Here is a 72,089-nt window from a genome sequence, read left to right as displayed (position 1 = left end):
CTCACAGGCTGTCAGTTTAAACCACAGACTGCATATTGAAAACATGCTGCACGTTTAAGATGCATACTCTATTTTTAGCCCACAATTTAAAGTTCTTCCCAACAAGAAAGTACTAAATGACCGTAGATAACTTTATGTTGATCTGAAGTCCTTAAACAATGCAGCTGAGGGCTGTGGATGGTGATTTGCTGATCAGCAATGATCTCCAGCTATGTGCCAGGGTTTCTGATCTTTCCAAAAGAGTGTGAGTGAAGTTTACATATGAATGTCTAACACCTGCAAAAATCTAACAATTCTCCTAGCGTGCTTAATGGTATATCTCAGTGTTTCTAGCCCAGTGGAAGCTTTCTGTGTCCCAATGACATCCTTATTTAGCAAACAGACTCTTCAATCAGAAAACTAAATTTAGGTCTTTGCAAGGAGGTTATAAATACTAATTTTTCTGTTGCCAATATTGATGATTAAATCACCCTGATTTGCATTGTCTGAGCTAATCATGGGATGATTTATTTACCTGCTATGTTTACATGAAGTAGATAGCAACAATTAAGTTTATTTTAACTGTAGTTATTAGAAATACAGTAAATGGTAATAGATGCCAGAAGCAAATAAACATATTAGCAGGAAATGTTTAAATGATCTGAGTAACCCTATGAGCCGGCATAGCAGGTGGTGATATCCTGTTTTTAAATTACATTTCAGCAAGTGAACATAATAAATCCTCCTGTGTTATACATTTCGCTGGTAGCGACTTACACGCACATTATTCTGTTTGACCTCATTCCTGCTAATCACCATCCCGGTTTTAATAGCTGCCACAGTGAGCGAAACAGTTAATGCGGTATTTCTTGCCGAAAGAGTGCCTGTCAGGCTATTGATGACAAATTAAAATTAATAAAGAAGATCTGTGTTGAATTTGAGGGAATGGAATAACTACGGTGCCCACGTGACAGCCGCGGCCTCTGGGGCGCTCTGCGAAGAATAATGTTTTTGGTGTACGTGCATTGTCTTGAAAGGAACGCTAAAACTGCCAAATCTCTGCCTGGAAGACTTCCTGAAATAGGAGCTGTACCCTTTCAGCCCTCATCACACGTAATTTATCCCTGGGAGAGTTATTTCCCGCTCTGCACACCTTAGCTCTGTGCTGTAATAATAGCGTGTTTCCAAGGCTCTACAATTTTATTTACCTCAGTAAGAACCTTTACAGGAACAATCGCATACACATAGGAGCCCAGAAAACACAGTAAATAAGTAAAAGTTCCTCACGGCATTTCTGCCTAAAACAGCTGCGTCCGTTTCAAGGGGTTCGGGCGTTTTGTGGAGGAGCCGAGGCTGCTGCTCCTTCAGAAGGCGCTTCGCACTCTGGGGTGGCTCTCTCCTTCCTCAGAAAATGAGGTCTAATCACAGAGCATTTATCTTTTCAGTGGTGCCAAATGCAGGAAGCAAAAGTCTCCTGAAGATTAGACTAAATATACTAAGAGAAAGTTCCCACAGTTTCAGGTACATTCCCCATTCGCTCATAAGAAGAGCACGCTCAGTAAAAGAGCAAGACAGACTCTGCTGGGACAGGCGGCGCCATCCGGGAAGGCCCCTCCGGGTGTGGGGGTCCCCGAGTCTGGGGAGGTGGTGCTGGCACAGCCCCACGTGGACGGCAGCAGGTATCCCAGAATCTGAGGACATAATTTTGACTGGACCCAGGAGACACACCACGGAGACTGAGTTCTCTCTTCTCCAACAGAGGCGGTCCACGGAGGTCAGTGTTGAATTCGTGGGGAGGTCGGCGGCTCAGTAAGTGCTGAGGGTTCTGGCTGCCCTGGAAAGAGGAAGCAGGACAAATCTGCAGCTCCCAGACTCCTTCTGGAAATGTAGGGGAACCCCAGTCATCACCCCAGTCCATGAAATGAGGCATCGTAGAGCCCGAGCCCTGTGGGGGTCAGGGGCCCTCCATCCAGACCCCTGACCTCAGGCCTGTCCTGCCCACAGTGGATCCCATATTTCTCATGCGTGTCCTGTCTCTAAGTTGCTGGCTCCAGTGTCCTAGGGGAATACAGAATAGTGGGGAGAGGTCTCGTCTTGGAGCTCTGGGCCCTGGGATGATGAGCTGAACCTTGGAGACCCCTTCCTGGCTGGCAGCCCATCACCCCCCAGCCCTGTTCTGCACCCTGGCCCAGTCTCCTGGTCCATCTCCCAGGCGTGAAGTCTGTGCCTCCCCAGCTGTGTGTGTCCAGGTGCATCTGGAGGCTCAGTGTACCACCCCACTCCCACCATCCTCATTGGGCGCCTGAGCCACGGAGATGCAGCCACCTCCCCGAGCCGAAATCATTTTGGGTAGAGACAATCCAAGATTTAATAATTCATTAAAGAGTGTATACATTTGTCTCTTTTGGGTGGACTTGTTATCTATTCTTTTCCTTTTCTTCCAACAGCAGGGTCTGGACCACCCCTTGCTTCAATATGACTGGGCACTGAGTGTAACTGAACAACACATTTTAGATTTAGAATATACCAACAAGGAAAAATAAAATTTGAAATTTAGATATTCAAGTAAGAATCTCTTACTAGATTTCTATGTCTTCGTCTCACTTCTGTAAAAGTTCTTAAAGGGGCTTAATTAGAAACTGACATTGCATATTATAACCTGATGCAGGCTAAGAACCTTCTACAGTTTGCCCAAATGTTTAATGATAACGCAATATGTTTTATTCATGGTGGTTGTGTATTCCCTCTGTTGAATAAACGGCCATCCATTTAACAGGTGTGCAAAATGATGCTGTACATTTATCTCAGTCCTGAAATGTGGAATTGTTTTAATATAGGATTAAGAGGGTTGACACCTTGAATAATTGAGAGGAGATCCTTTGCAATTCATAGGGTTGACATATACTAGTCAAATTGCTCTGTCTCCGAGTTGTAAAATAAAAATACAGAAAATGAGGAATTAATTCAATTAAACATTTTCCCACCCACATTTTACCTTTCCTCACTGCTCTGGGGAATAATTTGTGAAATGTATATCACCAGAAGACTTATTTTTGCCATTATTTTTAACTTAATGAGTATACCTTGCACATCAGAGGGAAAGAACAAAGGTTAAATTTTACATTAACAGCACATTGCAACATGGTATGCAAATATCTATATGCAAATATAAAGTCCCTAGAAGATAAATGTGTTATATTTTTAACCAGTTAACTATGACTGTGAAGTATTGTGTGAGATATTCAGTGGTTTCATTTTTATATCTTTCTTGTAAATAATGCATAAAGTATGTAGATGGTGTCAAAATATGATTAAGCTATTAGCTTTATAGTTTTCATAGTTAAGAATGTGTTCAGCATGGAGCCCCTAATAACTCATTTCTAAAGGCAGCAACCATTATGAAATATTTCTTGTTCAAGTGAACATTATCATGTGACATAATGATTTTGCTTAAAACCAAGTTAAATGAGGAGTAAAATTAAACAATATTGCATGAATTGTGTTTGACTAATTTTGTGTCACATTATATTAGCCAAGCTTTCAGAATATGTGTTAATGACAAATAGTGTAAGCCCCCAACATACTTTATATGTCTGTACAACCACCCTTAAGTCATTAGCTTTTTAAAGGTTCATTTTGTTTGCAGTTTTTGTAGCCAGTGGCTTTTCCTGATTATTTTTGCCCATAAAAGTAGACACAATTTGGAAATAAATTTTACATACATCGTGGGGACTTAATTTCATTAAAAAAAAAAAGCTGGGTTTTATGAGAAAACAAAAACAAATCATTTGGAAACTTGAGAAATAAAGGGAGATAAGTGGTATCTCTAAATTAGACAGAATAATGTCTTTTAAAATCAGGAACAACCATCTCTGGCAGGTGGTAGTGGGCTTTTCCCAGTAAAATTTGGGGGGGAGACAAATGATCATCCACTTTGCAACCCACAGCAACCTCCTCCAAGGACAACTGCATCTTTAAGACATTGTTACAAGGCTGACCTCTTCGGGACACAATGGCTGAGGTGGCCTGAGTTCGTTATTGGTAACTTGTCCGTGATTTGGCCTGCAGGGCACCTGTCTTACCTGGAGAGGCTGGGGACGGAGTCGCTGTGGCGAGTCTGACACGGCAGGAGCAGGGCCGCTGTCACCAGAAGAGCGGAATGGAGCGTGCTTAATGTTTACACTTGCCGCTGGAAGGAGAGCCTGACCTTTACCCAGAGCACAGGCGACCTCCATGTAGTTATAACTATGATCTTTGCTGATCATATAAAGGGATTTAAAGTGTTGGGAAACACCATGTATGGAGTAATAAAACTGACCGAGTATGAAACAAACATCATGTAGGTATCGATGCTATTTCCCCAAATGTTTGCAATCTCACAGAGCTTTCGCTTCACTCAGGGGCGGGGAGGTGAGACGCAGGCTCCTCCAGCTGGGGTTCATTCACTAACAGCATGGCTGGGACTAAGCGCCCGTGTTGCCTGCATCAATCAAGCACCTGAATGCGCTCCGACAAGATCAGAAGCTTGAGCGACATCGGCGGAACCCAATGAGCACATGCCCCCGTTTCCTCTAGGAAATCCCCTGGACCACCGTGGTATTTCAAAATGTTCAAAAAGGCGCAAGTAAGAACTCCATGATAGCTTAGTGGACTCCATTTTTACCTACCAGCATAACTCTATTATGTTTTAAGCATTTTTTCTGAATTTAATTACATGAAATGCTATTAGGCGCTCAGGCAATGCACCTGCGATTGGATGCTGGTGTTAGGAGGCAGGTGATGATCTGGACCGAAGCTGCCCCTGGGGGTGGGAGGCGTCTGGACAGGTGTGCCCCGTGACCTGCAGCTTCCAGGAATCGGGAGCAGGCTAAGGACTGACTCAGGAATTGCGCAGAGTATTTGAGAAGGAGAAAGAAGACTCATATTCAATAGTGTTATTATTATGATGACTGAATACATTTCCATCAGTATTCAATTCACGAGCTCAGGATTTGGTGTTATGTGCATGAGAACTTTGTAAAGGCTATGATGACAATTTTAAAACATATGCACATCTCTGTACACATAAAAATGTATAGAAGGAATTTCTACAGCTGGTGGACTGCGCTTATCCAAGGAGTAGTGAATCATCTGTGATTTCTGTTTTCTTCTTCATACTTTTCTGAATTTTCCAAATTTCCTTCAATGAGGATTCACTTTTAACTTTGTTTTCATTTTATGTTTTGAAGAGCCCATGCGTATGATGAATTTCAGCATGTGAGGGTATAGTCAGACAGTAATGGTCCCAGCTTTGCCTGGTGAGGGTCCCGGGTGAGCTCCGTGCCCCTCTGTCCCTGTGGGCGGGATCTGTGCACCAGGGGCTCAGACTGGTGGACAGAGCACAGCCTCACGCTGCAGCCTTGCGGCAGGCAGACCTGCTAGTCTCTGCTCCGCCACATTCTTACGAAGGACCCTGGACAAGTCACTTAACATTCCAGGCCTCAGGGGTCTTAGCAGGAAAGGAAGCCTTCATGTGCAATCAGTGTGCCTCAGGGTCTCAGAGAGCTCACGAGGCCCTTGTGCCCTGAGGCTCCTGATCTTACACCACTGAGGCACCGTGGGTCCAGAGAGTTTGACAGTCCTGTCCTGTTCAGTGCCAGAATAGCACTTGGATGTACTGGACATTGGGAGTAACAAGCAATCCAGTCCTGGGACCCTAGCTTCCGTCTGCTGCCAGCTCGTGGGTGGTGAAGCCACTCAGGGTCCTTGTTGCCCTGGGAAGGCCTCATTTGTCTGACACGGAAGCTCCTCAGTCCTCTCCTGTTCAAGTGATGGTTTTTAATCAAAAAAAATAGTCAAATGTGCTCACTGTAAAACATTGAGCCGTGTGACGTTAAAGCAAGTGTCCATCACCCCTGTACCAACTTCCCTGGAGGGAACTGCCTTGAACAGCTTGATTTTTCCTTTCACACTTGTCTGAGATAGCCTAACCAGCGGCACACGTCTGCACAGGTGCGTGTATGTGCTGCTTTTGGCATCAGTGGGGGCCCCTTTACGCTTGCTTGTTTTTCCATTCTCTGTGGCACACACAGATGCCTTCCTGCTTGTTCACAGCTGCGGAGTACTCCAGTGAACACGCTGACAGTTATTAATAGATGGTTGGGATCTTTCACTATCACAAACAGCGCTGACACCAATATCCCATACGCTCACACACTCATGGGCGTTTGCGAGCATTTCTCTTGGCTCATGCAGGGGCAATCATGCTTAGCATTTTATTGGATGTTGCCAAAATGTCCTCTGACAGGATTTCCAACTAGAGTCCAGACGAAGTGATCACAATTTCCTGATCTCCCAAACCTTTATCAGCACTGGGTTTTATCATCTTCTAAACTTTTGCCAGTAAGAAACGTGCAAATGAGCATCTTGGTGGACCTTCGAACACTCCAACAGCTCCTTTTCTGCCATCTTGAGCCCTGTGGGGTTCTGGTTTCTGTCTGCTTCACTCTCTGATCCGGGGTCTCTTCAGCTCCCATGGTGTCAGCTGTCACCTCTGTGCCTGGGCCCCCAAGTCCATGGGGGGAGCTCTGGTCTCTCCCGTGGTTCTGAGCAGCACTTTTGGATGTCTCCCCTCATCTGCGTCGTTCCCCACATCCAGACACGGACCTTTCATGCTCCAGCCTACTCTTGCCTTGCAGACACTGATACTCAATACGTATTAGTTGAACGATTACATGAATAAGTGCAAGGATGTCAGGACAAAGAGGAGGCAAGATTTAAATTTTTCTACTGTTTTCTGACCAATCCTGTAGTATATGGAGCTCGATATAACAGGAGAGGCATTTTTCTGCTTCCTTTTTCTCTTACAGAACTAAATAGACTTTGCATAATGCATCATTATTTAACCGGTCCTCATTTTTAAAAACTCCTGTCTGGAGAGGTGGGTGTGCTGAGGCCGCCCTGTGGCACTGTCTGTGAGCCTCATATCTCTTCTTCTGCAGAATTTCCCAAGTTGTAGACAAAATTTGGAAAAGACATGGTTAACTTTAGGAAAATGCACCAATACATAACAAAAGACTAGAATTGTGATACTATTTGATTTAGCAATTTATCTTAAAAATTAATCAGACTAATGTGTGAAGTCAAAGGATGTTTGGTAAAAAGCAATGCCCCAGAGTAAAGGATTTGTTCATTGAATTATGATATAGCCACAGAATGGAATATATGCAATTATTAAAAATAACATTATGTATATATGTATGTATACATGAATGTGTGTATGCACATATTGTTATCATATAAATGTATATATACACAGTATACATATATAGGTATAAGAAATGTTCATAATATACTGTTAAACAAAAAAAGCAAGTTTAAAAATGTTATGTAAAGTATGACTCATTCATCTAAAATATATATTAATATGTGTACACTTTGCAAATAAAGTCTAGAGAGATATAGACACCAAAATGTTAATTATGATTACTTTTTGCATTTTTTTCTTATCTAGATTTTATAGCATTTTTACAAACACAATGTGTTAATCATGTAAATAATAAAATAAATATTTAAATTACAAGTGCCCAGAAGTCCCAGTATCAGCAAACCACTTGAATGTGTTGGCCGATGGAAGGGATTAAACATGCAAAACTACAAATAAAGCCACGTTGAACAAAATACAAACACTACAAAACTAGTTCTTTCCTCACCCTCGTGTCCCCCTGTAGCTAGTGAGTGACTTCACTCCTTCCCTTTGTAACGGGCGTCCTGGCAGAGCACACGTGCTGCCCGCGCTGCCCCAACTCCCGTGCAAACTGCCTCGTCGCAGCTGGGTTCTGTCCTCACTGCTCCGTGCCCCGGAGATGCCCCGCCGCCCCGTCAGGTTCAGCAAAGCCCTGTCCACAGCCTTTGTCTGAGCTGGTCCTCTTGGCCTTGGGGCTGCCCTCCCCTCTGGTCTCCCCCACTCCCCTGGTTAGGTTCCTGTTATCAATTGAATTGTGACCTTCCAAAAGGTCTGTTGACGGCCCAACCCCTATACCTGTGATGAATGTGACCTTTTTTGGAAAGAGGGTCTTTGCAGATCTAATCAAGCTAAGGTGAGGTCATACCAGGTGAGGTGGGCCCTGCTCCAATATGATCGGTGTCTTATAAGAAGAGATTAGGACACAGAGAAGCACAGAGGGAAGGCAGCCACGTGAAGACAGAGGCAGAGACCAGGGTGATGCTGCCACAAGCCAAGGAATGCCTGGGGCTACAGAAGCTGCAAGAGACAGGGACGGGTCCTCCCCTGAGATTTTGGATGGAGCATGGTCCAGCCAACACCTTGATATGGGACTTTGGCCTCCAGAACTGAGAGAGAATAAACTTTTGTTTTAAGCCACCTAGTTTGTGGTAGTTTGTCACAGTAGCCACAGGAGACTCACACCGATCCTGGGACATCAGAGCCCTGGGAGCAACAGCAATGCCAGTCCAAGGCTGGGGAGCATCTTCTCTTCTTCACGGAGGTATTCAGGAACACAAGTAGGCACCGTTTTCATGCATATGTTCAGTAAATGCATCCTTATTATTTATGCAAAGTAAACGTGTTGCTCTATCATTTGGGCAAAGCCTGGCCTGTCTTTCTTGGGTCTCGCTGCCTTGGGAGGGCAGCAGAACGAAGCACAAGTACTTGCAGCAGACAGAGCTGAAGGGCCCTGGGGAAAATGGACCCCTCCCTGCCACCAGCCCACACCCTGCATGGGGCGGGGGCGAGTCCATCAAGTGAGGCTTAGAAACAAACTAGGATCAACAAAAAATTGTGAATTTAAATTGTCTGGATGCTTGCCTTCCAAAGAAGATGGTCCCTTCAGGCTGCCACTGGCCTCGTGCATTGCTGTGTCCCCAGGGCCCTTCTCTCGGCGACCATGGCAGTGGCCACTGTGGAACCAGGGAGTGACTGTGGATGCCCTGATGGGCACTGTTGCACTGACCATGCATCCTTGCAATGGGCCTTCTTTTAAAAATACAGTTTGTCCAAAATTGAAGTTACACTTGTTCCTTAAAGAAAATTTGGACAATGCAGGAAAGCACACAGATCCATAAACTCATCACTCACTGGACGCCAATGAACTGCTCTCCCCCTCCAGCTGCAGGGGCTGTGGCAGGGTTGCCTCGTGTGTGAGGCCTTCCCTGAGCATGGAGCTAAAACAGCGTCTCCGTCACCTTCCGTGCCCCTTCCCGGCACTTACTGCCTGCAGGTGAGGGACTTGCTCTTTCTTGCCCGGCAGAATGTAAGAGAATGAGAGTGAGAGCTTTGCTTCTGTTTTGCTTTTGTTATTGTTATTTATTTTTACAGTTAGAACCTAGAAGAATGCCTAGACCAGTGGTTCTCAAAGTATAGTCCAGGGACCCTGGGGGGCCCCAAGACCTTTTCAGGGGTCCATGAGGTCAAAACTATTTTCTTAACACCAGGTTAAAACAAGTTTTGAGACAACTAAGACATTGTTTGCCTTTTTCACTTTCATTGTCTCGTGAGTATAGAGTGGAATTTTCCAGAGTCTACTCCAAGTGCGATATCGTAACAAATCGAATGCAGAAGCAACTATGGAAACCCAGCTGTCTTCCATTAAGTGGGACTTAGAGAGATTTGCAAAAATGTAAAACAATACCACTCTATGTATGTTCTTAGTATTAACATGTAAATGATTATTATTTACTTTAAAAAAGGAATTAATGAAGAAATATTTTTAAAGTTATCAGTTTTACTTTTTAATATGGCAAATATCAATAGATATAACCCATAAAACAAAATCTCTTTGTGGTTCTCACTAGTTTGTAAGAGAATAAAGGGGTCCTCATACCAAAAATCCTGAAAACTGCTGCCCTGGGCCATAGATGGTGTTCAAAAATATTTGTGAAATGAAGGAATGAATGTTACTATTTCAATGTCATTTTCAATTTCCTTTATATATATTTAAAATTTTTATAATTTTGTGTTTTGCTTTTTTTATTAAACCTATAAACTGAAGCCCATTCCTATGCTATTAAACATTCTATACATATCATTTTGAATGGCTGCATAGTAGTCTGTCTAGTGTAGGGTTCTCGCACACTGGGGAGCATCAGAACTGCCCACGGAGCTTTAAAAACTGTATAGATATTTTTGGGTAGGTTTTGGTCACTTTTAGGTGCGTTGCCAAGTTGCTCTTCCAAAGTCATACCTACTCGCGTTCCTGTTGACGGTGCATGAGGGGGCCAGGCTCCTGTACATGGTCAGCAGCATTTTCATTTAAAAAATTTTATGTTGCTCTTGTTTTGATGAACACTGTCTTAGACCATGGTGCTGTAGCAAAATACCCGAGACCGGCGAATTTATAAAGAAGAGAAGTTCTATTTTCGCATAGTTCTGGGGCTGGGAAGGCCCAGACGTAGGCGCTGACAGATTTGGGGTCCGATGACGGATGGCAGCTCGCAGCTTCCCAGGGGGCGCCTTGTTGCCGTGTTCTCACACGGCTGAGGAGGACGGGTAAAAGGGACGAACACCGCGTCCTCACGTGGCAGTAGAGATGAAAAGGCCAGGCAGCTCTCTGAAGCCTCTTTTATAAGGGCATTAATCCCACCAGAGAGCGTGGAGCCCTCGTGACTTAATCACTTCGCCAAAGGCTCCACCTCTTAATACCACACCTTGGGGTTTAGGTTCTGACATGGGTTTTGGAGGGACACCAGCATTCAGACCAGAGCAGGCGCCTCCAGGGTTGCCTATGGACAGGGTTCTTCCCACGTGTGCACGAGGTGGTTGTGTCCCCTGCTCCATGAGCCATCTGGCCATGCGTACTCTAAGGAGGCCTCCAGGAAGCCCCAGCTAACTGCTCCTCCTAAAAAACTAGGAGAACTATTGATATGAAATTGTCTCCAGAGCCCCCATTGCTAAAATTCTCATCCAGGTTTCTTGCTTTGGGTCTTATTCTGAGAAGTTGCAGCTGGTGACGCACCCAAGTGCCCCAATCTGCCTGTCTGCATCGACGCCTTAGGGGCACGCATCTTCAGCCCAGTCCCTGCCGTGGATTCAGGAAGCCACGGACTGGGTCAGCGAGCATCTTGGTGCCCCACTGCTGGCCTTTTCCACTCCCTAACATTGCGAGAGCCCCGGTTGGGCATTGACTGTGTCCTTGAAACACACAGAGGCTCTGTCTGGTACAGAATTTGCCGCAGAGAGACGGCCTGGAACAGAGAGAGGACCCCAAATGGCCAAGAAGCCTGGGAGCAACAAAATACCTCACGAGTAAGAAACAGGCACAGCAAACCAAGCGTTTTCCCCTGCCAGAGAAGCAAAGATCAAACAAAGGGTAAGACCCAGCGCTTGCGAGGAGGATGAGGGGCACCTGCCCTCCAGGTGCAGCTGCCAAGAACGTGAAATGGGCCGTCCTCTGGAGAGCCGGCTACCGCTCCCAACAGAGAAAAATTAACAGTGTCCACAAAGGGGCATCACGAGGTGAATTCTGGCGCTTTGGTGAGATGGACTATTATGCTGGCATGCAGGCTAGTATATATTTTTTGATAATTTATAACATGAGAAAAAGCTTACAATATGTTTTTAAAAATCTGACTTCATACATACATATATTATTTTCCACATTATGTAAAAAATAATATATATATAGATAGATAGATAGATAGGAAAAAAGTCCATAAAAAAGATGTAAAAGTGTTAATAGTGGTAAGTTACACCCGATTTTGGGATATATGCATATTTTTTTCCGTGAGTTTCTACATAAGTATTTACTTTCCTGAAATCAACACTACTTAAAAACAGCAAGTTTGTAAGGTCCTAGCTTTCAGGAGATTCCTGTGAGAAGCGGGCACTGCTATTTCCCCCGGGAACTGGACAGGTCGGAGTTAACTGCCGCGGGAGGCTGGGGTGCGGGTGGGAGGAGGAGAGGTCCAGGAGGGAAGAGTGGCTCGTGTGGAGGCTCAGAGGTGAGACCTAGGGGTGTGCAAGGCTGTCCTGGAGGTGACACGGAAACCACTCAGCAGGCTACAGGCCTTGGGCCAAACACAGCCAGCTGCTTGTTTTTGTAAATAAAGTTTTATTGACCACAGCCACACCCATTTGCTTACAGATGGTTTCTGGCTGCTTTGGCGCTGTGATGGCAGAGTTGAGCTGCAGTGGCTGGAACAGTGTGGCCTGAAAAAGCCTAAATGTTTATAATCTGGTCTGTTACAGGAAGAGTTTGCTGACCTTGGTCTGGAGACTCTCGGCTGTGGGGGACTCCTGGGCTGTGGTCCCGAGGGCAGTGGGGAGGAGAGTGACAAGGACAGGTTGTACCTGGAGAAGATCTCCCTGGGCATGGTGGGAGCACAGATGAGAGAGGGCAAGACCAGGCCATGGGGCGACCAGAAGCTGGCGTGATGTTGAGAAAGAGGGGAGGGCGATGGAGTCCTGCACCAGGGCAGCCACAGTTGGGATGGAGACACAGATCAACTGGAGGGAGTTGTGGCACCTGAATCGCCAGGGCCTGGCGGTGCCAGACTGAGTGTGTGGGGTGAGGTAGAGGAGGGCTCCATGGTCACCGCCAGGGTGCTGGCCCAGGGAACGGCCATGGGACACAGGGGAGGAGGTGGTCTCGGGAGGGGTGCGTCCAGAGACAATTGGGCCAGAGCTTTGGAGACAGATCTAACCTGGGATTCACCAGCCTGTACATGCGAACTGCAGCCCAGGGTGAGCACAGAGCAGAGGAGGGGTCTGGGCTGGAGCGCTGGGGAGGGCCACCTCTGGGGAACACCTGGGAAAAGAGGTGTCTGCCAAGGAGACAGAGAAAGAGGGCCACGGAGGTGGGCAGGACACAGGGAGTGTGGACCCCAGAAATCAGGGAGAAGGTTTGTCACGGAAGATGCTGCATGGTTGCCAGTGCTGCAGAGGTGTCAGAGGAAAGAGGACCCCAATGTGTATTTTGGACCTGGCCATGGAGGGGTTGCCGGTACCTTAGGGAGATTTGAATCTATAGAGTTGGTAAAGTCAAAATCTGCCCCTCCCTTCATGTGGGCATCCTCCTTTGTCACCATGGCGTCGAGCTGCAGGCTGAGGACAGTTAACCAGGCCGCAGTCAACAAGGCTCATCACAAACGAGGGCCGTGGCTTAGGCACCTAGGCCTCTGACAATTCCACTGTAAGGACATTAGCAGTGACCTGGGGGCAGCTTGCTCTGTGGGAGACAAAAGAAGGAAATTACCCGCCAGGAGCAGAGTGATTATTTTTGAATTTATACAACAGTGCTGTTCAATAGAACTTTCTGCTCTGATGGAAACGTTCTGTATTTGCTCAGATATGTTGGTGTATTAAAGCAATTATGTCATTCTATTTGTCTAAGAGTCCATTTAGACAAACTCTTTAAGTGTGAAGGGATTTGCAAGGAGAAGGTGCAGCATATTAAATAGAGAAGTTTTGCACTTGCTACTTCCTCGAGTTGACTTTGAAGACTATTATAATTTTATCTGAGCACAATCCACAGCATCCCAGGAGGTAATCCTGATTCACAGTGGCCTGGGCCCCAGCTGGCAGTGGTGGACGAGGTCACCATGAAGGCCTCTGGGGCCTCTATCTGGCCAGGGTCTGGTCTGGGGCCGGGCAGATCCCTCTTTGGCTAAGATGAGGGCCAAGCAGGAGTATTTCGTTTTCTCGGATGCAGCTCTAACCCCATGTCAAACTCATGAGCAGTGTGCCAGGCCCAGAGGCGGTTTGCCTCTCTCCCCATGGACCTGCTCTCCTGGAGTCCCGAGCAGCAAGCTCCTCATGAGTCCCACAGCCTGGCTAACAGGATGAAAGACATACTTCCAAGAAATCCTTATTTTTCCACCTACAATTTCCCTGCAAAGTTGAGAGGCCAGGGGATGCGTTTTTCCTCTCTCTTAATTGTTGACTTGGGTCTGTAGCTTCCTGCAGGTCATCCTTTCCCTTCCCATCACACGGCAGAGTGCACAGCACACAGTAGGTGTGCACTGGTGTCTGGCGCATGCTGACTGGCTAGACACGTGTGCCTGACCCATTCCTGAAAACCTAGGTGGCATAGGGTGCTGGAGAAAGGTCTCGGCCTGAGACCACGGTGGTGCTGGCAAGGGTAGGGGCCGGGCACTTTGACCCAGGGGGCCTGGGTGGCCCCTCAGCAGTTGGGAATCACCATATTTGAAAAGTATTTGCAGCAAATTTAATAGTGATCAAGGTCAGTGTCCAACAGATTCAACCTCAGGAAATGAGAAGTTTCAGGAGGGTCCATTGAGCCAAGAGAGCTCATGTGAGATGACAGTATGGAAACCAGAGAGGGAATTCAGCTCCAGGAAGACAGGCTGGGGTGGGTTTAACAAATCTATCCCAGATTTAGCAAGTAGCTATACAGGGTAGTTACTTTGAGTATCAGGTGAATGAGAAATTTTTTTGATATAAGTATATACTAGATACTTAAAATATTAATGTAATTAAACTATTAGCATGCACTTACAATATAAAATTATTTGTATTTTATTTGAGATTCAAACTTAACTGTGTCCTGTGTTTTATCTGGCCAAGAGGTGATCTTTTGCAGAGCTGGAGAGAAGAGGTGCCCGCCCTAGAAAGGGCCCCACAGTCTAAATGGCAAGGAGGGAGCTGCCTCAAGAGGGCGGGGGGCTCAGTTCATTCTGAGCCCCCAGCCCCCAACCAAAGGCACCAGCAGGTGGGCACAGCGATTCCTTACACCTCTTGCATGAGGAGGGGACTCAGGTGCTGCACCCTGGGCCTGGGGCCTGGGTGGCTGAGTTGGTCCACGTGCAGCACCACGATGGCCAGTTCTGGGGGTGGAAACATAGAGGCTGCCAGAGACCCCACTCCGCCACCTGCCCTGCACAGGTGGGGGGAGCAGGCCTACCCTCCACGGATAGCAGGAGGTGCACTTGTTAAAGCCGCCGAGGCGAGGCCCGGAGAAAACAGTGCACGGGGCTCGTCTTGGGCCACACCAGAGCAAAGCCAGCCCACTTAGAGGGTGACTCTGCTCGGCTAATTTAGTGGGGTTTCTTTATTTTTTTAAACTTGTTCTCAGCAAATTCCATACAGCTAACATCGTTAGCTGAAGGCCCGGAGACTGATTGTGCCTGAGCACACTCCTGTCCGCTGCAGAACGTAATTGTAAGGTTACGTCAAAACCAAACTGTTGGCAGAGGGTATCTGTCAACCTGTTTTAAGGTTGTACTCAGAGCCAATTTAAATGCCTTTGCAAGTTACATGGAAGTAGTCTGGGTTGATTTTTCCAGATGGTGGTAGCATTTTTCAGAAGCACCAGTGTTAAACTGATATTGTATGACATGGTACAAAACCTTAGGATGTCTTCATTGGAGTTACAGAAACTTGACTCACCTTGGGGACTTGATTCAGCTCCAAAGCACCGCTGGGCGGGCCGCCCGTGCCTTGTATGAGTCTCTTAGGCTACATACACAGGAGGCGGAAGAGCTCACTCCACTGTCTCGGTTGTGGGCATGAATCTAAGACAAATGAACAGAAGCCCCATTCTACATTATTAAACGATGTCCTTGGTCATCCCAAAGCCGCCTCTGGGAGGCTCTCACCGTTGCATCTCTGCACAACCTGCGTGTTGGTCGCCGTGGCTCAGCCTGGCAGCGCCCACACTCGGATATAAAGACGCCACTCCTGCCTGCCCCGGGAACGCAGACTGCTGCTCCTGGCCCCGACTGCCCATCTCAGGATGGTAAATGTGGCTCTCAGGAATAAATTACTGTGCATCTCGCACCACCAAAACTGTGAAAGGGACAGAGATTCCTCTTACGGGTGGTTTTAATGCTTCACGGAATTTCCCAACTGACGGGGCCTGGCAGCAGCGTCCTCCTCCGGGATGCCGTGACATTATGATTGAATGGCTAACCCGGCGTGAACAGGAGGCAGAAGGCATTAGGAGAAGCTGCTCACAGACCAAAGTGTCCCAGTGAGAGGTCTCCCTGGAAGAAAAACTGGCCAAGATTGAGAAGTCAGAAATGCCTCAGAGATGCAGGCCCGGCTGCAGGTGGTAAGTCGGGCCCTGGAAGGAGGTTTGGACTCACTGGACGTGGAGTGACGGGTGTTTCAGTGGCGTGGTCTGCAGGCCAAAGGCTCCCCATAAACCGCTAGCCTTTGCCAGCAGCCATCCAGCCCCGGCCTCTGGGTGACTCTCCGTGTAAGCTTCGTGCTGCATGCGCGCAGGATTTGAGGATGTCCTCCCCGGGGTCACAGTCTATTCTCACTGGCTGTGGAACACACACTTGTCACCAAGTGGACCAGAGAGGGGGTGGGGATGGGCGTGGAAACCCTGCATTAGTGTGGCCTGAAAACTAGCGCTAAACTCGTGCCCAGACTTAGTCACTGTGATGCCACCTGCTTCCAACAGAGCCTGGCCACTTCCAAGGCAGCACTCCTCCCCATTTGGTCCTCACGGCAACCCTGTGAAGTCACTATTTGATCTTTAGATTTTATTTTTTAGGACAACTTTCAGTTTACAGAAAACTGAATGGAAAGTACAAAGAGTTCCCACGGAGCTCTCTCTGCCCCCTACATAGTTTCCCCTGTGATTAACACCTTGCAGATGTGGCACCTTCCTGACAGTTGACAAGCCAATATCGATACATTAATATTAATTAACGTCCACAGTTCGTATGAGGGCCCACCCTTGGCGCTGCAGCTTCTATGGATTGGAGAAATGCGTAACATCATGTATCCACCGTCACAGTAACACGCACAATAGTGTCACTGCCCTAAAATTCCCAGAGCTGCACCTGTTCACTCCTCTCTACTCCCCCCCCTGGAAACTGCAGATCTTGTTACTGACTACAGGGTTTTGGCTTCTCCAGAATGTCATGGAGCTGGAATCACGGTACGGAGCCTTCACAGATTGTCTTCTTTCGCTGCACGATGTACATTTAAGGTTCTCCAAGTCTTTTTATTGTTTACTAATATTCCATTGTATGGATGTGCCACAGTTTGTTTAATTGACAGTAGCTATCTTAATTTTTATTTTACTGACAAAGAGACAGAGATTTCAAGTGACTAAGTGTTTTGCTTTAAGTCACACAGTTCTGGAGATCTGGATTTGAACCTAACCCGGGCCTTTTGACTCCAAATCCACTATTATGCCTCACTCCATCCTGGACTGGGGAAATCCGAGTCCTCATTTGTCATATATTTTCTGTGTCAGTCGCAAGCATCATTCAGTGCTCTTTAATGTGCTTTTTATATCATTTTTCCAAATAAGGTCAGGCGTCTGCAGCACCCAGGCTGGGCAATTTTGGGGTGAAGATGGTGTGGTGTGGGCCAGGCATGGGCAGGAGACGTGAGTTTAAAGGGAAATTGCTCCATGCCCCCTCAGAGTCTATGCTACCCCCAAACTCCCAAGCAGCAGGGACAAGTATCCCACAACTGTTGGGTCCTATGTTAGGCTTGGGGGACAGAAGACATTTGCCTTTTGCTGAAACCTGAGGGGGGAACAAATCATTTAAAACTTGGTACCTAAATCTCCCCTTTCCCTTCCAAGGAAAGCCTCTGGAATCATTCTGCAAAGCATTCGCTCTCCTTTTGTTCTGAGATTTGGGTGTTGATGACTTCCTTTGGGAGACCATTTCGGGTCTCAGATTTCACCATCAAGAAACCCTCTAAGTATTTTAGCAGAAAGCTCCTGATTAAATCGACCTCCTCGGCACCGCAGCACCCCCCTCTCCTGTGTGAGCCTCAGAGGGAATCTGCATGTTGGGGAGTTATTTGTGGATACCTTGCGGTGTGTGTTTCCACTGCTTTGCTCAGCCACCCAGATTTAGCTATTTAAGTTTCCCTCATAAATCAGCCATTCCAAGCGTCTTAATCATCTCCTTCCAGTTTGTCTATAGCTCTCTGCCCTCCAAGAAATAAATTACCCGCAATTACTTAAAGTTAGTAATTGAATTTATTTTAGTGGGAGAGAGAAAATTTATCCATTTTGCTAGTAATTTGTAGTCATTTTTAGTAATTGATAGTAATTTTCTAGTAAATACTAATTAAATGTTTCACTAAGTAAAAGAAGTATAGAGTAATGTATTCACCAAGCATTAGTATTTCCAATTTATCTTTATACCAGCATGTGATTTAGGTTAAGTTGATAAGATCTAGTGAAATTATCCTCATTGTGTTAAGCTTTAAAAAAGCAACCAAAGAGAAGTAAAGGCAGATCATTATCAACGATCTGCCATCACGTTGCAGATGGGGAAATAGAGGCAGAACAAGATCGTGGTGCTTGGCCACAATCAGCCACACAGTGAGTGAAAGGACAGGATCCCTGACTTCAGAGTTCGGCTCCAGGGGACCTCCTGGAGGATGGGGCTGGACACAGAGAACTGGACCCCACAGGAAGGTTCCTGTCACCTTGCAGGAAGCTGGTGTGGCATTATTCCTGCCTTGCAGCCTCGTCTTCATCCACATGGGAGGTCATGACTACCCTGTGGATTCCTCCACGTCTAGGTCGACAGGAACTTTAACTGTATTTGGGGCCATTTTGAAGATGTGCTTATTTTGCAAGTGTGTCAGCAAGTGACATTTGATACAATGACCATATCAGACGATTTTATTTCACCCAATGAATCCATTAATCCCTACCACCTGGCTGGCACTTAGTTTTTAACTTGTAAGTTACTTTTTTCCTTTTAAAAATTCTTGTCCGCGAGCTCATGAGTGACTCGAGTGCTGTGCGCGTGGGGTGGTACACAACGCATGGCCCCTCTTCTTTTGCGGCTGAGGCCTCAGGGCATGTTTGTTGGGTGAAAAAGAGAAGTGGTGATTTTCCCAGGATATGCTCCTAGTTAGAAAACAATATCCCTCTAGAATTAATTAATTAATGGGAGTTGATACAATTAACAAATACGGAGTGACAAATTCTACAGAGGTGCAATTCTCTAATTAGAGCTGTGGCTTAGGGCAGTGCAGGCCTCTCAGCTTCCCTTTCCTGACCGGTAAAACCAGGAGCTAACCTGCAACCTCTCCATAATCTTCCTTTCCAGATTTAAATTAAATTAAATTAAAATACGTGTTATGTTTATTTAAAATGTAATACACTGTCATGAGGAATATTCTGAAACCTAAACAAACAAACAAACAAAAGAGGCATTTAAATCATCTGTTGTTTCCAAATGTGATTAAAATATTAGTACATTTTCTTTCAGACTGATTTTTCCCTGTAGGTTTGTTTTTTCGTTGGAATCAATCAGAATATAAAACTACAATTTGTTTTATTTTCCCTTAGATGATAATATTTGGAAAAAATGTTATAATATAGTCCATATAAATATAGTTTGTAATGATCACATAATATTACATCAGATGTAACAACTGTAATTTGCCCAGCCATTTCTCTATTTTTTTTGACATTTAGATTGTTTTAAAATTTTTATTATTATAAATAACACTTCTGTGAACATCTTTATAAAGATTTTTATATGTTTAGATCATTTTCTTTGGTTAGATTCCCAGAACAAAATTATGAGGTCAAAGGACATAAATATTTTAAGGTTCATATTACTTCTTGCCAAATTATCTTCCAAAAGCGCTGCCCTGGTTTCTCCCACCCCCAGCAACAGATGAGATTTCCCATATCACTGCTCCATCTCTGCTTGGGATATTACCATTAAAAATTTCTGCTAGTTGGCTGGGTGAAGAATTGTGTCATGTTTAATACTCATTTTTTTTTTATTAACCATGTAGTCAAATATTTTTCTTCGTGCTAAAATTTATATTCTTTCTTCTTGTAATTGCTTATTTCTACCCTTTTCCAATTAATCTATTGGGATGTTTGTGGCTTTTTTACCCATTTGTATGATATTTTTATATAATAAAGTTATTAACCCTTAATTATATTTCTGCACATTCTTTTTCTAATGTCATCGATATCCAAGTTGGCTTTCAAGCTCACAGTAATTCTTAAATGATTTTAGGACAATGTGGCCTTTCTAGTTTTTTCCCTTCCATTGAATGCCAAGTTTGGAAGGACATAAGCCAACAAAACAGAAACCTGTGCAATAAAGATGTTGGGTGTTTTAAATATCTGTGTGAGCCTGGCTTTTAAAAACCTTTCTTTCCTAGCCAAGGAATTCTTGTATGAATTAAATATGAAACTTCCATCCCTCACAAAGTAAACATGTAATGATATACTTCTTGTCCCCATTACAAATCTGAGGGGAGCCTGCTCTCTGATCTCACATAAAACAGGTGACTCTTCAATTAAACATAAATTTTCAATTAAAGTGCATCCCTCTGGGTGGCAGATCGCAGTCCCCACCCCGGCTGGGCAGATCCTGCCTGGGCAGCCTCTTGGCGTTCAGCTGCTGCTGGCGAGGCCAGGCTCCCTGGCGATCCCAGGAGTGTGGGCTCCGCTGGCTGCCTGAGGAGCCCAGGCCTGAGCAGAGGGGCTCACAGCCCTGCCGTGATGCCCACTGAGCAGGGCAGGACCGGAACCTTTGAAAACCGAGGGAGGGCTTTCTCCTTCTGACCCTGCAGCCCTGAAGTCTCGTCGGCTCAGCATGAGACTCTGAGGTTACTTGAAAATAGCACCTTCCGGGAAAAGATCCAAGGGCTGAGGGATACTTGGGGGCACTTGTCATACTACTCAGGCTTAGCCGGCCTCCATGCATGCTTTTCAGCAACAGTGATCTGAAAAGATACATGTTCCTCTGTACTAGAATTTTTAAAAAAGTCTTGTAAACTTAAAAATGTTTTTCAATCATGTAAAGTCAAATTCTGTGGCACACTTTCTGCCTCTGCTACCTCTAACCCAGGGACCTTCCCTGAGGGAACCACTGGTGTCAGCTCTCTATGTACCCTCCCAGATATATGCACACCTAAAAATATAATGTGTATGTGCATGTGGGGGTATGTGCGTGCATGGGTGCATGCATGTATATGTGTGTGTATATATGGGTGCCTGTGTGTGCAGGTATGTGCATATATGCATGCCTGTGTATATGTTCCTGCAGGTGTGTGCGTGCATGTGCATGTGTATGCATGTATTCATTTGTGTGCATGTGTGCATGTGTGACAGTGGATATATTGCACATATTCTGTAGCTTGTTCTTTTCACTTAACCCACATCGAGACATTTCCACTTCAGCACATCCAGCCCGATCTTGTCATGTCGTGGCTCCAGTAGGAATTAGAAGTCCAGGTCAGGTGGTGAACAAACATGCTTTGGCAAAAACAGAGCATGTAGGATCCTGTGCTTACTTGGGCACTGGACCTCTGTGGTCAAAGTCATTTCTTTCCTTTTGCATTTTAATTTTCTTGCCTGTACAGTGACCCTAAGGCTCCTTCCAGCTGTGTGAGTAAAGGTTAAAAACACTTGTTTGATGGAAGAGTCAAGATATTTAGAGGTTTTATGTCAAGAAGAATCAAAATATTTTTGTGTTTATTATTTAAAAAGTAAGAATTGTAGCAATCACAATGTATTTAGTACCATTTGCTTCACATTAATAATATGGTATGATTGCAGGTATCTAAAAGCAACTATGGAATTTAGGAATCAGTGACATCTCATGCCACACAAAGGGAGGCAGTTGGACCCAGGGGCTGGAGCCAGATGGAGACTCAGAGGACCAGGGTGCAAGCTTGGACCCCCCACTGGCTGCCTGTGTGGACCTGGTCCCAGTCACTCTCTGCTCCCTGCCTCAGTTTCCTCATCCTCATGATGGCTTTTGTGAACAGAATGAAATAATGTTGTATGTGAGAGTGCTTATGTAAACTCTGAAAAGATACACAAATGTGGGTGATTACTGTTATAAAGGTAGCGAGTTTGAACATTTGTAGTGAAGAGGAACTGAAATTGGCCCTAAGTCTCTCCTAAAGCAGCTGCTGGAAAAGCTTCAAGGGCTTCCAACTTCAGCAACCTGCTTGTCTTGCTGTGCAGGACACACTTGCCAGTCCTTTGTGACCGTGCCCCAAGGGAGATGCCTTCGTAACAAGGGGAAGGTCAGTGGCTAGGATGTGCAGCACCATGTACCCCTCTTGCTGATGCAGAGCGCTCTTGGTGAACTCATTAGAAATTCTACAGGTCACACGGGGAGTATCGGTGCAAACTGCCTCCCTGGCTTGGCTGGGTGCCCTAGGTACTGTGTGGTGAGCTGTGCAGCTAGAGGCAGGTGGGATTTACCCTGCAGCTCTGGCTGGGTCGGGCTACCTTCAGATCCTCTGTTTTAGGGATCTGCAGTGATAGCAGTGTCCAAGCAGAGCCCCTCTGCACACCTTCTCACAGCTAACGCTACCCTGTTTGTGGGGTTGGTCCTCTCCTGGCCTAGCCTCCCAGAGAGCCAGAGGAGGGTGGTCTGGGTGGATCCTGGGCAGTAGCTGCTGTTTCCATTGGGGGTGTTCTCCGGTTTTGGTACCGATTTCCTATTCTCAGAGTTCTTGTGATCATTTAGAAGGAAAAAAAGAGGGGGAACAATGTTTATCTTTTCTTCAAAGCATTCTGTTGTTATATTTAAAGGAAGTCCAAATGGAAGACAGGGCAAGCCAACATAATTTCAAAAGGAACTATGTTGAAAATGCATCCAAATAAGTTATTTTAAAAGAGTAATCAGTGCCCAGTAAGAGCTGGAACAGAATGTGCATGTACATATTTGAAGTTTAACAAATAAACGTGCAACCTGGCTTTCCCATGAAGGTAACTCTTCTCTTTTTCAAAAAATATGATATCACATCCGGTAGTCAATGTTCAGCCTGAATAAAAGTGTGCCATTTAAAATTCAACAATGCTCATCTACTGTAGGCTGATATGTGTTTAAAAAGATCTACTTCTTATAAAGACCTCCTATTTAATTAAGAAAAACTAATATCAAAGCGGTTTTTTGCATTTAAAATTCATGTTTAAACTTCTCCTAGATTAAGTGAGCTTAAACAGTTGTGATTCCTGACTTTAACAGCATTATAAAATACATTAGAGATTGAGGGGATACAATTCTGCCATGTTAGGTTATAACCTAACTGCTATTTGCAGTTGTAAGGAGTACTAATGGCGCAGGGACAAGATTTATTGTCGCAAAGACATTCTGCTTAACATTAGCCTTGTCATTCCATTAATAATGACTGCTTATGAGCCATCTCGTTGGCATCTTTGTTGTCCTGAAAACTTAAAACTCACAGCACAATTCTTTACGACGTGTTACATTGCCCCCTCTGGGTATTCCTGACCGTTATCCCATTTGGTTATATTCAAAACTGCTGCCTCCGGAGAGAGCATTAGGCCGACCTTTCACCTTCCAATATTCTTGGTTCAAATGGCGTAATAACATGTAGTGAATATTTACAAGCACACTTATACTATAATAGAGTACTGCTGTGAACATTAGCACATATTTTCTGCTCAATCAGGCTTTGATGTAGAGCTTGCCGCGCACCCCAGAGAAAATGCAGTCCCAGTAAGCTGTGCTAGCGAAACACCCTTGAACCTAAACAGCTTACACAACGAACACTGGCTAGATGCAGATTAGCCAGGCGGCAGAGGCGGAGACACCGAGTTCCTAGATGCCTTGATGTCATCAGAGGTGACATCAGGGCTGCAGGTGACTCCGGGCTGCAGGTGGGGCCTCCACACGAGGAACTCCGAATGGATCAGCGGGAGGCTTATCCAGGAAAAGAAAATTAAAGGCCATGTGATGCGTTGGCACCCGGTGGCCTAGTGACCTTACCTAGGGATTTTACACTTCTTAATTAAATTTTCTTCTTTTTTATTAAAAAAATGAGATCTCATAATAATTAAAAATAAAACCTTCTCCCTAGTACTTTTCTTGCTTTAAAAAAACAAAACAAAACATCAAAAAAACATGAGATTCCCCTCCTACTCATAGGATAAATTGCAAAATGCCTCCTCTGCCCCACAACCTCCTTTGCAGTCAGCCCCGCCCTCTCACCTAGCCCCGCCCCTTCCCCTCCAGCCCCGCCCCCGTGGGGCCCTACTGAGGGGTAACGTTTGGCTCCTCCCTAGCTCCACCTCCTGTCCCAGCTCCGCCCCCTCAGCGAGCCCCGCCCCTCCATGTGGTTGGAATGCCAGTTTCCCTTCCGGCCCACCCTGGCTGCCCTCCGGGTCTCGCCCTGGCCCAGGGACAGGGGAGCGGCTCAAGTGCGGCCGAGTCCTCCGTTTCTCTGTTGTCATCCTCTGCCTTCCAGAGTTAGGACTGGAGCTTTTTCCGCAGAGCCTGGACCGAGGCCCGGGGCTGTTGGCTGGTTGCGGCCTGGCCAGCCGGTCTGGTACCGAGAGCCCGGAGGTTAAGGACGCTGTTCCGTCTGTGAACACAGATGCACGTCTGTCCGTCCGTCTGTCCGCTTAAAGTTACTTTTTTTCCTTTTTGCAGAGCTAGCATAAATCGGAGTATTGGATTTTCGGGCGATTTCTGCCTCGCAAATTCAAGAGGTCAGAGGCTTCTAATAAGATCCCTATAATTCAAAGGAACTTCGTTGGAAGGTCGGCCATCAACGGTAATTGCACAGCTGTCAGGAGGCCTGTCTGTCACGAGCTCCTCGGAGATTTACGCTGGAATTTACCGCTGCCGCAGGGGTCCCGAGGCCTGGCCAGAGGCTGGGGCCCACTTCCGTGTTCCGACGCAGTCCTCCCTCTGAGCTGTAAGTAGGGCTGGGCGAGTGTCTCCTCGGGGCCTGGCCCCAGGCTTGGGCAGAGCCACAGCTCAGGGGGACTTGGAGCTGGTGGTTTTCTGCTCTCCTGGGCCTGGCGCGGTGGAAGACCTGACTGTGGCTTGGATTAATGGGAATTCGCCCGGGTCAGTGGGACGAGGCCTTGACATGCTTTTGGTCGGCGTTCAGCACCACATAATGCACACACGTGTGTTTGATAAATGCTCTCTGCTGATCCAGTTCGTCCCATTTGTGCTGCGAGTTATCAGTGGGAATGACATAGTAATGGGACGTGAGACTGCCTCCTCTCCCGGGAATTGTTATTTATGGTGGGAGCTTGTTATAATACAAGTCATTAAACAGATTTAAATTTACCACAGGTTAAGCCATGCGTCCCCTTAAACAACTACATATAATGAAAGCCTGATATAATATGGTTAGGTTATAACACGGCATTAGTCTGTCTCCTGGTTTTACTGCTGGGTCAGCGTGAAGATGGGGTGAGCCAACGCTACTTAGCAGGAATTAAGAAAGTCTTTTGGCATTTCCTATATTTTATGAAACTGTTTTGCCCTTGTCTAGGTATAGGGAGGTGCCTGTGTTGAATTTCCCCCTTTTTCTCTCCTACTGTTTCCTTATCTTAATTTCCTGGAGAATGAGTTTTGCTAGTATGTATTCTGTGCTTACGTATGTGCCATACCCTTCCATTAGCATGTGCCATGAGGTATGTGATTTGGCTTTTGCAACAACTTTAAGAGGGAGTTATCCTTGTCTCCATCCGGTAGCTGAAGAACCTGTAGCTCAGATCTGTTAAGATACTTTCCGGGAACCACACAGCCAGTAAGCAACAGAGCCACAACCCCAACAAACAGGAGCCTGCTTAGCCCCATGATCTTAAATATTGTCTGAATTCCTTTTTATATTATAAAAACATCTTGAAGTTTTCATAAGACAAGGGAATCATACAAGTTTTAGAAGTCCTGTTTAAGTTTGGATGTGGTAGCCCTTATGTTTTCTAATTATGCACGAAGTACTTTCTCATCATGATCCTTTCTTAACTTCATAAACATTTATTGAGCACCAACTCTGGTGCCTTTGCTAGCTGCCAAAGTGAGAATGATCTAACCCCAATGGGGAAGGATGGGGAAGCCACCAACAGAAGACAACAGTGTTAACATCTGTGAAGGGGATTTATTGAAGGTTTTCATGGGAGGGCAACAATTTAATTCTTCCAGGCGGTTTCAGAAAAGGCAAATTTGGCTGACACTTTATGAATAACAAAAAAGTCCTTCTCGTGAACTGGTTTTTCATTAGTTAATGCCAACAATGTAGATGGTAGTTGAAGCTAAGGCAGGGGTCAGGTTGTGTAGGGAGAGAGAACAAGGTTAGAACTAATTGGGTCTTGAGACACTTCAGTATTTAAAGATGATGAGAGACCAAGTCATGTCAGAAAAGAAGCCAGAGAGGTAGGAAGAAAACCAGAAAATGACATGTCATAGAAGCTGAGGGCAGAAAGCATTGCAAGAGGAAAGGGCACATTAGTGGAGCTGGATGCAGGTCAGAAGTCATGGAAGAGGATGGCTTTGCAAGGCCTGCTTGACGTAGTAACTGGAAGGTCACTGTTGACGTTGGTCAGAGGTGGAGGAACAGAGGCAGAACCAGGCTGGAGGATGTGGAAGGTTGAGGAGTGTACACAGCACTACAGGTGACTTGGGGTGGGGGAGTTTGGTGTAGGGTGAAGAGTATAATGGGGAAGCATCTGGAAGGGGAAGTCGGGAGGGGATGTGGGATCCAGGGAACCTTTTTATTGTGGGTTTTTTGTAGACTCATTAGAGGAAGACACTAGTAGAGTGTTTAGAGACACAGGAAGAGGAAGGAATGAGTGGCAGTATGAGGGCTTGAGTATCGTGTGGATAATTTAAATAAGAAAAATTTCATTTTAATATTTTGAAAACTTGTTCCTTACCGAGTTTGGCCCATCATTAACATATCCAACAATTATGAAAGAGTCTTCCTTTCTTTATAAGTCAATGTCTGCACGGCATTATGCGTCTGTGTAAGAAGATATTCTTTGTTTGGTAAGCTGTTATAGGTGGGTCTCATCAAACTGTCTCTTTCCCACCATTTTCACCCTCGTCCCTGGGAAGCATCCTTAAGGGTCTCAAAGCCTTTCCCAGCCTCCTCCAGCAGCCTCCTACCCTCTGCAACCTTTGTTAAAGCCCCTTCTGGAGCACTTGGTATAGTGTGTTGCAGTTTCGTTTTCATGTTGGCAAACTCTTTCTGTAAAGGGTCAGATAGTGAATGTTTTCTTATTCGCAGGTACTACCATCTCAGTTGCAATTGCTTAGTTCTGTCTTGCTTCAGGAAAGCAACCAGAGACAATACATACATGTGAATGTGCTTGGCTATGTTCCAATAAAACTTCATTATGGACACTGAAATTTAAATTTCAAATAATTTTTGCATATCACAAAACATTATTCTCCTTTGGACTTTTCCAACCACTTAAAAATGTAAAAACCATTCTTAGCTCACAGGTCATACAAAATAGGCAATGGGGTGGATTTGGCCGCTGGTAGGAGTTTGCTGACCTGCTCTAGGCTGTTTCTCCTAAGGAGGGGAGGCAGGGAGTGTCCCTCAGTTCGGCCCAGTGTTGAGAACTTTCCTGATGCGTAAGAGAGTGACTGAGTGACCTGTTTAAGCTTTTATATTTTCATTTATGAGCAGTCCCAAGTGGTAAAATTCCTTTAAGATGTAAGTTAAATTTTCTGCTGGTCTTCTTAGAAATCCCCTCTGGAAGGATGCTGTGTATCTGCACGATGGATAACGTAAACGTCCTCTGAGAACCACAGCATCTTTTCCAATATTAATTGGGCTCCAAGTAATTAAGTTCAGATATTTTCCTCAGTAGGAGACTAAACTTCTTTCCTCCTGCATTTTCCCCACAAATATGAAATAAAATTTTAGTCTCTCTGCCTAGTCCTTTACCACGGATTAACAGGACAAAACAAAACAAGACAACTCCTTCCCTGAGCAAGCAGAAGAGCTACTTTGCATAAGCGCCTTGGGTCCTCTCTGCGAGCAGTGGCCTCTGCGCAGTTCCCGTCCACGGGGTGAGCTGCGGGCACATTGTGTGCAGATCCCCGAGTCACGTCACGCTCCTTCCCCGACTCAGCTTCCCCACCTGAGAACTTGGCACCTGATGACCCGGCTCTGCTTGTCTCCATGCTTCCAGGTCTTACCTGGTCTTCATTTCTCTCACCTGTCTGTGGAGAGAACTGTGACTTCCCCTGGCCTCCCGCCCCCCACGGTTAGTTAATTTGAATTCCAGATAAACAATGAATAACTTTTAAGTGATTTTTTTCCACTATAAGTACACTAAATACTTTTTTATAGGAGCAAAGTCTTCATTACTTATCTGAAATTGAAATCTGAATGGGCAACCTGTATTTTTATTTGCTAAATCTGGTCACACTGTGCCCTGAGCGAAGTCACTCATGTGTCTTGCCAGCCACACCACATTCAACAGTTCTGTGTCGTTCACAAACTCTGCTTCTCTTAGCTCCCAACTCCCTTCCCACTCTCAGGCTCTGTGCCGATGCTGGAAGGAGACACCAGCACGCTCTGCGTGTTCACTGTATGAGAGCTCTCACGGACAGCACACAGTCTTCCCCTACATTATCGGTTCGGTTTTCCCAGGGCCCCAGGGTGGGACGTTTGATCCTCATTTGAGGAGATAAAGAAACTAAGCCTTTGAGAGTGTCCCTAGCTCACCCAGGCCGCTAGGGTGGAAAGGGGAAGCAGGTGGGGATCTCTCCAGGTCCTCCCTCCCGTGGGACTCCCAGAGCTGGGGGCAGCAGCAGGGGCCAGGGTCCCTCTGAAGAGGCTCAGGCTCAAGTCAGACCTGCACGGAATCAAGCTGGAGCCCTGCACCTGCATAGACCACACCTGGAGAAGCTGCCTGGAGGCATTTGAAAGGGAAAGTAGCCAGTCTACAAAGCAGTGAAAACAGACTGGCCTGGAAGTGGGGGGCTGCTGCTTCGCAGGTGGGCGGTTGTGAGAGAGGATGATGGGTGCACTCCACAGTGTGCCCCAAAAACAAAGCCATCGAGGCTGGCTCCCTCTGAAACTAACTCCCTGGGACCTTAGTTCACGCTTCGCCTCAGAGCCACCACCGCCAGTGACATCTCAAGATGTGAGCTAAATTGGTCCATATTTCAGAAAGCTTGGGAGGTCACCTCTGGGGTTCCGCGAAGCATAGGCAACTAGACTGCAATATGGGCTTGAGTAAATATATCTCCCTCCTGGCTCGGGTGATCCCCCTGAGAAGTTTTTGGACACAGATCATTATTGATATATTGGAAGTGTCTTCAACCATATCAGGTGGGGGTGGGGGGCACCGGGATGCCAAATGGCGGATGTGTCTGCACGAGTAATCTTCATGATTGATGCCCAGCCCTGCTGCCAAGGCGAATGCGCGGCATGCCCATTTATCTCCGCCTAAATATGGATGTATATCGACGTACCCATTAAATGACGCGGGCTTTGGAGACATAAGATCAGATTAGATAAGCCCCTAAATTTCTTCTTTTAAAATATGCAGAGAAAAGGAGTTCAAAATACCAAGTGCTGATGAGGACTAAGGGTCTAGGAGGAATTGACAAACATCCCGGAATTCAGAATTAATGCTTTAAACTTTAGGCCTCTTTGGCAATCAATACGCACACAAAACTCTCATTAATGTTCACAGGGGTTAAAACATGCATATCAACAGCAGACCATTTATTTCCGAGTTGTCGACACCGGGTCTGATGTGGGCTCTCTTCTGTGGAAGACAGACAGGACGCCGGGAGAAGAGCTGCCTGCCCTGGAATTTCATCCCATTAAGGCTGAAGCGGTTTAATTGCAGGTTTCTTCACCCTGCTGCATTTTTATCTCAGGCCCACCTCCTCTGGTCGTCTGTTTCTCCAGCTGACAGCAGTCCAAAGCAGACCCTGGAGTTTTGCAACTTCCTACACTCACCCGACCCCTGACAGGAGCTCAGGGGGCTGCAGCCCCCTTGCTCAGCTCCCTGAGCCGGCCATCCTCCATGTGAAGGTCTCAGAAGGAGGGGCCAGGGCAGCAATTCGTCCCCTGTCGGCCCCCAGACCACTGACACACAGCCTATAATTTATCATAAAAGGTTACCAGGTTTCGTTATCCCACTCTGTTATTAATCAGAATGCTGTGGCAGGTTGGATTTCGTGGCCTATAAATATTCATTACATTTGGACTGCTTTATAAACAGCAACACTTCCTTCTGTTTCTAGAGAAAAATTTGTATCATCTTGCCTTATTGTCAGTCCTGGCTCTGGCATAGGGTGAGGAAATACGGGTCATATTGGCCATGGCAGGTTGTGTCTTTGTGGTTATGAGGCACCTGTGCGAATTCATGGAGCCGGGTATCAGCAGTGGCAGATGCTCCCAGCTACAGACAAATATTCCCACCAGAGCGGCTTTAGTTCTCTTTATGAAAATGCACTTTTTAAAATTAGGAAATATTCCAAGTATTCTAAAAAAAAAATAGAGAATAATAGACAACTACCCATATACCCACCATCATTATCAAATCTTCACATAATAGATGAAATGGACCCCATGTGATCCTCTGTGATCCCAACTCCCTGCATTCAAGAGGCATCCCCTAATATTCACTGAGTGTTCGTCATTCCTGTGCATATTTTTATACTTTCATAACATATTTATGTTTCAGTAGTATTATCTGACAGTGGTTTGCAGATTTAAACAGTATGATGCTGTTAATTTCCTTGTTTTTTTTTCACGCAACATTATGCTTTTGAGATTGCATGTATAACTCTATTTTATCTGCTCTGTGTTATCTCATTGTTGGACTCTGACATACTGTATCCATTCTCCTACTGATGGATATTTAGCTTGTTTTCTATTTGCCCCTATAACTAGTAATATGGGCTTGCATATTCTATAGTACACGTCTCATTCAAACTCTCATACAGGTGAGCAAAAGTTGCTACTGAGAGATCGCATTGCTAAGTCATAGGATACAAGTATCTTCAACTTTGTTAGATAGTCCCAAATTATTCTCCAGAGGTATGTACCATTGTACATTCTTACATAGGGAAGTTCTTTTTTCCCCCTCCTCATCCTTGGCCAACAGTTGTAATTGCCCAATTTAAATTTGCTTGCCAATCTGACAGGTATGGATTAGTAGCTCCTTGTTTCAATTTGCACATCCCGAACATTTATGAGGTAGAGCATTTTGTCAATGTTTATTGGCTGTTTTGTTGCCTCTTCTTCAGACTTCCTGTTTTATGACTTGGTCATTTTTCTATTGAGGTGACTTTTTTTCTTATTGATTTGAAAAAGTTTTGAAAAATAAAATACATATATTTATGTATAATAATTTATTTTTATGCATATTGCAAATATTTTCTCCCAGGCTGTGCCTTGTTTTCCACATTTTTTAACTATGTCTTTTGATATACAGGTGTTTTTGTATCAATATTGTGAAATCTTTTAATTTATGTCTTGTGCTTTTTATGTTTAAGAAAACTGTCTTTGCTGTAAAAGCCTAAAGATATTCTACTGAGAGTTACTATAAAAATGATAAAGTTTGCTTTGGACATGCATTTCTTAAATGCATCTGCTTGGCATTTGAATGTATAAAGTAGGTCTATAATTTTACATTTTTTATGGATAACCAGTGTCACAGCTTCATTTATTGAATAGCTCATTTCACTATTATCATTAAAATATTTTATTGTAAAATTTACCATGCAAACAGAAGAAGGACGCATGCAAGATTAAGGGTTATAAGACAATAAACAAATAATAAACCATCAGCCATGTTAGACCATTTTCAGTACCATAGAACATTGCTGTGTGCCACTCCCTAATCTCATTCCCTTCTCTCCTCCCTCCCATTTTTATGATAATTGGTTCCTTGGTTATCTTTACTGTTTTCCACATGTGTATATGTTCCTACCCAATATATTTTTAGGTTTGCCTTTCTTTTCAACTTTATCCGAATGGAAACATGCTATTAATATATATATTCTTTCTGGACTTTCATTCTGTTCCATTGGCCTTTTTTCTTCCCTGTGGCAAGAATTCACTCTCTGATCTAATATCACTTTATAATAGCCTTGATACCTGGGGAGACAAGTTTCCTCACATTGTTTATTTTCTTCAGCATCCTCTTGACTATTCTTGACCCTTTGCTCTTTCATTTGAATTTTAAGATAAGCTTGTACAGTTTCATAAAAAATCCTGTTGGAATTGTAATTGTAATTACATTGGCTTTATAGATTAATTGTGGCAGGTTTGACATATTTATAATAAAGTATTCTAATTCATATCCATGATACATCTTCTCATTCATTTAGGTATTGTTTTATATCTTTTGATAATGTGTTATATCCTTTAATGACATCCTTTTAGTACTGTTCTTATACAAGTATTTTTTATTTCCAGAGACCTTTTACATTTTGTTGTTACTGTGAATTGGAACGTTAGCATTTATGTTGTATAATAAGATGGTTGATGATAGACATGATTTCTATTTGTTGATTTGTGTATTAGCTTTTTATTGCTGCTGTACAAAAGTATCACTTTTTTACAATTTAGTGGCTTAAAACAACATAAATTTATTTTCTTATAGTTTTATGGGTCAGAAGTCTAACATCAATCTCATTGGGCTAAAATGAAGGTGTTGGTAGAGTTGTGTTCATTTTTGGAGGCTCTAGAGAGATTGGGAAAGGCAAGGAAACTCTCACATTCCTTGGCTTGTGGCCCCTTCCCCTATCTTCGAAGCCAGCAACATTGTATCTCTTTGACCCTTCTTCCATTGTCACAGCTCCACTTCTAAGAACTCATGGGATCAGATTGGGCCTACCTTTGATAATCTAGGATAATCTCTCCCTCTCAAGGTTCTTAACCTTAATAATACAAGCACAGTACCTTTTGTCATGTAAGTGAGTGTATTCACAGGTTCTGGGAATTAGGATGTGGACATCTTTGGGGGTCATTATTTTGTCTGCCACAATTTTATATCTAATAACCATGCTGAACTCTATTTCTAATTGTTGTCTATAGATTTGCTTGAATTTATAAATAGGCTATCATATCATCTCTTCTTTTGCTATTTCTAAAGCATTAATTTATTTTTCTTTTCTTATTGCATTGGCTAGAACCTCCAGAACAAAATTAAATATAAGTAGTAATAGCAGGCACTATTATCATCAGTTTTAATAAGACTTTAGTCTAAAGTCTTACTCATTAATAGTGTGATGTATATTGTAGGTTTTGAAAAAGTATCCTTTGTCAGGGTAAGAAAATTGCTTATTATTTCTAGTTTATAGCATACAAATTGTGAGTGTGGATTTTTAAATTTATCCTTGTGAGGCTGTCAGTTTGAGCTTGATGTTATATTTTGAAGCTATGTTGTTAGAAGTGTACAAAATTTATATTTGATCATACCTTCTTGGTGAATTTTTTTCCTTATGTTATAGTGTCACTATTTGTAGACATTAATATTTTTTTGCCTTAAATTGTATTTTATGTCATATTGATACAGCTATCACCCTCTTTTCTTTTGGGTAATATCTACATGTTATATACCTTTTTCTTTATTTTCAATTTTTCTGTGTGGTTTTGTCTTATCTGTGTTCTGTATAAGTGACATATACCTAGATTTCTTAAAAATCCCCAAATCCAATCAGATAACATCATCTTTTAAAAAGTAAATTTTATCCATTAATATTTATTGTGATTAATGAACATAATTTGGTCTTATCTGTACCATCTTATTTTTTTTGTTGTTTCTGTTAATATCAATTTCTTTCTTTTATTTTCTGGTTTGTTCCCCTTTCCTCCCCCCTCCCCCATTTCTTTACCTTCTTTTTATCCTTTTCATTGCCTTGAAAATTAATAAAATATTTTATGATACATGTTTTTCTTCTACTTTGGAAGCTATAGGTTATATTTCTATTCTTTTGGTGATTATCCTTAAATTTTTAAGACATTTAACCAAAATTTTTCTAGTAAAGGCTAGAGTTGTTCAGCAGTTCTATTTTCTTTCATTTGACCACAATAAGGACCTTATCAGATGTGTAACAAGCCCCTGTCTTGTGTATTGTTTAGAATTTAACACTATTTTTTAATATCAGAAGTTGTCATTTTCTAAGCTGAGTTAAATTTACCATTCTATTTTATGAGTTTCTGTGCTTATTTTTGCTGCTTGTTTTTCATAAGCTCCTTTTGCACTTCCTTTCTTCTTGAAGTACGTGCTGTCATAGTTCTTTTATTGAGGATCTATAGATTATAAATTCACTAAATCTTTGTGTACCTGAAAATGTCTTTATTTTGCTTTCACTCTTGATTGACAGTTTGACTGGTTTGAAATTCTTGGTTAAGGTTATCCTCCTCCCTGACCCCCCAACACTTTAAGGATGTTAGTTCCTTGCCTTATGGGATTTCTTGCTGCTGATGAGAAATCTGTTGGCATCATAGTTATCATTCCTGTATAGGTAACCTTTTATTTTTCTGGAAGCTTTTTATTTTTGAGGCTCTGTATATTTTCTATACTGTTTGGGCATAGATATTTTTATTTGTTATGATGGAATACTGTTGCAATCTGAAGACTCCTGTCTTTTTACAATTCTGTAAAATTCTTAACAATTATTTACTTTAAATGATCTAGTATCACTCGTCTCTTATCCTCAGCTTCCAGAACTCCAATTTGCCAAATCTTGGAGCCTCTCAATCTATTCTCTGCACCTCTCAGGTTTTTAATACATCCAAAGTATTGTCACTGCTCTTTGAACTTCGCAGAATCCTGTCTTCCATCTCCCTCCCTGTTCTGGACTGCATTTCTGTTACAGTCCCTCCTACCTTGTGTATGTAAAACATTTTTTTGGTGACAATATGTTTCATTTCTAAGATGTTATAATTAATTCTCTTTCACATCTATTCTTATTTCATTTGGTTTTGTTTATTATTTATGGAGATGTTGGATGTTTTATTTAACCCTTTAACATGTTAACCATACTTACATTAAAGCCTTTGCTAGGCTCCTCCATAAACTTAATTTTATGTCATGAATTCACACTGTTGCATTTATTACATGTCTTTCTTTGTAAGAGCTTTGATTTATGGGTTTTGGAACTTTGGTGTGTGGGCTCCTTTGAGTGGGGGGGCTGTGTTTTTGTGCCTTGCGTTCATGTTCTCTCTCTTTCTCTTTCTCCTCTTTCCTCCCTCTCTGGTGTTTTGGCTGTGGCCTGTATGCAGCTTACCACATCTCTGATGCAGAATTGGAACTTTTGCTCCATTCCACTAGTAGTAGGCATATTGCTGATACAGTCACAAAGCTAAGAGGTGCAAGATCTGACCTTGATCTTTTCTCAGCCTCCTTTTGTGAGTGGAGGGAGAGGGGTGTCCACTCTACCCCCACTTACAGGGCATGTATCTGTTTTTGATGTAGTCTATCCTACGCCACTGCCTGCTTCTAGCAGCCTGCAGCTGCGGCCCCCTCATCATTGTGTGTATGTCCCACTCTTGTCTGTCCAATGTTTATCTTGTACTTGAGCCTGGCTTTGTCATTTTGGTTTTTTCTAGAGCACTAAATGCCATTTTATTCAGCTCTTTGCAGCGGGCCGCACAGTCAGTGGTGTACTCCATTTGCTCAGACTTCATCTCATTGCCATCATCTCTTAGATTGAGTTTGATATTCAGGTTGTCTTTTCTGTATGAAAAAAAATGTCTAATTTTGGCAACTTCCATCACTATGTTCCTGGTGATCATCTGTACCCATCTATATTTACTTCTTTGTGTGGTTTTTGGAAAAAGCATGTGTGTGTGTGTTTTCATGAGCCCGAACACAGGAGCTCCCTCCAGCACTGGGCTTGTGAGTTTCACTCCAGGTTTTCTTATTTGACAACATTTTATTCATTCACTGAATACATCTGGAGTCCACACTGTGCACCACGCAAGCTGTAGTCCTGCAGCTCAAGATGTAGGGTCTGGGAGCTGACAGCCTCTGTGTGGCCTGGGACCACATTAGAAACGCAAAAGCCAGGCTCCTTCCCAGACCTCCTGAGTCAGAGCCTGCGTTTTAAACAAGATTTCTGGGTGATTTTTGTGAATGTGAAAGTCTGAGAAACACTGCCTTATAGCTAAGGTAATCACACAGCACGGCTGCATAATTTCTGGTCCTCTCTTTTGCCCTAAACATTGCCCTCATTTAGACCATAAATTATGTGGTTACTTGTGATGATGAACCTTGGATACTGGACCTTCTACATTCTTAAGTGTCTTTTGAAGATGCAGCTGTTGTTCTGAGTTCCCTTTGAGAGCAAGTGGAGACAGAGTGAGGCTGTAGTGATGGCAAAGGGACATTTGAGGGCTTGGCTTTCCTGTCGGTGGTGATGCTCTGTCCTTTCCCGTGATGTGTCCTCAGCTTTGTTTTGGGCCTGTGAACTGGGAGGTGTTGGGGGCTTATCAGGAGACGTCAGCAGCAGGGCGTCCTGCTCACCGGAAGTGGGCACCCCGAGTATCCTCTCCTTTCAGTCAGAGCTGTCCTGGCAATGGCTTGCAGAGTGCCAGTTTCTGCCGTTTGGTACAACCATCCGGTGGCAGCTGTGTGGGTTTGCTGTGGCTGCTGTAACAATTCACTGCAAACTGGGTGGCTTAAAACAACAGGAATTTCTTCTCTCCCAGTTCTGGAGGCCAGAAGGTGTCGAGGTGTTGAGGCCACGCTCCCTCTGGAAGCTCTAGGGTAGAATCTTTCCTTGGCTCTTCTGGCCCCTGGGGGCTGCCAGCATTCCTTGGCTTGTGGCTGCATCACTCCAATCTCTGCCTCTGTCTTCACATGGCCTCTTCTTCTGTCTGTGTCAAATCTCCCTCTGTTTCTGTAAAGGACACTTATGATTGCAGTTAGGGCTCACTCAAATAATTCAGGATGATCTCCCTATTTCAAGACTTTTAATCACACCTGCAAAGTCAGTTTTGCCACATAAGGTAACATTTGCAGGCTCTAGGGATTAGGGCATGGGCAGCTTTTGGGGCACCATTTTCCTTTCCACGGGAGCTCTGAAAGCAAGTGTGTTGTATTGCCAGACAAACTAAACGGGACGTTGCCCCCCAAGCAGCGCAGACAGACTCAGATGCTATTCCTAACCAGGGAGACTGTTCCGCTCATGTAGGCTCTTCCTTGTTCCTTGCTGAGCACCTGTTTTGTGGCTTACCTCTGTCCTCAGAGAACCCCACAGGTATGCAGTACACGTTGATCACCTCTAATTCGAAAATTCAAAATCTGAAATGCTTCAAAATCTGAAATTTTTGAGCACTCACATGCTGCCACGAGTGGAAAATTCCACACCCGACTGCATGTGATGGGCCACAGTCAAAACACAGGTGCACAGCACACAGGTCACGCAGCGTGCCACTGTTCGCTGTTGCTGCTGAGCACCTGATACAGGTGTTCTGGCGATGCTACTGTGCCGCTCAGTTACTCTGAAAACATTATTTTTTCACTATGTTAATGGTATGCCATATTTTTTACTGTTAAATGCTTATGCGTGAATAACTATAGGAAAATGAGTGCTTATCAGTTGCATATAAATTCAGAGTCAGGAATGATTGTGGTGCCAAACAACCACAGACGGTCCAGAGTGGCTCAGATAGGAATACCTTTGCTTTCTTATGCTTCAGTGTACACAAACTTTGTTTTATCCACAAAATTATTTAAGAATATCATATAAAATTACTTTAAGGCTATGTGTATGAGGTATATCTGAAATATAAATGAATTTTACACTTAAACTTAGTCCTAACCTGAAGATATCTCTTTATGTATATGCAGATAATCCAAAATCCAAAAAAATCTGAAACATTTCTTGTCCTAAACCTTTCAGATAAGGGATGGTCAATTTGTAATCTCCTCCAATCCTGCAGGTGGGAGGGTGCCAGCACAGGGCAGTTCAGTGCCTGGCCTCATTTTACCCTGCAGGTGGTCGGTGTGCCATTTCCAGAATGTGAGGGGTTTTGTTTACTTAACTAGCAACAGGGCGAATGGCACTGCCTGCTGGATGGTGGAGGAGAGGGCAGAGGGCAGGTGTGGGGACTGTAGGATTAATGGAAAAGCCAGACTGGGAGCTGGAGGCATGCGATTCCGAACCCTACTGGAGATGGGCCGCTTCCGGGGACTTGTGCAAGCGCCTCCTTGGCTTGTCTGGTGTCATCACCTGGGCTGAGGGCTGGGTTCTGGGTGCCTGTCTTAGGCACATTTGGTTGTAAGGGGCAGGGGCTTTCTCCTGGGGCCCTTAGAAGGCACCAGCATTGAGGGGCCCACAGACACCTGGGGACGCACTCTGGACCCTATCTCGTCTCTTGCCCATGCCCACAGTGGAGCCCGTCACATTGGAAGAGTAATCCTGCTGTCTTGTGGGTTTCCACGGGGGATCATTGAGTTTTGACAATTTTACCTTTTAAGCCTCCTCCCTCCTGTTAGGATATAAGACTGTGTTGGTCTTTGCTTCCGTGGTCTCTGGTTTATGGAGATTCCCTGAGAGCAGGAATTGGGGCAGGTTAAATTGGGGAGGGTTTGAAGGACCCATTCTGGGGGTGTTGTGGGCACGTACCCCCCAGGGAAGATGCATGGATACTACTCAGTAAATGCAATTCCACGCTTGCTATTCCAAGTGCACTGGATGAAGACCAATGCTCAGTTATGTGGTTCAATTTAAAACAGAAAGTTTAGGCCCTGAGGCTGTGTGCTATTGGAAAGTGTGTGCTGAATGCAGAGTCTAGGTCCTGGCATGTGTATCTGGCTGGGTGGGCACTGGATGAAAGTTGAGGGCCTTCTGTCTTTTGGGTGAAAGGCTTAGGACTTTGAGACCTTTTATGAGATACTAGCCCTGGAGGAGTCACTGGGGCTCCTTGCCTTCCTTCTGGAGACATGAGGCCCCGTGCGGGCTGTTCTCTGAGCTCCTGAGCTGGGCCACTGAGGCTCATGGGTGCACCCCTCACCTGGGGGCTGCTTTCCTCCCTCCCCGGCACAGCCCTGGAGGGCAGGGCCCCGAGGTGGGGATGGGAGGGTGTGGGTTTCCGTCTCCCTCCCTCCTCCTCAGTGTGAGCTGAGCTCCTGGGAGCCGGGCAGAGGTAAGCAGCTCCGAGGATGGTGTGGGTTATAAATTGTGTAACCCTGGAGAAGAGTTCACTTGATCACTGTGTTTTACACTTTTCTCTGCAGAACGTTGGTGACTTAATTAACCTACTTGTAGATGTAGCAGCCGAAAGACACATTTCCCGATGCATCTCCATCTCTCTTCAGTCATCATATACTTAAATTGCAAATTCTCGTGAACTGTAACCCCGTGTCTTATGGCTCTTGGTTCTACATTTCCCTGTAGATCTTCTGTCTTCAAATGTGTCAAAGTTAGAGTGTGTGGCTGTTAGAGAAAGGTATAGCTATATTAGACTACACAAAAAAACCTCCCTTGAAATAATGTTAAGAATATGGCTTAATACTCCTAATGACAGTCAATTCCGAGTGGTTTCAAAGTCCATTGTTCACCCCACACCATCACAGAAGGGCTGTAGCAGCTTAGGTGCTTGGTGGGGACCTGCCATCCACACTCGGGGGTTTGCACTTGGGGGCTCATTCATGAACAATAGGCCCTCACGCCGCTGTGCATCTCCTCACTCCCTGTATTCTGTAAAATCCTTGCTCCCTCCCTCCCGTGCACTCACTATCTTTCCTCCACCTCCAGGAGACCCTCTCCCCATAACTTTCGAAAAGATAATCTTAAAATGTAATGGGTTTTTTTTTTTTGTAAATTTAGAAAAAATTTGAGGATAGAAAATCACTGAATTATGATCAAAACAAGTAATGGTTAATCTGTCTGTGATTGTTCTCCCTTAAGGTGGCCTAAGAAGACATTTACACATTCCCCCTCCTCCTCCTCCCCAAAATCCAATTGATTCTTTTGAGCTCAAAAAGTTGTATCATAAGCACATTTTTATGGCTAAAAATTGGGGTTTACAAAGGGAAAATGACAAGCCTGTAATTGGCATACTTGGTATGAAAGTTTGCTTGCATGTAAGAGATTCATGTTTGTAATTTCATTTTAGGAAAACATTCTAAGCATCCGGAGAAACCACAGGAGGGAGAAGGGCTGTGGGAACTCTCTTTCCAGAACCACCTGGTTTCAGATTCACCCATAAAAATGGAACCGCATGGAGTTTTAGTCCAGTATTCTGGGATCTGTAGGCATTTCCACCCAACTGGAGATGAAATTTGAAGTGCAAACACTTGGCAGCTGACATTTTTTGAATATATTCACTGTTGTTTTGTATTTATCATGATTACATTTTTGGTCCCTATTCAGAGTTCCTAATTATACCTCTGTCATGCTTGGTTCCTTTGTAGTCATGTGTGCTTGATGTTGTTGAGGCTTAGCCACGCCTAAAACATCTCAGGGACACAGAGGAGACAGTGACATACAATTAACCATGACTTAAATCTGTATGTGAACAGAAGGTATCATGACTGACCTGGCTTTTTATCTGTAGTGGTCTCCTTCCCCTCCTCTCCCCTTCTCTCTCCTCCTCCCCTTCCCCCGTTTCTCTTCTCACCTTGTTCTATCATCGTAAAATTTCCCACATTGAACATGCTCTATCTGTTAGAGGAAAAGTGCAAAGATTTTGCTTGGACTATAGGGAAATTTTCTTTTGGCTTTAAATCTTAAATGGAAAATCCATACAACATCAAGGGTATAAAATGAAAAGTGAAGGCTTATTTTCTATCCACATATGTGTGTGCAGTTGTCCCTTGATATATGCAGGGGATTGATTCCAGTATATGCACCCCCCAGGCATATACCAAAATCTGAACATACACAAGTCCTACAGTTGGCCCTGCAGAATCCACGTATAGGGAGAGTTGGCCCTCTGTGTGCTCAGGTTTCACATCCTGTGAATACTGTGTTTCCCATCTATGGTCGGTTGAAAACAATCTGCATGTAAGTGGACCCGTGCAGTTCAAACCTGTGTGGTTCAGGGCCAACTGTAGATGAGTGCTTTTCCATCAGCTGTCTGTCTGCTCGGCCCTGATGTTGTCTTTTTCATCCTGGCAAAACAGGCTCCTGCAGACTTGCTTCCCCTTCCCTTGGACGCTACTCCCTGTAAGTACGTTTTCCCAGCAGCTGCGTGGTGTGCACATGGCTGCGTCATGACTTCTTCTCTTCCAGCCATCCTGGTGGGCACTGAGGCTGTTTCCAGTGCTCACCTCCATGAAACTGCTGCTACTGTGTTCGTGGTCGGTGTGTGCTGGTGAGACCATTTCTGTAGTATGTGTTCTCAGACACGGGGTGGCTATGCCAAAGGGTATGTGAAGCAATCCTGCTGTCGGTGATTTCACTGTAAGCAGCTGGGCTGCCACGAGAATTCAAGGAGATGTACATTTGCTGAGTAAGCCTCTGCGATGGACTCTTTCTGTGTCATCTCGTTTAACCCCTGCTATGGTCCCAGAGGGTAGGAAGAATGATTTGCTTTTTATGCAGATGATGAAGCTGAGCTTAAGTTACTTGTCTCAGGCAGAAAACTAGGAAGTAGTGGTCCTGGGATTGGACCCCAGACTTTTCATGCCATGTCTTGCACTCTTACTCCTACAAAACCTGTCTTTGCTGATCGCATATTTCAGTGACATTCCATGGTTCGATCCCAACAACCAGCTGTGCCCATGTAGGAAGTGTCATGGTCCTTATTCAGGGCTCCTTGGAGAGTCTCTTCCATGGGAAGAGCCTAGGACTCGGGTTCCTTCCTAACAGCACAAGCACATTCGCCACCTTCTCTTCTCACGCTTATCCCCGGGTGACTTGGCATCTGAGGCAACAGTTGTCCACAACCCCAGGGCTTGGAGAGTTGTCTCAATCCCTGTGCACACAGAGGGTCTCCCACCCAGGTCCTTTCTGCTCAGCTGGGTGCTGCCTCCACACACCTGAGTTCTTCTGCGGAAAATGCTCTTTCCCTGTGGCCTAGGCCTGGGTCCTGGTGATTTGGGGATTAAAGCAGCAGGAGCTTTGGGTTCAGTGGCCGGGGTGGGGTGGTCTGGGATGAGGGGAGGAAGGGCTCATAGTAGGATAGTTAGCTGTGGCACCAGGGCCTGCTGATGGAGGGAGAAGAGGTCATGCTGGAAGCAGGACGTGGTCCCTGACTCTGGGCACAGATCCTGGGAGGGCAAGAGGCTTGGAGAGGGGTGGGGAGGGGACTGGCCAATCTGGGCAAGCCCCTCATCATAGCCCATAGCTTCAAGGCCAGCCTAGGGCTTAGGAGGGTTCTAGAGTTGGGAACTCTCCGCTCTTGCTTCCTCCCTGCCCCACCCGGCTTTCTTGTATTCCTTCTGGGATTTCCGCAGCAGAGACAGTCTTCTCACGCACTTAGCACTGACGATCAAATAGAGGATGATGATGCTGTGGACAGGCTGCTCCTGGATGTAAGACCCACCTGGGTGGCTCAGGGAGTGGGAGGCTGAGCCGGCACCACCTGTGCTAGCTCTCCCTGTGCCCAGAGGCTGGCCCTGCATTGCTGGGGAATCCCCAGCCAGTGGTCAGGGCCATCCTAGCTCCTCCGGGGCTGTCCTGTTCTCTTTGGCGCTCTGTCGGCCTGTACCTCACCATTAGAGTGCTCAGGTGATGTGGTCGGAGGGGTGGCTGTCCCCACCCATCTTGGGACCCTCCACTGCTCAGAAACCAGGCCAGGTCCTCTTAGCTTTGTGCTTGTGGGGCACGTTGACACCAGGCTGCCCCTTTGAACACTGATATTTGTTCAATCAGTCCTGGCCCTATGCAGGACAAAGTGCCCATCAGGAAGCAAACCCAGGACGAGATAGCACGTTGACATGGACATGAGCGATGCTTGCCGGGTAGACCCTGGAGGCTGGGCTGCTTCCCTGTTCTGCATTTAGCCAAATATACCAGATGCCAGAGGCTGAAGGAAGTTCAATCGTATTAATTTTGCCTCCTCATTCATTTTGCACATTTTTATTGAATGCCTGTCTGGGCCAATTCTGCGCTGGGCTGGGGATGTGCAGGTCAGTAGGGCAGGGTCTTGGCCCTCAAGGGTTCATAGAAGAACAAGGTGCGGCCACCACACTCAGCGTGGACTCTGCAGTGTGGGGTGCTGACTGTCCTTAGGGAACTTTGAGAGTGCAGAGGCGGGTGTTGAATTCACCTGGAAGGGGCAGTTCCCTGGGGTGGGCGATCCCAGTGTTGAATCCTAAAGGTTATACAGGAACTTCTTAGGGCTCAGGTAACCCACCTCTCTCAACTCTGAGAATCTTGGAGAAGATGCTCTGTAAGGATTAGCTTGGTTCTAAGAATTTATAACACCAGAAAACAGCACCCGACCAGCAACTGGCAGACTAGATGGTGCCAGAACTCAAGATGAATATGCAAAATAAAGCTGAAAACAAAAGCGAGTTCACACTCAGCCCAGGCCCTCACCTTACCTGCTGTTGACAGAAGGCAAAGGTACCAGGAGTCTGGTAGGAGTATCTGGAGCAGAGAGGCTGTCTGAGTGTTCAGAATCCCACTCACCGAACACAAGCAGCGGAGAAGAGCCCGTCCTGGCATGAGGTATTGCCTCGCGGAGGCTTTATGGCAGGGACATTGTTGGTAATGTAGTTCCTGTTTTAAAGAGTGGAGAGTGGAGTTTTAGCTTAATGGACAGACTTAACTTTCTCTGCTTCCTTTTTTTTCAGATTCATTGTAATCAAGTGCACATATATTTGCCTCTTATCCTTAAAAAGCCATTATATTTAAATTTTTTTGCTTTTGTACTGTCATTTCAAAGAATCAAACGATTTTTAATAATCAGTGTTAGGAGCTTAGGATAATATTGGTAGAATTTTTCACATTCAAAGGCAAGTTTCAACCTTTAATATCCACCAAACTTCAATTAATTTATTTCCTCTTTAAGGACCTAAAGGCAATCTGAATCATTTTTGCTGTCATGTAACATCCCCAAACAATATTTTATGAGGCTGAGTTTAGTTAGTGGTTAATAGATTCAGGCTTAGTTAAGGCTTGCACATGGGCAGCTCCTTGTTCTAGAAATGTCTGTTTATTATCAGTTTAATGCAGATGAAACTACTTATTCACTCTTCAGAAATCCTTTATGACTCCTAATTAAAGTCTTTGTCTGAACACAAAATAATTAATACATAAAATGAAGCCACAGGAAAGAAGCAACTGTGAAATCGTCACTTGCTTGTGTGTCAAGCAGTATTTAATCATTAGAGGAACACAGTGTTTGCACTTTTGGAAAGAAAACAAGACGCAGACTTCATGTTTATTTAACACTTTGACTAGTTCTTCTCGGAGGTACGAAATGAGTCTTATGGAGTGCTGCAACAGTAAATCAAATGTTCTGAAAATTACAGGGTCTTAAACAGTAGTGTCATTTTAAACCTAAATAGTTTGGTGGTGCTCCGGCATATAAAACTGACCTCTTAGAGCAACATGGACTGTTTACACTGAAAGACAAGTAAAGGAAATAAAAACAAGACATAAAATATAGTGCTGCTGGGGCGTCATTTCTTCTGGTTTGGTTTCAGCTTGAAATCTGATGTTACTGATGGGCGTGAGTGTTCTGTGCCACCGAAGAGAGGTCCTTGTGTGCACCCTGGGAGCACCCCAGTCCCTTCTGCACCACCAAGGCACCTGCAGAGTACCACTGGCGCATCCAAATGGGCTGAGAAGTAGCTGGTCCCCACGAGGTGGAATATGTCCATATTAAATGAGATCTCATTAGTGGGCGTATGAGGGCAGCGCTCAGATTCACAGCTGGCTCTTTTTATAGGAACCATAAATAAAGGTGACTGGCTGGCCCAAGGGATTGATCCCAGGATAAGGAATTTTCACCTCTGGGTCACTGCTTCAGACTAGACCATGACAGAGACATTATGGTCTCAAGCCGGGGGAGAGGTGCTCCCGGGCGATGCCCAGGGCTTATGTTTGCATCTTGCAGGAGTGAGGCGACGCCCTTGAGAGAAGGTGGACAGGGAAGGAGGTCCATGTGATGGGGGGGTCTGTCCCCATGACCCACCCTGCGGCCTATGGCTCAAGGTGGGGTCCTACACTAAGGAGAATGGGGCTGAGGTGGAGGAAGACATGAGGGAAGGAGGCCAGTAGGTCTGGGCTCTGCCCTTTTCTTTGCCTTCTATGAAATCTCTCTCTTTCGTTTGCTCACGGACAGGCTGCTCCCAACCATCCAGCATGTCCAGGGAAGCTCTGGCCTTTCCTGTCCCCTGGGACCTTGGCTGTCCAGTGCACTTTGCACGGAGCACATGGCCAGTCCCGTGGGTTTTTATAGTGGTTCCTGTTGCCCTGGCAGAGCCAGGGCAGGTCCTACCGTGCTTCTTCCCCTGCAGCCCTCACACGTTGTACATTCATTTTAGAAAGTTGGGAGCACACAGAAAAGCAGAAATTGTAAATAAGCATCACCAGTGATCCCACACCCAGTCAGAACCACTGTGAACCTTTCACAGTCTGTCCTCTGTGTGTGTTTTTTCCCCCACCATTGTAGCTGTGCTGCACATGCTGTTTCATGTTTACCGTCACAGGATTTTGCAGTATTGTATGGAGTCCATGTACCGCCGTTATTTAACCAAGCCCTGACTCTTGGACATCTAAGTTGTTTCTAATTTTGTGCCGTCCTACAGGGCCACACGCTTTGTGATTGATCCAGGCCTGCATCTTTGGCTCTCCATGGCTTCTCCCTGGAGAGCCCACCTGTGCCGCTGCTCTCTCTCCCCACCGCCTGCTCTTGCTCGGCATGGACCAGGGGCTCCCATGGTCCACCCTGCACTCAACCTGCCCCGCATACTCTGGATGGGGCACAGGCCACCTGCTTCGCTGCCCACACCTGCAGCTCAGCAGGCATGTCCTCCGTTGGTCGCTGGGCTTGTGCACGTGAGAGGAGCACCAGCCCCAACCTGTGAGTCACTCTCAGTCTCCAGGGAGGTGGAAGGATGCCAGGACTCACATGTATGGCCCTAGGCAGCTGCGGTGAAGGAGAAGCAATTACGTGCTGCCCAGTACAGAACAAGGAGGTGGTCTTAGGATTTTGAGATTGAGCGAGAAAGGTTTTTTGGCCCAGGTGGTTGTTTAGCTGCCCTTTGAGCACGGGGTGAGGGAGAAGGTGGCAATGGGAGTGGGGAGGAAGCAGCTAGACTCAGCCGTCCTCCCCAGGGCAAGCTCACAGCCTGGGAGATGCAGGTGCGTTGGGGGTGGCGTTTGCTGTGAGTAGCAGAGCAAGGCGCTGGGTGCCCGTGTGTGGTGCGGCTGAGGTGCTGCAGCTGCAGGGAAGCTCTGAGCCTGCTCCCGTCACACAGGAACTCGGTCATAAGGCACAGAAAAGGAGCTGGAATATTTTGACTTGGAAGGATATATTTCATCTCATCTTTCCCATATCTCATAGATATGAAGTCATTCTGTGAATTTCTTTGGGTGCCATTGAACTGTTTCGCAGTGGGATCCACCACTGCGGGGGCGGTGCGATTTGGGGCCTGATGCTAGAGGCCACGTCCAGAGGTGGACGGAGACGGAGACGGGCTTGTGTTGTCCGTTCAGCTGCTCCCTCCCCTCCCTGAACCCCACTCAGAGGCACCCCAAGGCACGCCTTTGTCAGGAGGCTTGAGCGCTTCTTTTCCTGGTGACCACCAGACGTCTCGAGGGCTCGCTGTCCACACAGTGTTACAGGGACAGCAGGGACGCACGGGACTGAGGTTCTGGTCCCGATGTTAAGGAGGCCTAACGGGGCGTCTCTTGGCATTATTAAACCTCTGAGGGACAGACCACTGCAAGTCTAATTATTAATCTTTGGGAAACTTGACCCTTCAATTAACTGAGTAATAATTGCGTTGTGGACCATCAAAAACCCTGCATTATTAATGAGCAGTTAAGGTCAATATGCGTTGCTTCACTTTGTCATCTGTGATATTTATCACTTGTAATACGACTTCCTGGTTAATTATACAGAATCATGCAGCATTCACTTTTGATTAATGTGGAAAGTTCATACAGACTTTGTTAAAAAAACATTTATTATGTGTGATGTATTAAAATAAGCCTTTTCCTCCCTGAGCTTTGTCCTATGTACATATGTTTTCAATATTTAGAAAATTTTCCTGTGTAGAGGAACTTCCTGATACATGAAATTGAGAAAATTTAATAAATCATGTTAGCCACCTGCGTGATGTGTGTTTCTTATTGTGATACGATCTTCTTGTGGGAAGGCTCGGGTCATAACTTGTGCAAGATGATAAACGCATTTCAACTTGCAGGAACTGCTGCGAAACCGTATTCCAGGCTCCCCTTGCCACACAAGGGATGGCGAGGCGTGGTGGAAGGAGTGCGTTCTTGGTGTCGCAAGACTTGGGCCATAATTAGCTGCGTGACCTTGGGCCACTTCCTCTGCATCTCGTCATCTCACAAATTAATCTGTATTCATTGGTTAATACCTCCCCAGCCTCCCTTGCAGAGTGAGTTTGAGGATCAAAGACTCTGGTGCGTGTGAGAGGGCCTCGTGCCATGAAATATGCCCACCAGGTTGTTGTGTTCATTTGGGCACAATTCCCTCCAATTCCTCTTGTAGCTGCAGCATTTCCACTTGGCGTTTTGGGGCAGAGGTCGTTTCCAGGTGAGAAAGCCAGTTTGGTAACGAATTCTCTGGAGCACAGACACGCCAGAGAGCTACTCACTCCTAAGAAGGGAGCAAGAAGCCAGGCTTTGCATGTTATGGGCTGAATTGTCCTCCCCTTGGCCAAATTAATATGTTGAAGTCCCTGGTACCTCAGAATGTGACCGTGTTTGGAAATAGGGCTGTTACAGAGGTAATTAAGGTAACATGAGGTTATATGGGTGAACCCTAATCCAGTATGACCAGTGTCTTTGTAAGAAGAGATGAGGACACAGACTCTCAGAGTGGAAACTTCGTGCAGACACAGAAGAGAGATGCTTATGAGCCAGGGAGAGAGGCCTCAGGAGGAGCCAACCCCGCCAACACCTGATCTTGGGCGTCTGGCCTCCAGGACTGTGAGAAAGCAACTTTCTGCTGTCTAAGCCCCTCGCCTTTGGCCTTTGTCAGGCAGCTCAGCCAGTGGATACACATTGTAGGGGAGCGTCCGAGGCCAAGGTGACTGGGCACCCACTCTGGGGTCTGGAGATGGCCTTGTTTGGTTTGGCTCAGCCGGAGGCTGTGCTCAGGAGGGCACAGGGAGGAACCAGACCCAAGTAAAGGACACCCTTGGTCCCACCAGTGGGGAGGGCAGAGAAGATGGCTCTTGGGTCCCCTGAGCACCTGGTGTGTGCAGGGTGGTGTGGGGGTGGGGGGTGAGACCACGTCCCAGGCTCCCGTCCTGACAAAGGGCTTCGCCTCCGCCCAATGCAGACTGCGAGGGAGCCCGGCCTCCAGTGCCTGCTTGAGAGCCTGTTAATGCCGGGGTGGCCATGGTGGCTGAGGCCGAGGCTTGGTGGTTAGGGTGCCCACAGCCCAGATGTCTGATGGACACAACCCATGCTGTGCTGGCCTTGGAGACGGGCTCATTCGTTGGCACTGAGGACTGCTTGTGCTGGTACCTACGCGATGTTTACAGTTCCGTTAGGTCCAGACACCCAGGAAAGGGGTTCATTTTTAGCCCTTGCAGACAAGGATAGCAAAAGTGCATCTAAGCCCAGACGTGCAGTAGCAGGGCTGGTTGTGAAATGACAGCAGCAGTGGCCGTGGGCACATTCCAGGCCCACAGTCCCTCTGTTGCCAACTGAACACTTTCTTCCTTGACACGATGACAGATGTAAACCTGTCTCTGTTTCCCCATCTTTGGAAAAGGGACGCTACTTTGTACATTCATGTGCCAGAGGGAGGTGGAGGCGAACATTAGAAAACACACAATTCCAGGACTCTCAGGGCAGAAAGAACATTCCAGAGCATCACATCTAATCACCTGTATCACTCAGGGAAGGGGAAGCCCAGGGAGGTGACCTCCTCTCACCCGTCTGAGTGTAGGAGGGAACCCTTACACGGACCTAGGGAGAGCCCTTAAGCCACCACAAGAAGCAGGTGATGCGGATTTGGACGTGAGGTCAGGTGGCTTGACGCTGCTGGGAGCCTTTAGATACGAATGGCCTGGGGTTTGGATGTTGGGGACCTGTGAGGCTTGTGGCTTTGTCAGATGGTCAGCTATTGAGCAGAAGCTATGGGATTAGAGAGAAAATGAAGTCTGTCCAACTAGAGGGACTCAGTTTAAAGAAAGCAATGGAAACTGGGACATAAGCAATGGAAAACCTGCATGAAAGAGAAAAGTCAGTGATCTCCTCTGATTTAGGACCAAAGCGTGTGAAGGCCGTGGCATTCCTGGGTGTGTATGTCCATGCGATTGGCGTATCTGGACCTGGAGGGACCACCTTCAGAAAGATGGGTCCTCATTCTTTTGTGCACCAACTTTCCCCGGGCAGGGAGGTGTGGAGGCAGGCGAGCTTCTGCACGCAGTGAAGCCGCCCCTGCACCTGCATCGTGCCCAGCCTGCCCGGCCCCCCTCCTCTCCGTGGGCCTGGGCGCTGACCCTCTGTCCTTGCGGCAGCTCAGGCTCAAGTCCTGTGGCCCAAAGGCCAACGACTAATATCCTGAGCCACTTAGCCATGAAATATTCTGTTACGTAAAACATTTTTTGACAAATTATCTGTCAACGCTAGATGAAGTTAACGTTTCTTTTGATCAATAAAAGAAACATTGAGATTATGAGCTAAATACTGTCTGCATTTCTAAGGACCATCACGTCCTAGTGTTTGTCCGATTCCAGCCCTTCTGCTTTAACAAGTTTTAGTAGAGCTGTTAGAATTTCCATTCATAATGTGTGATGGGTTTGTACGAATTTCCTCTGTGTGTGAAACCTATTTAATGTTAACATTCTCAAATTGGAGTTGGTTATAAATAATGCACCAAGAGAAGTGAAATGGTGCAGATTATTTCTTTGTGTTGTACCTGTCAGGCCAACAGGATTTTGTAAATAGTTCTGCACAACTTGTACCCAGGTTACTTCTATCACAGGGAAAGGACTCTTTGTCCCACTTTATGTAAATTAAAAACTTTTAGCCAATTTGTAGTCAAAAAATGGTGGAAAGAGCTTGCAGACAACATTTATTTTGTATGTACATTAATGGGCACTTCCATCTTTCCTGGAGGCCAGAATCCACTTTGAAATTCATGTTTGATAAATTCCCTGGCTTTCCGAGTAATTTAACTGTCTACAGGGCTGTTGATCCTCTGAGTGTATCATTGAACCTTGGGGACTTGTGCACCATTTCTGCATATCCAAGTTCAAATATATGCTCAAGATTGGTTTAAATTTTAAGTTGTTGATCTTATTTCTGATAGATTTGTTAGCTTATCCTCCATTTCATTTCTAAAACCTGCCCCTAATCCTCAAATACTCTCTTCTTAAACACATCTTTGCTAAATTCATTGATTGTGTTAGTCAAATGTATATTGAACAGTCATTCCGCGAGCGTGCCGTAACATGAATATCGTTAGTCCCTTTGCTCAAAGACCAGAAGTTTGATAACCTGGCTGTCAGTTATCACCTGCCTTCTAATTTGTTCTGACTCGTAGGTAGACCGTTAGTTTTCAAATCTGTTGCAGTATTTCTTTAAAATTTTCACCGATTTTAATAGATTTTTAATAATTTTCATGCTATCAGTTATGCAATACAAAATGCAAGCTGAGTCTATTTGAAAAAATCTTTTTGTTATGTTTACTCTTAGAATTCTTGAGATTTTTGTTGGTGTTATGTTTCCAAATGAAAGTTTCTAACCCATTGTTACTGATAAAATACATAACTTTTTATCCCCAGTCTGTTTTTAAGGAAAATTTCTAGCATTAATAACGGTAAGTTAATTCTACAAACACTGAATTTAAAGCCTTTGCCATGTTCATAAACTACCTTCTCGTGGGCATATGAAGATTCCCAAAGTGCTTTCATACATATACCTTTGCAGTCACCTTGAACTACGGCTGCATCTGGCGGATGAGGAGGCTCAGGCGGGTGGTGGCTGGTTTGCTGAGGGCAGAGCTGGGGCTAGAGCTGGGGCAGCCAGGCCCCAGCTCGTGCCTCTTTCTGGTGGCCTTTGTTTTCCTCCGCGCTAGATTGCTCTCCTCTTTCTGAGAGCAGTTCTTTCAGTGTCGTACATTCTAGTCCAAATCGCAGAAGCATTTGTGTGTCTTCTTTCCTGTCTCCCCCACCTGTGGAGCACACCTGTCCAGCTCCATCTTGCGTTTCTTGGCAGTTCATTTCTTCTCCTAAGTCAGTTCAGAATTTTAAGGCCTTTCTACTTCTTTATTTTTTTTTCCTTCTCCATAAGGAAATTAGCCTAAAGGAAAAAAATAAAGTCCTTCTGTGTGGCCTGTTCAGCAAGACTTAGGAACTTCCTCTCTTTAGTTTTCAGACCCGACCGGACCTGCAGTGCCAGAATTCAAATTTACAGTCTCTGGGGCAACATTTTAATAGAGTTTTTGCTGGTGTTAAAGCTTAACTCTGGTGTTATATTCATACTCTACCATGGAGGTTTAACCACCCAATTTTATTAGCAGCAAAATAAAAGTATCAGGAAAATGAAATCTCAGTGTTTGTGTCATGGGAGGAGCAGTCTCGCCCTGTGTCCCAGTGGTAATTTATATCTTCTTGGATCATGGTGCACGTAAACTTGGAGAGTAGTAAAAAAAGAAGCCATTTGAGAACATTTCTGACTTAAATGAATTATGTGTAGGAAAAGAATACCCAGCCCATATTATCTTTGCCTTTTAAGGAAATAAAGCTTTGACAGCAGGAGTATTTGATACAGTTATGCACCCTGGACAAAGATTACTTTGGAGGCTAAATTAATAGATCTGGAACATGGAAATAAGAATAATGAATCTATTTCATTAAATTTTTTTTTCAAATTATTTCTCTTCTAATCTTGGGCCTTCGGAAGAGTTTGGGGTCCCGCACTCAATAGGCTGTCTCAGTGCTACCTTTTGCTAGGATGGTCCCTTCGGCTTTTTAGACTATGTGTGCAGCAAGCCTGGAGGAAAAGATGTTGACATCACCTGGACCGTTTAAATGTTCATGCTGTTGGGTTCAAGATGTGAAGAGGAAATTGCAGCTCTGGTTAAGAGGAGGTACATATGATCAGTTCGATGGCTGAAGACTGGTCAGGGCATCACTTCTCATTTTAAACAGAGTGCTTTGGACTCAGACTCAGGGGGCTCTTGCCCTGGCTCTGTCACTAGCTTTCCAAGTCACTTCAAGCTTGGTAACAGGATGATGATGCCACAGGGAGCACCTAATGCGATAATAGAACAAGAAGTGCTTGGAGACAGACGAGATGCCCTGTGGTGCCTCACCTCTGGGAAGGGTATGCCATTGGGTATTTTCCAACTGTTCCCAGAGCCTCCTCCCCTGGGTTGGAGGAACTGACATTTGCCTTATCTGGGGATGTCAGATAAAATAGCAGATCATCAGTTAAATTTTCCTTTCAGATAAACAATGAATAATTTTAGTATATGTATAACCCACCGATTGCATGCGATATACTTATAGTAAAATAATTTGTTGTTTATCTGAGATTCAGATTTAACTGGGCATCCTTTTTGTGGCTTAATCTGGCAGCCCAGCTTTCCTGCCTTGCTCCAGGAGGGCCTGCCCTCTTTCTCTCCACGTCCTGACAGGGCTCAGGGTCTCAGCCTGAGCTGAGATGGGCTGGCACCTGGGGTCAGAAGACAGATGTTCACCTATGGATATTGATCCTTATTTGCAAGTTACTTTCTATTTGGGTGCCACACTTAACCCTGCTAAGCCTCAGTATTCACAGCTCCAGCACAAACATCAGTACTCACCCTGTGAGGCAGGTGGTTGTGAGGGTACAAGGAGCTGACGGAAATTTGGGGGAAGCTTTAAAGCACTGAGCACAGTAGTATTTCCATGTGCTTTGCTCTGGGAAGCACAGTAATATACTTGACCTCTGTTACAAAGGGGTGGTTTGGGGCAGCAATAAAATGGTTTGATCACACATGTTTTACAACAAAACATACTGATAAGTTCCGTTTCCCCCCAGTTTAAGCTTTAAATGTCTTTCTTTGGCTACCCATGTACCATTGGTAAATATTTTTTAACTTTCTTTGTCTGTTGCTTGCAGGAGACAGGTTTCTGTTTCCATCTTCAGAGTAGTCGTGGAGGTGCCTGGCCCTTCACGCCCACTGAGAGGAACACATGGTTTGTGGCCCCAACACCTAGAAAAGCCAGCCTGTGCTCTCGGTCCCCAGCTGTCACAGCATCTTCTTCCTCCACGTAATCAATGAATCATACCGTAGTTGCTTCTAGAAGATGGCGGCAGGGAACCTGGGGCCGGGGCTGTGCCTTCAGTGGCAGACTCAGGAAGGCTGACTGGGCCAGGAGCCAGTCCGGCTCGATGGCAGCAGGCGTGACGAGGGTTGGAGGTGGAGCATATGTGCCAGATGTAGCGGCCTCTGGCCGGCGGCTGGGCTGTGCCTGCACCCCACCTGTGGGCTCCGCACGGGGGTGCTGGGTGGGTGTCCTCTGCCCTCTGTCCTCTCGCCAAGCCCTCTGGCCTGACATACCTCTAGTTTTTTCCTGGCTTCTTCAGGGAGCCAGTTAAATTTTGAAACTCCTTTCTTTTCCTCTCCATGAAGGAGTGTGTTTTCTCAGCCATTCTGGGCACTTCCCTTTCATTTCCGGAGAAAGAAAAGCTCAATCTGTCTTCTCCCGACCGCAGTAATCCTCCCTGTCGAGTTGCGCCTTGTTCGCATCCGTCCCATCAGATCCATCTGGTCCAGGCACCTTGTTGACTTTCTTATTGGCTCTTCCTCTCAGCTGCATTTGGCCTTCTGATGCTTTTGAGATTCCTTCTGCTCTGGTGGAGCTATTTGTAAGGCTTCCCCTGGGTCCTCTGCAGCGTCTGCTGCCTCTCTCCTCCGCCAGGGCCTTCCTGCTCTTCGTGTTTTCTGTCGTCGCTGCAGGCTTTCCTCGGTAGCATGAAATTTTTCTTTTCTTTTCTTTCTTTCTTCTTTTTTTTTTTTTTGCTTAATTTTGCTTTATACTCACAAAGGGTGGTGTTTTACTGTTCCCCACCCCTGTGATTGATGGAAAAGAATACTGTACCAATTGACTGAGATAAAAAATTAGTGCTTTGCCATAGAGAAGCCAAATTAGCCACCAGAAGTAGGTGCATAGAGTATTTTAAGAGTTTTTTGATTAATTCTCGTGATGTGAGGCCTTTTGACACAAAGTTTTATGTGCTGCGGTGTGGGAGGAGGAAGAAGTGGTAACGGGTTATTACAGATTTTACTTTTACCTCTAGTTGATTTATTGGCCTATTCTTGTGATATGAAATAAGGGCACTACAGATGGGAGGGTGTCTCCTTTTGGAGAAAACAATTCCTGTGTGCATGTGTGTTTGTGTGTGTGTGTGTGTTTTCTAGAATGTAGGCTCAGAGTTTCAGGGACTAAGTCAGAAAGACACAGAGTAGAATTTTAGTGAAAGTGCCTACAGTTGTGGAGACAAAACAGCAGAAAGAGGCCCTTCTAACTCAGATAGATGCCACTCAGCACCTAAAAGTGACAGCTAATCAATTCTCGTATCACCCACGGAGAAGGAGAAAATCCTAATTTAACAGAGTGTTGATGGCAAATAATTATTAACGAGAAGCATTTTTGACAGTGACTCATTTGTTCTTATTTTAAAAACATGAAAACATACTCTATGTCTTAAAACCTGTTGTCAGCTTTGAGGTTTCCTTATTGCATCATTTAGGAATTAGTTTTATTACAATCTACAATCTAACCTAAATCATTGCAGCAGCAACGCTTTACATTTTGCCAACTGAAAGCACTTGTACAAAACACAGCAGTCTTGGTTAGGCATTTTGCAGATTTCCTTAGCTATACTCTTGAATTCATATTTTAAAAATAAGGACTTTGTGAGTTGAATACTTTTGCTGATGGAAAGCAGTTTTACATGTTAGTTTGAACAGGCAGACAGATACTGGCATATTACATTCGTAGTTCCACTTCATAGAGAGGGAAGTAGAGTATTATGATATAAGCACTTTACTTTTATCTCATAGAAGCTGCAAAAACTCCATTTTTTCAGTAAGTGGAAATGCATTTAAATGTCTCACATTTATATACATATATTTATTTATTGATGTTCAGTATAAGTACAAATTATAACTGAAAGCAAAAATATATTAATATTTCTAGGCAATCTGAGTCAAAAAGCTCTACTACCATTTCTGACTGTGGCTATTTTGTTGGTTATTAAAAAGTTGGGTTTTTTTTCATTTTCCCTTTGTGATGGAAGCTTTGGCAAATATATACACATTGTGCTTTCACTAATCTATTAATCAAATTTGAATATAGAAATGTACTGAACTGATTGCCCACCTCTTTGGATTTTCATTGCTGTGATAGCTTTTTTTTTTTTTTAATATCTTCTTCTTTGAGGTTAAAAAAAAGTCCAAGATGCGAAAGATGCGCTGTATGTGGTTTCTGGTCTCGGGCCTCCCCACGGTGGGGAGTGGGCACGGAGCAGCACTGTTTGCCACAAGATGGTGCTCTGCAGATAACGTTCTGTGAGTTGTGCCAGAGTGTAGTGTAATTCTCCCAGACAACTGGGGTGCTGTGAAGTGCCCCATTATTCCCCAAGTCTTCCTTGTGGATGGTCTCTGTCTGGGGCCCCTGGTTGGACTGGGTAATGTTCCCAAACAGTAACGCATACAAAATATGTCCCGTGTAGACCTCAAGCTCTAATGACACTGCAGGAGCAGCTGCTTTACGAGGTTTGATCAACATTTTCACCTTGAAACCCTTGCTGCCTCTGGGAAGCTTAATGGCAGGCAGCAGGCTGGCTTTTTCTAAAGACTGATTTATCCTTGTTTTTGGTTGAATACTTGGGAGCAAGAATGACATTCATTAGAACAAGTTTTGCTAGTAATGACTTACTTGGAGTCAAAAAAGGAAGTGGCTTGGTGACCTTGGGTGTCGGTCACGCACATTCTGATGGCCCCTGCTCTTCGTCCTGCAGCGTCCCCCACACCCCCGCAAAGGACGAGCGGTACCCCGGCGGCTCAGTCCAGGCACACGTTGCTTAGCAACACGCAGGGCCTGGAGATGCTGCCATCACGTTGGGAAGAGCAGCTTCGTGCCCACCAACGATGGGGATCAGTTCATTAACAAGACCAGGAGGAAGCAGGCAGCCTGGCGCTGTTCTTCCAGACCGGGCCTCTTGGAGCTGGAGAGAGAAGCTTCACTTCTCATCCCTCTTTATGAGGGCAGGCGGGGGGAGCCTTCCATGGAGCATTGTTGCTGTCCCTCAGGGGTAAATTTTTAGCTGCAGAATTTATGAGTTGCACATTTATTTGATTTGGCTTTTGGTTAATTTTTTTTCTCCTCTTGTCAACCTGACAATATGAGGGCAGACGGATGCATTCCCTGTAGAAGAGGCAGTAAACGGCGCTCTTGGAGGCTGTTTTATAGAGGCCTTCTGGACTGTTCTCCTCCTGCCCTCCCCCTCCCCGTCCACTCCTTCCTTACTCCCTTCTCCATTCGTTGCCAGTTTAGCAAGGCTCACGCAGCCAGAACACTCCACTCTAGATAAATAAATCCTGAAATAAATATGGATGTGATTCTCATTAACATTACCTGTCAAATCCCTAAGCACAGAACCCCCAAATGGCCCCCTGGGTCTCCCAGTAATTTCTGGAAAGCACATAAAAAAAGACGATCAGTGGGTATATTTGTGGAAATCATTAGCAGGGTGGGGGAAGATATGCTTATAAGTCAATAATTCTTTTTGACATGACCTTAGCACTGGTTGTGTGACGACTCCCCTTAATGGAAGGAAAAGACATATGGCCTGAGTTTTATGACAGATGTCAGGAATCCTGAAACATGGCACAAGGAAAATCTTGGTTATTTATTTTTTTTTTGCTTTTAACTGACGCGGATGTATGGGACATTTTGTCAACCTAATGACCGTTTTCTCTGGTTCTTCTGATTGTCCAGTGGCAGGAGAAATAGTGACCCACTTTTCAAAGGATGGTAAATATCATTGGAGGCGAAATTTATGTTAGAAAAGGTCCACAGAACAGATACTCAATCTGAATTCTCAAAAATCATATAGTGTTGGATTTATTCCATATTACCTATGCAGTTTGTTAATCTTTGGGGTTTCAAAGTCAGTAAGGGAAGATTCACTTACAACTCTCCAATGAGATTTCTGTAGCTCAGATGTTGTTTGTTCCGGAGATTGCTGAGTGAATGCTTCACTCCCGAAGAGCTTCCTGTGCTGTTCTGCATTTTGGAATTCATCAGTGTGACCCTCGGCGTGGCTTAAAGATGTAGTCATTGGAACATGAAAAAAAATGAATTGCCAACGTGCCGTGCCGGTCTGTGATGTGGCTTTTTATTATTTTTTTGAAGGAGTACTCTCAAGTGATACTCGGCAGAATCGTGTTTGCAGGAGAGCTGGTTATGGGACCAAGAGTGGCCGAGTCTAGAAAGGGGTCCTGATTTTGAGAACACATTCCCAAGGCGCAGCTGTTGGATTTGGGTAGGGAGGAAATAAGGTACGAGATACAATGCAGCACTTTGTAATCATTTATTAGTCTTGGAAAGGGCCCTGAAGGTACTTGAATTGTAATAGAAAACAGCGGTTATAAATCAGCCCATCAGCACCAAGGCCCGCTCTGCGCAGCACCCGCGCTCGCTTGGGTGAGAGCTGCTGTCTTCCGGCCGTCACCTTGGTTTGAAAGCAGAAAGGAAACTTAGCTGACATCTAAGCACTTGATTTTCCTTCTGTTTTTTTTTTTTTTTCTTTCTTTTTTTTTAAGCACTGAAGCAGTACCAGGAGCTTTCCTCCTGGCAAGGACTGCATTGTCAAAGTGACCGTGGCCAATATTTTATCAAGAGCAGAGTTCTGAGTGCTTTCGACTGGGTGGCTGATTGATGCTTTCACTGACTTTTGCAGACCAGGTTTAAAAACAGTTCTACTTAACTATCCTTTCTTTCTCCCACCACCAAGTCCAGCTCCAGGCTCCCCTCTGCTCGCTCTTTCCAAACGCTGACTTTCCTTATTGTTTCAATCCTCATTGCCCCTCACTCCTGCAGCACGGGGGAGAATGAAGCATTGACTTGCATTTCTGGAACCCTGAGTGGGAGCTGCTGGAGAGGCGGCTGTGGAACGAATTTCGCTCCATGAGGCTGCGGAGGGTTAATCTAGATGCCCTCCCTGCCCTCGGCCTCCCTGTCCCGGGGACCAGCAGTTCTTTGCTGCAGTCGGCTGGGCCAAACCAGACGTTACTTTCCCATTCTGCTGGTGAGTGAGATGGATGGAATAGAAACATTTCAAATTGATTTTGAACCTCTTCCAAGTCTTTCAGAATTTGTTGGGGTTTTCACAATTGCCTTCGCACAGGTTTTTGGGTATAATGGTAACATTTCCTTTAGCAATGAACAGTGACAGTCTATCAGCCTCCCAACTAAGGTGCTTCTATTTCCAAAATTGGAGTTAATTGGGCGATTTGGAGTGAACAGTTTCAACTAAAGCTTTACATTTTATGTGCAATTTTGCACATATAACCACAAGTCCAGAGAGAAGTCAAAATTGGGACATGCCATTTAAATAAAGGCCTATTTTCTAATTTTATTAGCATTTCCATTTCTAGAAAATTTTATTTGGCTTTTTACTTTGCTTATGTTAACACAATACAGATTGGTTTTTTCCAAAAAGAACAACTCCAGTTTCCTTTAAATGGAGTATTTATTTATCCAAAGGAATTTTTTGATGAAAACCTTCTTATAAGAAATAGCAATAAATTTAAGTCAAATCTACACAGTTTCCCTCTGGTTATTAGAAACAATTTTTGGCCCCTGTGGTGTGGGTTCTTCTTTCTCTATCTGCCACCCTGATGCATTCATTTAGGCATCATATACATTTGCAGTGAAGGGTGGCTTAAATGATCTGCTTTGTTCACTGCTTAATTATGTTATTTTACTGTTCCAGAAAACCTGACACAAGGCAAATTTACATTACTGTGCTCCTAATTAGCCAATAATCCTTGAGGATTTGAATGATACATACCCAAAGTCATTTCCTTCTTCACTAAATATGCATTTCCTTACGTCAGGTTAAGAAGACGGTGCAATGACAGAAGGCATCGTGGTGATGACAGCCCTCAACATGTCTGTCTCCTGAGTCACACTGCGTTAAAAGCCACATAATGATTTCAGCAGTATCATAAAGCACATCATAGGAAATCGATAAATAAACTATGTAGTTGGCTAAGATGTGCTTAGTCGTTCATCAGATGGTAAAAGCCCTTGTAGATGCTGCTTCTAGTTTTTAAATTAAATCAGCTGTGCATTTCTTTGCCTGCAATCCACACTCTGCCGTGTCTGCCTTACATTCTCTGTTGGACACGTGTCCATGTCACCCAACAGAGGACGGATATGGCCCCACAGACAGCTGACTAGCACCTCACATTGCCATGTTCACTGAAAAGCCTGGCTCTGAATCCTTTTTCATCTCTGCACATGTGGCAAATGTCTCCCCCCACGCTATGAGCCTCACCTCTTCTCTTGCTGCTTGTGGTTGCTACTAACCGCAGTTCCCTACGTCTTTCTCCCTAACCCCGAGTGGTCCAGGTCGCACTTTGGTTGTACGTGGCCAATTGCTTTGGGAAAGGCAGGCTACATCTTCTTCCCCGGGAGTAGGTCAGGATTGGTCCAGTGCTTCTCAGACTATTTGGACCACCACCCTGATAAGAAAGTCCTCTTAGGTCACAGTTCAGCACACACAGAAGTAGGGAAGCATATATATGTTCATATTTATATTTATATCTGGATTCAAATTTCAATTAAAAAATTGGGAATTGGGACCTACTCAATTGATTTTATTAATTTCAGTTTGCAGTGCATGGTTTATGTGAATCCTGAGTGTTCCATTCTCCTAGCTAGTGAGTGGTCCGGGCAAGGGCATGTGGCACTCTTCTGGCCAATCACAAGCAGAGGGCTCCTGTGACGGGGTTGGATTACTGACAGAGAGACAAAGGAGGCACCTTCCTTTCTACTGGGTGTCCTGCTGCCTGGGTAGGCTGCCTGAAACCGAGACAGGCTGGCAAAGGCACTGGGCTGCGGAAAGCAGCGGGGAGAGGAAGACCCTGGATCGTGGTAGCGTCACCAGATGAGTCAGTGCTCTACCAAGCCATTGCAGGAATTCTCGTTGCAAGATGCACCTCCCCATTGTTTAAGCTGGTTCAGCTGGAGTTTTATGTCACTTGTAGTCAAGAGCTTCTTAATGTGCTTCTTCACAGTGTCTAGGACTCCAATAATCTGAGCTGGGTTCTCTGGTGACTGATGTTAATGGACTAGGGTCATATTCTAATTAAAAGAATAAGATGAACTTGGAACCCTTTTTGTCATGTTAAGTCGACTGAACATGTGTGGCCTTAGTGGCCCATGGGACTGGTTTTGGGACCTGATTCAGCAGAACACTGAAATTTGTGATTTGACCTTTGCAGTTTTGGCTACTTGTAGGTGACCTGGAAGGTTCATGTCATGTAGTTTTTATGATTTTGCTGAGCTGCATATTTGGATTTTGTATGCCATGAAATAGATTTTGTGTTTCATGAATACGTAACCAATGTGCCTAGGTGACACCCAGCAGGTTTATGATGGAGCTTTGTGGTTCTCCTCTTGTCTTTGTGGACTCATTAATTCTTGAAAATGACTTAAACTTGTTTTCTCATGACAAAGCATTATCTGCCCCTCCCTTGCGCCTTCCATGCACAAAAAGAGATTTGTTAAAGCAGGAAACAAAGAGAAAGCAAAGAAAGTGGTGATTCATATGCAGGACATGGAAGTCTGGACAAAGCTGACAGTGACAGCTGGGCGGTGGCCCAGTGCAGGAATGAGCCCCTCAGAGCCTCTGTGTGGCAATAAGAGAAAGTGACTGATGAAACTGTTGGTGTCTGTGCTCCACCCAGTGCAGAGATTGCTCGCTGACGAGGCCTGATGTCGGTGAAAGTCCAGAGCGTTCTGTGGTTGTGCACAGACTGCACGTAGGCTTGCTGGACATGACCTTCCTCAGCGCCCCTGCACGGGAGTGTGCGAAGGTCTCAGGGCGTGTTTCCCATGGATGTTAACAGTATTCCAAATCCTCACATGCAGATGCTCCCTAGATCAGAGGATGGCAAAAGGCTCCTCTGTATGGGAGGCGGACATCACTCATCGTTAGGAATTGTGGCAATCGTTTTATTTTAGATAGTTTTGCATAATGTGCATTTGCACAGATGTGCATGGGTGTTTACCTGATCTCCTGCAACTCATCCTTGCTCAGGTACAGTGTTTGGGGTCTGTCAATTTCCACGGAATTAATGAATTCATTGTGTCTGTGCTGATGAGTCACAGGAATCAGAGACAGAAGTCCTTTGGTGACATCAGGCAGAAACCGAGGCTGTGGACAAATGCTTGGGCCAGGGCCCTGGTCGGGTGTCCCGTCCATCCCTGCACACCTGGCATCACTTGCCTCAACAGCTCAGCTTTGCTCACAGTCCAAGCTGGAACCAGAGGCTGAGCATTGTGTAGGCTAGGTGGTTAGGGCCGAGTCCACCTCACAGAGCAACGCAAGGGCTCCGTCTGGGATCGTCACCGGGGGTGTGACCCACTCGTTACTTTGAGTTCAGGTGGGGTCATCCGGGCATCCTTCTCAGTGATGTGACAGAGAAAGCAGAGAGGCAGCAGCTGGCAAGGGAGCGCCATGGACAGAGAAGGGGAAGACAGAAGATTCCAGAGGAGACCACGTTGAGAGACTTCAGGGTGATGCTGAAGATAGCAGAGGGGCTGAAAGTCATTGCTCTGTGATCCGCCAGAAGCTAGAGATATGATTTTGACGACACGTTTTTAATGCTTTAATCACTTGTGGTGACTTTACTTTTACATCTGGAGTTTATTGGCTGCTTTTTAACAGAGAGATGTAATGCTTTGGTGCTGTGTTCAAGTTAATTAAAGTCATTAGAAGTTGGTTATTTGATCTTGAATAGAAAAATGAGCAGTCGCTCCTGGTAAAGGTAACTCTGTCCCTTGCAGAGCCCAATCAGCCCCCAAAGCACAGATCACCCGCTGGCTGCAGCACCTCGAACTTCTGTTTCTTGTTTGGCTCCAACACTGAGACTGAGATCGTGGCATGTTTCTATCCATTCTACGTCCTCTACCTCCCAGGCGCTGACTTGTGGGACGTGGTCAGCGGCAGGAGTCTCTTTCATTAAGCTCAAACACCAACAATTTGAGGTTTGTGGAACATTTTTTTCTCTGATGTCTGTGTTTTGAAATTCCTGTGAAAACCCAGGGTAACCCCTTGAGGTGTTACTTACGCTGTAAAATCATTTGCTTTGGGGAATCTTATTTCATTTATTCATCTTTCAAAACTGAATTGCCAGAATCCAGAGTGGATAGCAGTTGAACATGAAGTGTTTTGCAAGTACTTCGGCCGAAACTTAGAAATGTGTATAAAAAAATAAAAAGCATAAAGGAGTGGTATTTTTGAAGTTTAAATCATTCTCACAGTGTTGTTTGAACTTGTCTTCCTATCAGCCTTAAAGGAGCTGATCCCCGCCAAGATGTCTTTTCTCCAGGACTAAATTGTAAGTGTCTTTAGGACAGGAGAGGCTTATAGATTTTTTGGACATGGATTTGGTTCTTATGTTAGTTAAGAATAGTGACTGTGGATCCTGATGTTTGTAACACAAGTTCCTGGTCATTCTGTGCCGGTGACGGGGATCTAAGCACCGTACCTCCAGGTCCGTCCTCATCCAAGTTTCTAGCCTGTCCAAGTGACACTGTCATTAGCAATTTGAGTTTATTGCAGAAGACAGCAACTTAACAGAATGAAACTTTAAAAATTAAAACTGGCAAAACAATTGTTATTGACGGAAATGAAAAGTGAGTTGTAATTTGGAACTAAATTATTTATAAACATTGCTGGTGTTGTACTTGAACTATGTAGATGCCAAAAATCTGCTTCTAAAACATCTTGCTAAGCATGAAGGTTTTCAGCGTCATCTGAAAATGCTCTAAGGAGCTCTCATGATGGGTTCAAATGCACGAGCGCAGTCACCAGGTAGCCAATGTGCAAAATGAGAAGAGATGAAGTCTGAGAGGTAGAAGGGAGTGAGTATGATTCAGAAAGAAATCTAAACTGTGTAAGTGCGACCCTTTTACAGAGACTATAATTTTTCATTCAAAATTTAGGCAGACGGCAGGCAGAATGTAATCACTTTTTAGCATTACTGTAGCATATAAGCATATTAGAAAAGCTCTGTGATGGTAATCGTGTGGTGAACTTGAAACCACCCCTAATTAAACTGTCTGCATCCCCCAGCATTTTCCTGTAATGATGTCAAACCGTGTAGCAATTAGTTGCACCTCTATGAATGTAAACACTGTTTGTAAATCATATAAACTTAACCTGGTTTGCTTATTGAAAATCTCCTAAAAAGGAATTAATTAGCTGTGTCTGTTTTGGAATCACAATTTATGGGATCATTTTGGAATCTTTCACTGAAGTCAAAGTAATATTTTTTTTCCCTGAGATTCATACAAATAGAATCTCTCTTGCAGGGAACTGTAGGGGAAGATCCAGCACAATTTACTTCATCTTCATTTTATTTCTGCAATGACTGTCGAAGTGTGGAATTCAGGACAGGGGGTTAATGAATTAACCCGATTTTAAGATATTTTTCTGAAGAGAAAGGTATATATCATCTGAAGGTTGCATCTTTCCTGTATTTTTCACTTTCTCCAGCCAGCCTGCAGTGTCTCAAGCTCATCTGAACGTGAAGTCTGGGCATGGAAGCAACCTTTCTTTATGCATCTTGGAAGACAGCAGCCCCAAACTGTGTAGCAACAGCTCGGGAGCAATTGCAGATTAGAAAGGAAGTGGCCAATTCCAGACAAAGAAATTGAACAAACAAAACAAACACCCAAGTGTTTTAACTCAGTGATCTTTCCTCTGCCGACATGGAGCACAAAAGAAAAGGGAGCCAAGTTTAAAATTTAGCATGCCTTTGTTGCAATTTTCTTTCTGAAACCCTGGATCCTGGTGGTGGATGGTTTACCTGGGCCATCAGCTACATAGCACATTTATGGTTATTGTATTTTACAGGTTGATAGATTTTTATATTCTGTCCAAGTCAGGATCTTACACCACCTGGTTTATTATTTAGTAATTTACAGTGCAGTCAGGCATGTTTGGCTTAATGTAGGATAAACTTATAAATCTATTGTTCCTCCAGTGCCGGGGCTGGTGTGCAATGAACTACAGAGCCGGATGCGTACATACATTTCAGCTCTGCTTTTTTCTTTGATAGGGAAGCAGGCAATAGATAACATAGTGACAGTAGCATCCCAGGGGACAGCAGAATGTGAGAGCAACACCACGTCAGGTTAGTAGGTCATTATTGTATGAGCCGTGAACCATTAATGGACTACTACGCCCAGCTCAATCTGTGTCAGATTATGGCTCTTGGCAGGAGAATTGTTATCTAATAGCTAACTTTGCTTCCTCCCTACCGTCTTATTAGTTCCTCTGATAAAAATGTGCACAGGTATATATTAATAGGGGGCCTCATTGGGAAAAGACAAGATCTCGGCTATCTCACCCCCACCCCACCCCACTTCTGGAAACAATGCCTCTCTGTTGATCGTGCACGGGTAGTTCTTTAAGGGAATGGTATTCTTTTTCAGGTATTTCCAGACCTCATATAAAACACATGCAAATGCAGAGTATTAGTTGATGAAAAAGACTCCACCATTAATATGTCTTGTTGATTATGTAAACTGAAGAAATAGTGGGAGTGAAAGGAGAAGCCAGGAGAGAATTTATCTTCTCCTCCTCACCCTAACTCTTCAAACAAGAACACTGGCATATTTTTAAATTCTGGGAAAGAAAGTTCACATTTCTTGAAATAATACCAAAAAAAGCAATGACTATGTGGCATTATAGCATTTTTATTATGTGTAAAATAGGCAAGAAGAGCATATTGTTTATGTGTGGCTTCAGATAAAAGCATATATTTTTAGGAAGAGTATAAGAAATGCCTGGTTTTTGAGTTATAATGGTAAGAAGTTTATATTGCATATTTGGGGCCCACGGTAAAATTTTTCTGCCACCTTTTTGAGAAATAAAGGTCACCACACAGTTTCTTTCTTTCTAAGCCGCTCAGCTCAGCCTCTCTGCTTTAGTGTGTGTCCCCAAACGGAGTCACCGAAATGAAGGATTCTAAGATGTTTTCCAGGAAAGATGAACGTGCAGGTGAGTTTGGACTGAGGTGATGGCCCTGAATCCCTGTGCTTGATTATGCAGATCATCTTTGGAAATTCTCTGTGATGTCAAGAACGTGAAAAAGGATACTGATATTAAATACTAGAGAAATTCTTTTGACCAGATAGGCAGAAAGTAGCTTAGCAGAGCTGACAGTCCGAAGAACAGAGGAACGCTGGAAATGCAGCCTTGGTGTGGATTCAGACCTGGACAGATGCTGCGATTGCTCTTTAATGACACGGCTGGAGTGTGCCAAGGAGGAGGAGCCCAGGACGCCACATCTGGCTTGTCACCCCATCTGGCTTGTCACAGTTGTCATTTCCCAGCAGCAGAGGCATGAAAGGCTGCTGAAGGAGACCACGACTTCAGCCTGCTGAGAATCCGGAGGGCAGCAAGCATGCCTGAGAAGGCTGCTAAAATGGGCTTTTAATGATACTGTTTGATAAAATTTCCATGTGTGATAAAGCACCTATATAATGAAGTTAAGTACTGAATTAATATCCAAATCCATTCTAATCCAAATCCAATTACTCATTCCTGAGTGCACGTGTGCAGTACGTGCGTGTTATATATAAGGGATTACATCCTTGCCCCAACCCCCACGCAGACAATGGCTAGGAAAGCGCAATTCATGGGAACAGCGAGTGTGGGCTCCTTGCCCCTCCATGCCAACCTATGGCCTGACCCCCAGGCCTCCTTATCTGCATCCCTTCTGACTCAGCGGTGGATTTGAGCTTAAGAAAATGTGCCACTGAGTACATTACACAAGTGTTAGTTGTAATTTTAATCCTGGCCATCTTTTTCTCCTTTATTTAGATACTATCCAAATAAAAATCTGTAGAGTAAAATGCCTGAAATACTTTTTAGTAATGATTAATTCCATATTTGCCTTCTTAGGTACAATCAAGTTGTTATGGTTTATTATAAAAGCTCAATTTATATTCCACATATTTCATTAAAAGTATGGTGAGTATTTGAGGAGGCATGTTATTACTTTATAATCACCATGTTTGGAAGCCTTCGCCCATTTAATTATTGGATAAAGAGAATTTTAGGAGTAAAATCTTGATCCTAGGAAAGAAAGCTAATATGGATTGGGATACTTTAGTCACAAATAAATTCTGCTAAGAGATAAGACAGAGCCACTACCGACCCACTGAAATGGCTAAAAATCGAAAACTGACAATACCAAGTGTTGACAAAGATATGGAGCAACTGGAATGCTGACACATTCCTGGTGGAAATGTAATATGGCACAGCCATTTTGGAAAACAGCTTGACAATGCCTTACTGAGTTAAATGTACAACCCAGGAATCCTATTCTTAGATATTACCCAAGAAAATGAAAACAGATGTCCATACAAATGACCCATACACAGATGCTCATAGAATTATTCCTAATAGCCCCCCCACCAATTTCACTAAAGTAAAAAACAAAGCCAGAAACCAACAACACTGGAAATGACCCACTGTTCATCAAGAGGTGAATGGGTAAATAATTTCCTAGTATATCCATACTTAGAATGCTACTCATCAGTAAAAAGAAAGAAATACGGAAATACGGATGCACACAATTATGTGGCTGAATCTCAAAAATCTTATGGTAAGTGAAAGAAGCCAGACACACAAGAAAGAGCATGCATTACATCATCACTTACAAGAAATCATTTAATGAAATTCTAGAAAAGAGGAATTGTCAGAAAGCAGATAAGTGGTTGCCAGGGGCGGTAGGGGAGGAGCAGGGCTGTGACTGCATGAAGGCATGAGGCAGGCTTTAGGGCTGAAGGAAACACAGTGGTAGCTACAGGACTGCACAAAATTGTCGAAATGCATCCAAGTGCACAATTAGAGTGGGAGGATTTTATTATATGTAAGTCATACTTTAATAAAGCTTGTAAAAGTAGATAAGACCAAATATTTAAAATCAAATTCATCTTTTTTAAGAAATGACTAGAAAGCCAGAAACCATCCCAGGGGGGACTGATGGTGTGTCTGAACATATTTATGGTGTTGAGATAAAGTGAAAAGAGACAGGGATGGCTGGAGGGAGTATTTTAAAAGTGTAGTTCATTAATTTTCTTTATTTTTAAAATATTCATACAAAAAAGTAAAACCAGTAGAAAATGATCAGACTAGGGAATTCAGCTGGTAGAAGAAATATTTGGTGGCAAAATAACAATAATGGTAGCTAACATTTTTTGAGTACCTATTGTCTTTCTGACACTACTAAAAGTGCTTTATATTTTTCATTGAGGTGTACTTGGCATACAATAAATTGAACATATTCCAGGTGTAAAACCTGGTAATGAGTATGGCTGCGAAGTCATCACCACCATTGAAGTGATGACTTCTCAGGCCCCTTTGTGGTTCTTTCCTTCTCCCTCTCCCTGGGTACCACCATCCTCAGCAGCCACTGGCCTGCATTTTGTCTGTATTTGTCCCTTTACATCTGCCAGGATTTTATGTAAGTGGAATCCTACTCATATGCACTCTTTTTTTGCTTGGCATCTTTCACTCTGCATAATTGTTTTGAGATTCATTCATGTTGGATGTGTATCAATAGTTCATTCCCTTTCTTTTAAAAATTAGTTCTTTTTTTTTGTTGTTTATGATGAGTAGTATTCCATCATCGTGCCACCGTGTGTTTATCTATTCACCTGTAGATGGAGATTTGGGATGTTCCAAGTTTTTGTACATTATAAGTAAGGTGCTGTGAACATTGTGCACTTGTTCTATAGACATATGCTTTCTTTGAGGTAAATATTTAGAAATGGAATAGCTAGATCATATGGTAGGTGTATGTTTAAATTTTTAAAGAAACTGCCCAAGTTGTTTTCTGAAGTGCTTGTAACATTTTCCATTCCCACCAGCAGTATATGATAGTTCCAGTTCTTCTAGAATCTAGCCTTGATATGGTCAGTTTTTTAAATCATTAACCTTCTAATATGCATGTGGTAGTTGGATTACTGTGGTTTTAATTGGCATTTCCCTAGTGACCGATTATGTGGAGGATCTTTTCATGTGCTTATTTTTCAAAAGTATATCTTTGATGAAGTGTTTCTTTAAATCTTTGCCTTGTTTTAAGAATTGGGTTATTTCTTTGTTATTGAATTTGAGTGTACTTTAGCTAGTCTGTAAATGTCTGGATAAAGTTCTTTATCGCATATAAGCTTTGAAACTATTTCCTCCTAGTCTATGGCTTGTCTTTTCATTCACTGAACAGTGTCTGTAGCAGAGCAAAAGTTTTAAATTTTTATCAAGTCTATTTTATCAGTTTCTTTCTATGGGTCGTACTTTTGGTGTAGTATCTAAGAAATGTTTTCATGACTCAAAGTCACAAATATTTTATCCCATGTTTTCTTCTAGAAGTTTTATGGTTTTACTTTTCACATTTTTTAGGTCATCGCTCCATTTTGAGTCAATTTCCATATATGGCGTAAGGTTAGAGGCTAGGTCCTTTGCGTGTGTGTGTGTGTGTGTGTGTGTGTGTCTGTGTGGCAGCAGGTTGGTGGGGATGTGGATATCCTTCGTCTGCTGAATTGCCTCTGCACATTTGCAAAAAATTGGTTGTCTGTAAATGTGTGAATCTGTTCTGGACTCTGTTGCATTGATCTACTTGTTAGTTCCTAAGCCAATACTATGCTGTCTTGACTACTGTAGCATTAAAATAATTCTTGAAATTGTTAGTCCTCCAATTTTGCTATTTTTCAAAGTTGCTTTGGCTATTCTAGGTCTTTTGCATTTCCATATACATTTTATCATTAGCTTGTTCACTTCCACAAAAAAGTCTGTGGGAACTTTGGTTGGATTTCTTAATCTACAGATCAATCTGGAGACAATTGAAACCTTAAGAACATCGAGTCTTCCAACCCATGAACACGCTATGTCTCTCCATTCACTTAGGTCTTCCTTAATTTCTCCCAGCAATTCTTTTTCTAGTTTTTAGTATACAGATCTTGTACATCTTTTGTCAGATTTACCACTAAATATTTCATATATTTTGTTGTTACTGTAAATGATGCTACTGTTTTTTATTCCAATTTTTATGATTGTTTATTGCTAGTACACAGAAATACAATTGACTTTTTAAAAATTTGCATCCTGCAGCCTTTTTAAACTTATTTATTAATTGTAGGAGTTTTGAGTAGAATCTGTTGGATTTTCTGCAAAGATGATCATGTAATCTGAGAATAAAGATGATTCTCCTTCTTTTTTTTTTTTTTTCCAATCTGGATGCCTTTTAATTACATATTTGTTTTCTTGCCTTGCTTCCCTGGATAGAACTTCTAGTGTAAGGTTGAATAGAAGTGGCAAGAGCAGACATGCTGTCTCATTATAGATCACAGGGTAAAGAAATCAGCCTTCCACCCTTAGAATGACATGGACCATAGGTTTTTCACAGGCACACTTTATCAGGTTTAGGAAGTTCTCTTCTGTTTCTACTTTGCTGGGAGCATCTATCAGTAATGGATGTTGGATTTTTTCAAGTATTTTTTGTGAGTTTCTTGATTAGTCATAGGTTTTTAATTTTTAGTTTGTTTGTATGATAAAACACATTAATTTTCAAATGTTAAACTAGCCTTGCATTCTTGGGATAAACCTCATTTTTTCATGTTGTATTATCTTCCTTATATAAGTACTTTATATTTATTATTTCATTTAATGTCATAAGAACTCTCCGTGGTATGAATACTGTTATTATTCCTGTTTCTCATATGAGAATAATTGAGGCACAGATGGTTTTGTCCCTTTACCAAATCATGGAACGAGTAAGAGCTTGGGTAGCTTTGAGGTGGGGGTCCAATCCAAAGGTTAAACTCTTGACTTCCAGAGTAGAAATGCAAGCTAGAACATCAACAACCCATTTTACCTGTTTGCATAGCAATGATTAAATATAGTAACAATGTTTAGTGCTGGTAAGGGAGTAGATAAAATTATACTTACAAACTACCAGTAGGAAGATAAATGGATGCAAGCTTTCAGGGGAAACTTTGGCAATATATCTCAAAATGTAAAATTTGTATTATGATATTTCAACACATGTGCAAAAGTGTGTATGCAATGCTTTTTATTGCAGCCTAGGACACTTTTAGAATTTTGGAACATGAATAGATAGAAAACTATGAACTCTTAAAATGATGATTTTTCACCTGGAAATTTCTCCATTTTAATAACTACTATGACAAAAGCAGGTTTATAAGCCAGTGTAAGCAGTGCAATCTCATTCCTATAAAACTAATTTGTATGTTTATAGTCATACATAGAGTCAACAGAGGAGTCTGGAAGGATCCCCCTAAGTAAGTAAAAACTATGCAGTTGGGTTTGTGAGTCATGGAGTGGAGGGAGGGAGGGAGTCAGAGCCGGCCAGACTAGGAAAGTAGAGTGAAGAGCGCTGTGGCACGGCGCCACGCTCCACAGGGACAGTTCCTGCCATGCAACCGTAGTTTCCCCTATGCTGAGCCAAAATCTGCGTCCCCCCATCTCTTACCCACTGACATGGAGAAGGACTCATGTGACAAACCAAGCTCTTCAACCATCTGGAGATAGTTGATCCAGTCCCGCTATTTTTTCTCTTCAGATAAAACTCTCATTATTCTCCTGTATTCTCCTTTGCTCCAGCTTTTGAGCCCTTCTGTTGGCTGTGTTTCCTCTTCTAGATGAAATCCCCACCGTTTGTAGATACTCAGAACAGAGCACGAAAGCCCAGATGTCGTTTGATCAATGTCCCCTCTGGGGCTGCGGAAACTATGGTTCTAATAATTGATGCTAACTTGGCTTTAGGTTCCTAGCGGCCCCTCCACACTGTGAATTCGTGTTGATCATGGCTGCAGTGACACTGTGCAGGCCTTTTTCTTGAGAGCTTATCAAGGCATTTCTTTCTTCTCTCCTACGTGTTGAACACAGGACTTCACTCTCATTCCTGGTTGTCTTGCTGTTTTGTTGTTTGGTTTTTCCTTTTTCTCCAGGATTCCAAGGTGCTGCAATTTTTGGATCTTGACTCCGATGTGGATTGTCTTACTTATGTCCTCCAGAGTGAGTAAGTTCCCACGGTCTACATGTGCCACCCCTTCAGGCCGAGCCCTGATCAATTGCAGATCTGGACAGAACCTCTGAGGGCACAGCCCTGGAGGCGTGCTGGGAACCCTCTCCAAATTAATGCTGAATCCTTGTTCTGTACATGTGGGGATAATTATTCTGTCACCTGTGAGTTCAGATAATTTTGTCCTCAGCCAGCCCTTTCTTCAGCCATCCCACAGAGCTATCCTGGCAGTATTTATCAAATATTTGCCCAAAGCAGGACCACTTATGCCTGAAAAGCTCTCTGATCAACCAAGCTGCAGATACATTTAAGCAAAGAAACATGGCCAACTCTAAGTGATTGTTCTTTTTTCAATGCCCAGAAAATCTCCTTATGCCTCTCATCTTGATTTCATTTTTGTTGGCCAGCTCTTGGGCACTCAGAGCCCTCTGACCTTCCAGCCCCTCACCCCCCTCAGCACCACCCTGATCATCTAACTTGTTAAATAAAGAGAAATTGCCAACACTTACGAGAAGAGTGAAAGCATTTGGTTTTCTCTGTAGATATTTCTAAATATCTAGATTATTCAGATAGACAAGGCTTCTGAAAAATTGACTGCTTTTCACTATTTAGCTCAAGGGTCAGTAAACTTCCTGTGAAGGACCAGATAGTAAATATTTTGAGCTTTTCAGACCATATAGTTTGTGTCATAACTACTCAGCTCTGCTTTTGTAGCATGAAAGCAGCCTCAGACAGTGTGGAAGCAACTAAGCATGGCTGTGTTCCAATAAAACTTTATTATAACAGCAGGCAGAGGCTGGGTTTGGCCTACTGGCTGTACCTGCCTGACTCCATATTTAGTTTATTGTTTGCTCTCATAGAGACATAATCCAGATCTCAATTCCAAAGAAATACCCAAGCAAAGTGGCACTGAGGGCATCGGGAGGCCCAACTGAATGGGAGTCACTGGCATCTGGCTTCTAACCCATCAAGTCAAGGTCTTGCAAAGCTGCTCTTGCAGCTCCTCCACCTGGTC

This window comes from Eulemur rufifrons, chromosome 28 (genome assembly GCF_041146395.1).
Source record: "Eulemur rufifrons isolate Redbay chromosome 28, OSU_ERuf_1, whole genome shotgun sequence".
Taxonomy (NCBI): domain Eukaryota; kingdom Metazoa; phylum Chordata; class Mammalia; order Primates; family Lemuridae; genus Eulemur; species Eulemur rufifrons.
This window is presented reverse-complemented; position numbering follows the sequence as displayed.